Source organism: Hippoglossus stenolepis, chromosome 19 (genome assembly GCF_022539355.2).
Source record: "Hippoglossus stenolepis isolate QCI-W04-F060 chromosome 19, HSTE1.2, whole genome shotgun sequence".
In the NCBI taxonomy this organism is placed as follows: Eukaryota; Metazoa; Chordata; class Actinopteri; order Pleuronectiformes; family Pleuronectidae; genus Hippoglossus; species Hippoglossus stenolepis.
The window spans coordinates 3,850,694-3,922,782 of NC_061501.1; the positions used below are offsets into that span (position 1 = coordinate 3,850,694).

Genomic DNA, 72,089 nt, shown 5'->3' on the forward strand with positions numbered 1-72,089 from the left:
TTTCTATAGCTAAGACCTACTTGTGTTGTTGAAAAAAACCCCACCCAGTTTATGTGGTCCAGAGCTCAATGCAAAGCTACGCCTATGTTACTGTTCATTGTAAACATATGTTTCAGAGTGATACCTGAAGATGTTATCAAGCGTTACAGACGAGAGATCACAAATGCTAGTGAGTGGTACCTCAGTGTTTCCTCAAGGGTTACAGAAAGAAAAAAAAGCAGCTCTCTTTCATTTCCTGTTTTTGGGAGATTAGAAATATTGATATATTACTCGCTGAGCACTATCAGCATGAAACAGAGCCTTTCAGAGCAGCTGCAGTCACAAACACCTGTACTGAAGTTCCTGATTACACGTCTTTGTTCTCGAGGCGTGTGTCAGAGCTGCCGCTACTCAGTCTCTTCGTGAGTGTGTGTGTGTGTGTGTGTGTGTGTGTGTGTGAAACAGAGCGACAGAAAAAGACAGAGAAATCCTGAGTAGCATGTATGTGAATGCATCATTTTCCGTCTCTGTGTGTTTGTCCGTCTGTCATTCACTCACACACACAAACAAACACAGGGGCTGAGAGCATTGCCATGTGCCACAAACTATACGCCGTGGCCTGTGACAGTGGTTAACAGAACAGGACATGTGTAGCCCCAGGTGACTCAAATTGCAAAACTAACAACACCATGCTTCATTGCACCAGGAGCGTGGTGTGAAACACCAGCAGAAACGGTGTGTGTATGTGTGTGTCAGTTCACATGCATATCTAAATGTGTGTGTTTATTGGTCTGCATTTGATTCAACTTTGCCATACATAATTCATTGCAATAATTAATGTGAACGTCATTATGATTCCTAATGTTTCCTGAAGCATAAACAAAACAAGAGAAGAGAAAATATAATGTTTTGGGGGATAATCTGCACAATGGGGTCTTGCTTAAAATCTTTAAATACCCTGATATATAAGGATAAGGTTAACACGTGATTAATACATCTGTAGCACCTCCTGATCATGATGAGAAGCAAATAGGTACTGTACTTATGATAGTTGTTTTTCTCTATATGTCAGCCTTGCAACAGGCATCCTGTTGAGGGTGTAACCTGCATCTTGCCTAATGTCAGGGATTGGCTCAATGCTCAAAGGATTAGCAGTATAGCAAATGGATGGATGGATTTCAATTTCATGCTACTTATGCTTTTACTACATTTCTATGAAAAATATGTATACTTTTTACCTCACTACATAAATTGTAATGTATATATCCCAAGTTCAGTGTATTGCAACAGCACTCCTGTGCTGAATTACCTTGTGTTTAACTAAACTGTATTTGCGAACATTCACTGTGTGAGCATTAGTAAAATTATAAAGCTCTTGAAGTTAGATTTTGACAAGACAATGTCACATCGTATGGAGGAGGGCCCACATTGGCAGGAGTTTTGATCCTAAAATAATAAACCCTATTGTATACTATGTATACAGTAGACATGCATGCAGGACATGTGTACAAACTCCATAAATGTAAGAATGTGTATAGACACAATCAATCATGTATATATGTGTATATAATGTACTTTATGTATATGAATTAATGTAACTTTCTATCTTGCAACAATAAAGACCACCTATAAGTAAGACATAATTCAAATCAGTACAAAAAATGCTTGAAATTCTAGATGCATAGATCTGGTACACTGGATCGCCATCGGTGCCAATAATCAATCTATTAAAGGATCAGGCATCAGTCGTGTTAACGTAATAAGCTGAGGTATATCAAGAGAGGAAATATTTTGATGGTGCAGTCAAAATTTGCTCTACCTCAATTATTATACAAGAAATAAACCTGCTAAGTGGTAATGCTCTGAAATAATAATAATAATAAGATGCTCAAAATCTGTGCAGCAGAAGCAAAAAGACTACATCCATTTGATCTTTTTTAAATTCGTTATTACTCACAACAGCGATTACAACATTAATGTACAAATACAACATACATAAAAAAAGGAAATAAAGAATACATTCTAATACTAGGGAATAACTAAAAATAAAATTCAAAATATGTATATCCCAAAAATCCCATTTGTTATGAGCTGTTATAGTTTAGTAGAACATCCCTGTCTTTTGATCCCATGTATAAATCAAGCTGGATCCTACAATTCCCACAATGCAACATAATAGCACCCTTTATCAGACCCTCCTTTCCATTTAAAGGTCATTATCCTCAAAACCACGGGTTCCCTGGTGTATAATTCAGTCGTCAAATATTTATAGCTTGCGAGCCTGACTGTAAAGTGTCAAACTGCCAAACATGTGTAAAGTGAGTGGAGTGTGCCTTTAATTTGAAATTTAAATTCAAGATGTAATAAGATAAGATAAGAAAAGATCAAACTTTATTTATCCACACACCAGGGAAATGCAGACAAGTCAGAATGAGGTAGACAAGAGAATAACAAATATTAAAAAAAAAAGGCAATAGAATAAAACAAATAATAAAAGGAATTTGAAAATGTACATTGCATACACCTTTCACTGCAGAGGTTTGTATGAGATGTTATAAAGTAAAGTGCAGTGGCACAGGGTGATTGAACCAGCAAGTAAAAAACAGTTTGTACATAAGACAAAACTGTATTCAGGTCATTTTTATGTTGTTGCTTCTTTAAGGTGAATTCTCTCTCTATTGTCGGTTGTTTGTATTTCTCTGACAACGTTAGAGTAACGCGTTACTAAGCTGCTCTGACTCTGACAGCGCTGCTACAGGTTCCCACTCAGCGGCTCTTCTGATTGGCTGATCTGACCGAGAACAGCAGTCCACGGGACTTGACGAGCCGTACCATTTCTGACAACAGGGGTGTGACGGCAAATTAACCACCGCTCGATGTTACTTCCTCGCCCGTTTAAAACACACGTTGTTCACTAAAACGGTAACTTGAAACACACTCCACACAATTGAATCCCGTTGGTGCTCATACTTCGAGTAATGTAATTTAAAAATAAGTCGGTCATGTCCGTTTGCCCCTCGCTGGATGAAGTCGACGGTTTGGTTCAAAATGGCTGAAGAGTAACAGATATGAGGATCGACGGCTTTGCCAGGTATTTGGGGAAAATGAGCCCGTGTGTAGCCTGAAGGCGTCCCTCCACATAACTGGGGATCCAGGTGAGACATGTTTAAAGTTAATCCCACATTTCCACCCAGCCCGCCGCTTTTACACCGAGGGAAACGAGGCCAAACACGGCTGGTTTGCAGTGTTGTCACGGTAGCCTCTCCATGCAGCAGGAAGCATCTGTGGCTTTAACTCTTAACTTCTGTATGAACAACAGCTTCAAACTCGAATGGCAGTCGCCTCGAAGCGTAGGTGTCGAGGCAGGATGCACACGCAACACTCCGCAGGTACATGCATGTGGCTAACGTGCCACTCAGTGCGTGTGGAGCTAATGCAGAGCAGGCCTGTGGCTAACCCTGCAGCTGTGCAGCGAGCAAAATACGTCATTACTGTAGGGTTCCCCGCGGTCAGTGCACAAACACACACGAGCTCGAATATGTGCAAACACACGCACTGAGCTGTCTTCAGCAACTTCCGCCATCAACTCATCTCCTGGACGTGCACCTGAGCATATTTACGTTGTGGAGGTGTGAACCTCAGAGGAGGAGGAGTTTCTGAAGGTGTGTGGAAGTTGGTTGACTCTCACTAAGTGATGCAGACTTGTATTGAGCACATAGCTCTACCTTAAACATAGTTTGAACCAGTACTCAACGTTTTTTGGTTGCTGTTGTTTTCGTAGCATGAGCTAAAAGCAGTGAGGAAGCTGTTCCCCATGCTAGAGCACATGTGTAAACACAAGGGTGTCACACCTGGTTCAATTCACAAGTAGGTTTGTGCAGATCGGCAGAAGGTTTTGTCATATGTTCATTCCATGGTGTGTTTACTACTTCTGGTCATTGTAGGACTTTGCAAGCAAGGTCTGTTTCCCGGGACTGTACTTACACTTTTTCATTTAGTTTTATTTATCTTTCTCTACAACAGGTTATTCCTATTCTATCTATCTAGCAAGCTATCTAGCTCTCTATCTTGCTATGTGGATATAGATTTGATCCATCTCAGTTTCTCTAACGGACCCTTATTTGAATCATTTTACTGAGGGTTGGGTTCTCTGAGCCTTTCATCATCATCATTTTGTAATTGATGTTGCACAGCACTTAATTCTTTGGTAAATCACAAAAGATCGGATGTGCTACTTGCAGGTGTGCAACATGAACTATCAATTTTAAGGCAGTGGTAGCCCAAGTGCATATTCTAAGCATAATAATAGCATAATATGTTCATATCCCTTTGACACCATTACAGAAAACATTCTCAGCACCAGTCTGATGTACTTCATTGTCATCAGTGGACAATTAAATTGACTCATTATCAGCCAGACGTAATAGTAGTGACTAAAGCCGTTTTCAGACATGACTTGTGGGTAAATTCCAGAGAATTAGATACAGGCTTTAACCGCAGTTGGGTTTTTCACACATGCACAACGCAGGCGGAGGTTCTCTGCACAGAGGCCTTTACAACAGCATCAAATCCTCCGCATTAATCATGCAAGAGGTGGAGCAGCCGGGTAGAGGCAGGAAGTGACATATTAATTCCAATGCGTAGATCACGTGATTTTCTTGACAACACATTCCATTATCGCCACAGACTCTCTTGACATCTTCGTCGGTGTCTTCTATGTCTGTGTCACCGCCATTTCACTGGGAGATATTTGTTTTCTCTTAGTTTTTTTAAAAACTTTTGTGTCTGTTGCGTTAGAAGCATCAGAAGGATTTGTTGCTGTTGTGAACGTGTCAGTGCAGAGAACCTCCCGCTGCATTGTGCATGTGTGAAAGACAGACTGCGGGTAAACTCCGGATCCAATTCTCCGGACTTTACCCGCAGGTCATGTCTGAAAACGGCCATAGTGTCAGCAAACATTTCATGTATCAGAATCAGTGTTAGGTCGGTGCAGACGTTTATATCTTAATGATGTGGCATTGATCAGGCTGCAGTCTGTGAGATAGAGCATAATTCTGTGTTAATCCCAGTAATAATCTTTTTTTAAACATTTATCTTTCTGCCTTTCTTTTTTCTCATGCTTCTCCGCAGGAAGTAAAACATCAGGGTTGAATGTTGTAGAAAAAGCACAAAGAGCTTGGTGCATTTGTCTGGACAGCTGGAAAGCTTGCATAATATCACTTGGTCAGCTCTGACGCTACGATTTAATGTGACTTGTAGAATTTGGGGTACTCCTCTACTCCTCAGTTTTAAGTATCACTGCCAGACTGAGACATGTCAGTGGCCCTGCTGCGTTTCGAAAAGAGAGTGAGACAATTTAGATTGAACACCTACGATTTTAAAGGTTCAGTGTGTAAGATTTAGTGACATCTAGTGGTGAAGTTTCATGTTTCAGCTGAATACCCCTCACCTCCCCTTTCAAACATGAAAGAGAACCTGTGGAATCCTTCAGTTGCCATTAAAAACTCAAAAGGTGATTAGTTTGCCCGGGTTTGGGCTACTGTAAAAAACATGGCAGCCTCCGTAGAGAGGACCTGCTGCTAATGTAAATATAAAGTATTTCAATATAAAGGGCCCATTCTAAGGTAAAGAAAACAACAATTTGTACAATTTTTAAATGAAACACACTAGTTATAACATATAGGATTATTTTATATTAAATTTATGTCAATAGATCCCTTTCACCTAAATCTTACACACTGGACCTTTAAGTAATCTGGAATCTGATCAGCTGCGGTGAATTAAGATGGATTTGGGGGAGAGGTGAAAGAGAACATTTCTCTCTAGTCAGAGCCATCTCATAGGAACTGGAAATCTCTCTCTCTGTGGTAAAGCGTCTGTTCCAGAGAGTGTTCCTGGTTTTCCTTTCCAGATGCAACAATTTAGTATTTTCACTATCTGCAGCAGCCCAGTTTTTGTCACAGGAATGGAACGTTAAAGGTCACGAAACCTCATGTATCTTAGGTCCTAATGTGGGGAAAGTTGATGAAAGCAGTATTTTGTTTTCATGAAAAGCTTCACTTTCACAGTTAACACTAGTTTACAATGGGCTGTTCGCACTACAAAAACAGTTCCCATTGGTTTTCCGCTGTTGAGTCTTCAGTGTCTTATACTGAGGGTAATTCTATTTGCTGTGTGTCAGATCAGTCAAACAAAGGTCTGACTCGTATTAAGGAAACATTATTAAGACGTACGGAGAGAAAAACGGCTTTCACAGTATACAATGTTTTTCTTCTATAGAAAAGTACTGTCTCAGCAACATTTTGTGCTGATGATGTAATGTGAGTCACACCACACATATCAGCAAACACTTTTTAGCATTTGGTACAATGTTCACACTCAGAAACTGCCACAACAGAGACAATAGCTACTCTATGCTGCTTCTTGATTTTCAAGTTAGATATTCAGAAATGTTCTGGCTCAGAGCACATTCATAAGATTCTTTTCACCCTGCTGTAATAGAGTACAATATAGATTACTAGTACTAATGTAGATACTTATTCAAGAAGGCCCCTAATTTACAGATAACAGTAAATTTATTTAAATATAGATGGATGTTTTGCCAAGGACTTTTTGGTGCATACATTCTTCCAGTTAAACACCATGTAATACTCGTCTCCCAGAAAGATGTCTTTGCAAAGGGTGCTGACACCCTGGGGAGTCTTGCTAACCCTGGACTAGGTAAGTTTTTGTACCATCTGTGTTTTATAATTTAAACTCCTTTCTTTATTCCTGACAGGGTGGAGAGGTCTTTAAAACAGCTTATGCACTATCAAATATGGGAAATAAAATAAACGTACATTATTACTAAAAGGTTAACTGAATAAATAAATATGACATGTCCAAACTATGTGGAGAGCCTCTTTTTAGTAGATGTAGACCAATAATCCAGCCAGGCTGATTTAAAGTAGATACACTATTATATGTGTCAGGCCTATATCTTGTCTGTTATGCTGTGTCGCAAACTTGTAACTTTGGATAAAAGCATCTGCCAAATGAGTAAAGGTTATGTAATGAAAAATGCATGTACAGAATGCTGAACAAGGTTTTAGGCATTTGAGATTGTTTATGTTGAAAAGATAACCATAGGAACATATATTGTTATTTATATCCCAAGTCTTGATACCTTATCTGTATTGGCCTCAAAGTGTGAGTGTGGACAGGATTGCATAGGGGGGCCTCTGTTTTTCTAAAATCCTCACTTGAGTCACTTGAGGTAATCCACAGTGGACACTGTCACTGTCACTCACTAATTACGGCAGAAACAGTCCCTGAAAACTATAGCTGCAACAATAAGTCAGTTAACAGATTTACTTATAGAAAGAAAGTTAATCAGCTAACTTCACTAATTAGTCACTTATCACTAATTTGAGCATCTAATTCGATACTTGATTGCTAAATGGAATTTTCTGGGCAATATTGTAAAAGTGGGATAGTGTCAGATTCTCAAATGTGATCATTTGTTGCTTACACTGCTCAAATATCATGACAGATATTTTTCACTGTTTTACAATGTTTTGCAGATGGAGCAGTTAATTGATTAGTTGAGAAAATAACCGCCAGATTAAATTAATAATGAAAATAATTGTAAATTGTCCTAATGAAAACTGTATTGTCTGGGTTATCAGAAGAGGTAAGGTATGCTGTAGGTGGATTTCTCTTTACAATCTCGGAAAATAAAACCTGAAACATGCTACATACCATGAGAGTTAAGTGGAAAAATATGTTTTCAGTTTTTTTTGGGGTGATCTGACCCTTAAATGCGTTCAATGTAATAAAATGCCACTCTACCTGTTGTGGCTGCTCTTTGTTTGCCTAGAGTGAAGGTCCTTTCAGGTAACCAGATGTCGTATGGTTCATTTAGGGATCAGCCTAATATGAAGTAGTAGTCAGTTATGAAGCGTATAAAGCTTTGATACTGGCTCTGTTTCATCCGCTAACTTATGTTGCTTTTACCTTTTTGTTATTCCCTTCCAACCTGCTTTTTTCACTTTTGTAAGGCGACACATTTTGTCAAGATTTTCTGCCGAGTCAGAACAGCTCCCTGCCTATAGATGAGTCAGAAAGAGGAACAGCCTTTACACACACACACACACACACACACACACACACACACACACACACACACACACACACACACACACACACACACACACACACACACACACACAGTGAATGCACTTACTACCCAGTGAAGGCCTTCTTCATCTTCCTGCTCAGTGTGGGTAAACATCTCACACTTTTAAGGTTCATAGCATATGATTTTAAAAGAACAATTACACTGCGTGATGATATTTATCAGCAGAATATGAGTAAGGGGCTGGCATGTAAACCTGGCATCCAGCGTAAACACACGCTATGCGAATGACTGGAGCGTTTACTCTGGCTGCAGCAGCTCCAGTGTGGTTTCACATGTGGCGAGACATCGAGGGTGGAAGCAGGCAGAGGAAACTTAGATGCTTGTCTAACATTTCCGCTCAATCATAACCAAGATCATGTTACCATAACACACACACTCTCGCACAGACACACACATAAGGCGCCACTCATTGCCAGGCTTTGAAGTACCGATCTAAAGTCTGAAGAAAACTGAAAGCGTTCCCAAATCTTGTTGACATTTTACACTCGGGGTAGGATGATACAGCCAAACATCCAGTCACTCCGCATCAACTGTCTTGGACACTGTAGCTGCCACTGATTGTTTTTCTGGCTTAATTCTTGCTTCAAGGCTTGGCCTACTTTTTCAATTATGGCTTCATTACTTTATGGGTGCAATATCAGCACTACACAGCTGAATTAAAATACAGTGCTCCCCTAAAACATTAGCAAGCTGACTAATTCAGATCCTCTTTTGTGAGTTCTGGTGAAAAACATCAAGCTCCAGTCAATCAACCCATTTAGCCTAATTGATTAAAACCATTCTCATTTAAAGATTTTTTTTTTGTTATGCCTAAATTCAAGCAGCTGATGCATATCCCGTCTGTTAAGTGCTGCCCAAATATGTCAAGAGTGGAGAGTTGAAGAACAAGGAAAGTGCATCTCTAGTCTGAATAATGAATGGAGACCATATTGTGGATGGAAAAAGGAGGATGTGGTTCAGTAATAGTCTGGTGAATATTACTTTCTCTGCTAAATTGTTGGTCTTGCTAGACTCTTGTTTCCAAGAAAAGATAATGAAAATTACATGTGAAGCCTAATGACTGACTTTTACAGGATTTGTAGGCTGCAGGCAGCGAAGGCATATTATTATATTAGGGTGCTCCTTGGAGCATTAGCATAGTTCCTGGCTGTGTTCCACTTCTAGCAAACCATTTTCTTCGTCGTGTTCTGGGTAAAAATTGTTCCTAGTGTGGTAACATCATAAGAGGTTTATGTAGCATGAATATAACATTGGACAACGTATAGGCATTGTTACTGGCTGGTAGTGGTGAGATCTGTTATTTAGCATACTGTACTGTGTATTTATAATACTATAATCATAAGTCTCTTCAAAAAACGTTTTTAATTTTTTAGATGGAGTTCAGCAAAGGCCAGCATTTACAAATCAGTGTGTGGTGGTAGCACTTGCCCCTCCCTTGTTATCCCTGTCAAGCTGCCCATGAGTAAGGCCCTTAACTCCAAACTGCTCCGTTAGCCAACAACAGATACGACTATGGTTCCACCCGACCTTGTGCTCTGTGAATAAATGCTAAATAAAATACAGGGTTTCCACTACGTTCATTTTGAAGCGGTGGCCTATCGCTACACAATTATAGCCGCCACTGCTTCAAGATTGGGGCAGACACACATTATAGCCCCGGTATCCTTTTATTGTGTCGGAGTCTCGTGTCTGAGTGTCGTCCCTCCCACTCCCCTGTGCTCACTTCACACTTTTAAACACCAACACTAATTAGAAGTTATTAGGATTTATCAGAAGTATTTAAACACATTAAACAAGTCCAACATTTCGTGCCCACACTTCACCTGCCCACACACAAGATGAGACGTGAAGCACACAGCCAGGACATCAGGGGGGACCATGATACAGTAAAAGCTATAATCAGATTTTTTCCTTTTAAGGCTTAGGTGTAGCACACAAGCTTTATGTGGAGAGCATTAGAATAATCAAAATAACCAAATCACTATTGACTTTATTTATCTATTCATTTATCTATTTATGAGGGGGTGCTGCTAAAAAATTCTCGAGGAAACACTTGTATAGAAAGTTAGGCTAAGGCTAAGCCCCGCTATGAGAGGTATTGCTGTCATGGCTTAGATATAATTTTCTATTTAAGTTCAACAGAGAGTTGATGATGTAATTGTTGGCAGCGGGAAAACATGCTCAGTGAAACCTATCAGTTAGTGCTTAGAGATGTGGCAGCACATTGTTGGTAGCTTATCAGTGTATCCGTTGGTAATATTTATCAGAATCAATCCAATCAACATGTAATCCAATGTATTAGTATTTAGGCTACATCCATACTACCAGTTTTCGTTTTAAAACTAAAACAATCTCTGTCCACATCGTTTTAGTTCTGCATTAGTAATAATCTCCATCGCCACTAACACTCCTGAAACGTATATCCTGTGAACATTGACCAATTATGTACACTTGTGCTCGCTGGTGTAGACAGGAAGCAGATTGTCTACTTAGCATTCGGTTGCTAAGTTATGGAATATACTTTTTAAGAGAAATAACAATGGTGACATTTTTGGGGGCAAGGATTTCTTTTTTGAACCTACAATGAGTTGGAACTGTTACCAGGAACTGTGAGCAATGGTTTACATTCACTGCTGGTAATCAAGTTGTGAATGTAAAAAACAATCAAAGCGAATGCAGCTCACTCCGTCATTATTCCCAAATGTCTTTTTTTTTTTTGCCCATCCATAGTACGACGCAGCCTTCGAACTAAAACAGGGCCGGCAGTGTTTCCAAATTTCTGTTTAAGGTGCTTTAAAACTTCACAGTAGTATACGTAGCACCAATGACTTTTTTTAAAAATGAAAACTTAGTAGCACGGATGTGGCCTTATTTGGTTGGGGGTTGACGAGGCACGTCTCTCCTCACTCTCACTCTCTTGGGTGCAAACTGGGTTGGTTCAGCTCTAATCCCAGTTTTTCCCTTTCAGTATCTACTATACTGCAACCTGAGCTTATCTACACACTTTATGGCTGACTGAAGTAACTTGACTACTGCTAATGGCGCACGCTTTTATGTGGTTGCTGCAACACGCTGGGACTTCTCTTATACACCAGGAGAAACTCACTTCCCACATCTAGCCCACTACGTGAGAGTCATATTTACGGTTAGACTGTTGATACGTTGTCGACAAAAAATAGAGTAGCCTATATTTATTCATATAATTTTTAAGTGTTTGTCTACCTTCATAGATAAGGGAACATGCAAAAGGGATATAAGACGGCGCTTGGGAGAGCAGATGAAGAGATAACAGGAGGCAAGCGGAGAAGAAGAGGAATGGGAAGAGTAAAATTTCAACTGTTGAATTTCAAATACAAAAATAAAATTCTAAATATATTATTATATAAACATAGATACACATAACCCCAAGAAACATCTTGGTCTATAGGCTGACAGACTACAGTTCTATGGCTGGTTGAAAAATATTTTGGCAGCCATTGGCAGACAGGCCAAAGAGTTAATTTTGGACGCTGGCTGTAGGACAGGTTCATTTCTGGTGGAATGATTTGGCCCATGTGAAGAATGATACATCTATTTATGTCTACCAGCCTAAATTTTTCAATTAGCTCCAGACATTTGGGAAAATCTAAGTCATTTTGGGCCTACGTGGGTTTATTCCGTCTGAGATAGGCTAAGTGAATTTGAAACCAAACCCACGCCTTGTCACTCCTCTGAGGTCCGTCCCACCCCTGCGGTGGGTGCGGCACGTGCGTGAAAGGCAGCAGAGAGGCATTCACTTTCATCCCCTTGTCATTTGGCTTTTTCCCAAATATACTGTCTCAACCTCCCCCTGCTGCTAATTTCTCAGCTTGTCCCACCCACTGTCTCCTCAGCCTCTCATCTCCGTGCCTAGCTTTCCTCCAAACACATTTGTGTGTCTCCCTCTCTTCATCCCACAGCTATGATTTAGGCGTCAGGGTTGCTCGCGCTCCCTCCCAGCCCTGGATCAAGTTACCCTACCATTACTCAGTCCTTCCCCCTGTTGAGGGTGCTCCATGTCAGGCATAGCGGAGCCTGCCTGCCTGCTCGCCGCCTGCCTCTCTGGACCTGTGGACTAGTGCAGTGCAACCACAGACGCCCCTGGTCAGTGGAGTTATTCCAGTTATGGCACAGACTCTCTGGAAAATGATGCAGAGAAGTGAGTGGCGGGCGGCAGGCTTAGCTGCATTTTCAATTTCGTGTGCGGTGAAGAAAACTCCAGCAGATGGGCTGCTTTCAGATGTTACATCAGAAATCTTTTGTGTTGTTTTTAATTTCACACACACAAATCACAGCCCTCTTTGTTGGCAGGGTTGTGAGCAACTCAACAAATGGAACCCTTCCCTGTTGTCACAAGTCGACTGGTGATTTGTGGAACTCATCGTTTTATGGTTATGTAATGTCGGTTCACTTGACGAGTAAAATGTCTTGTTAAAGCCTTCACCGCCCCACTCTCATAAAAGTGAGTGATGCGGGCGGTGGTTTGAGGGCCTTGCTATCGCTCTTACAGTACATGTCGTGGGACGGGATAGGAGTTGTCTAGTTGGCTTAGCCAAAGAATGACACTGTAGAAATTTCACTTGCTAGGCTTTATCACTTGATTAATGCTTGCTAAGTGACCTTTAAATCTGAGGAATTGTTGGATCCTATAGGTCTAATTTATTAGAGTCAGCGAAGGAGGGTGTATACTGTACCTGTTTCTCTGCCCAAGTCTTTTCATTGGGTGTAAAGTTTTATAGAAGCCTTGTCCTCCTATTAAGCCTGTTGTCCACTCATTGTGTAGCCATAACTCCCACCCTGCTATCAGCAAGCTTGATGCTCCTTTTTAATTTATTTAAGTCTGACATATGTCCTTTGCAATGCAAGTTAGCGTATACAGCACAGGCGGAGTGCTCAGGCTAGGCTAATCCTTTCTAATTGAAAAGGAGGCAGCGTTGTGGGGCAGTGGCTTGTATGTCGCTCATCTCACTGCTTGTTTTACAGTAATGAGACATCTGGGGCCTGAGAATAGAGCTGTTTGTAGAGGAGAAACGGCTCCTGAGCCTGAGGGCCTGCAGGGCTGTCACTGACAAAACAACGAAGCTGACTGCTTGTTTTCTCCTGTCTGTATGTGGGCATTTAATTTTGCCCTAAGTCTGTCTTGGCAGACTTTGCCATACACATTACTTTAGATTTATATCACTGGAAAGAATAATACATTTGGGATTTTTAGGACAAGGGTAAGAGAAGAGAGAGTCTGCTAATATTAGGCCCACATTCCCTACGTCTCCTTTCTTGGTCTGTGGTGTTTTTTTATGTATATAAAATTGTTAGTCATGCTGTTGGTTTGCAAAACTGTAGGCTATATATTATTATGATTAATATTACTATACTCTGAAGTGCAGCTCCAGTTCCTTTAAGTACAAGGTTTGGTTAGAGTTTTGGGGGGATTTAGTCGTAATTGGTGTGTCTCTGTGGACTGTGCTGGGTGCAGTCTGAACCAATGTATTTCGAGTTTATCTTGACACACATATTAGGTTCTGCTTTTCAGAGGTACGTGGTTTTAAGTTACTCAAAACAACTGTGATTATCCACAAACTTTGTTGGGAACATTTGTTTTGGGATCTATTTCTACCAAGGCACACCTGGATTGACTGTAGACTTTGGAAACTCTTCACATCTACTGCATTTCCCACAGTATCCATTCAATCTATGGCGGTAGGTCTCACATGCAACAGATTCCAATTGACACGAGTGAAAGAGAAGTGCTTGTGTGTGTGAGATAACTGCACTGCATGCTACCTGCGGGTACGCGCACAACTTGCAGCGGAAATTACAAGGTCTGAATCTCTGCATGGACACTAACAACTTAATGAATGATAGCGCGAGTGAGCACGCAGCACATAGAACTGCAAATAACACTGAACACAGCTATAAAATGCAACATTGGAACAAAACATCAACTTAAAGAACTCACATGTTAAAATGAGAAGTGTAAAACATATTTGTGGCAGGACAAATTAGAATATGGCAAGCCACCACAGTCTAGATTGTTATCGGGAAACACTGCAGCTACGTCTTTGGTTTAATCACTTTTTCTAGAGAGAGGTGGTGCCAAGTTTTTCCGATCAATCAATTATAGTGGGATGAGCTACAACTCAAACTACTGTATCTGGACAGAAAAGACCTGAACCTCTCCCTCATATATAGATATCAAATTAACTAACTCAATTTTGCAGGACCTTTTTGCGTCAATTTCACAATTACTTAAGAAAATAGTTATCTTGAAATGACCATCAATCCTTCATGCTCAACTTTATTACATTTTTAAAAAATTGACTAAACCAATTATTTGATTATCAAAGTAGTTGTTCATTCATTTAGTTGGTCCGTCTACCAGTTGATAAATTATTGCAGCTCTAATTCCTACTTTATTTCATAACTTTCCCAGTGTGGTTCCAACTTATATTTCAGCCTGTTAGCCTGGCCCCTGTGCAGCAGGTAGAAAGTATGTTGCTCACAAAAACCTTGGCAGGAATGGATAGTTTCAGACCGTGGGATGACCTCACTTATCACGATTATCTTTTGTTATCCTTAAACTGTGCCAGAAACTATTGTTCAATGTGTCTTAACTGCTAATTCTTTCCCACAGTTTAACACAGTGTAGCAACAGAGCAAAACTTTTTTCCATGCTACACAGGCTGAATTGTATTCAAAGGTGACAAGTTAGGCTACAACATTTGCAACTGAGCCACTAACAGTGGTATATTATTACTCAGATCTACCTCTGGTTGTTCTGAACACAGTGTTGGAGCGGTAGCAGCAGCCAGGGCAGTGTATACAGAGGAGTTTCTTAGCTTTCCACTCATATTGCTGCATTGTTTTTGTGCCTGAAGCTACAAGCAGCCATACTGGCCTCATATTGCCATTTTCACACAGTATTGGTGACCTGGCAGTGCATTAACCCAGGTCTGCAGCATTCTTGATCCAGTTGGACACGCTAAGCCCTCTACAGCTCACCAGAGACCTCTACATTACTGCTTTTCACAACCAGAAAAGCACCTCACATGTTTGAGGAGGATTTGAGGAGGGATTTTTTTCTTTGTTTGCTGCCATGTTTTTTTGTCTCAGCGGCAACTACAGACAAACAGAAATTGTTTGTACACCTGATATGTTTGCTTGTGCAAGCTGATCCTCTCTTTCGCTGTCAAAAGTAGAAGTAAAATCTCTCTCACACATACTTGCGTGTCCATGGTACTCCAGTGTTACTTAATGTTGTATCCTACTCAGGAAAATATACACTCACTCTGAAAGGTATGAAACTGACTAACCTTGGCAAAGACACTTGAGAGGCTAAAGGTTAATTCTAAACTGCTGTAATCCATTATTTGGTCGGTTTGAGAGCAGAGATAGCAAAGGTTCAGCATGTACCTGTCAGTACTAAATGATGCTTATTTCCTGCTAGAGGGAAGGTTGAGGTGGTGTAATAGCAAGCAGCTGCCTCAGCTGGACCTTACATTTCCTTTTTGTGAGCGTACTGTTCTCTCATGCTATCCAATGCATGCCAGCACGCCTACTTTTGCCCAAGTTCTGCGCTGCCTCTTCAAGATACCAGTGGCTGTAGGTGGTGTGTAATCATCACAAGAAAAGGCTCTATCCACTTTGATGAGCGATAACTACCTGTGTTGGAGTAAGCAAATGAGAAGCATCATTGTTTGTCCAGCGAGTTCACTCAACGCCTACTGCTTATGACAATCCTGTTTATTCTTCCTACTCCCTACTTCCTTCTGTGATTAGCTAAATGCTCCATTGATTGGCCAAGTCGAGGCACTGGGAGCTAGGGAGCCATATTTATCACACAGCGAGAGGAGCATGCAGGATGTTGCACCGGCGGTCCCTCTTTCATTGGAAAACGATAAACATAAATCTGTGGAATGCGTCTATGTGATATAAGTCTACGAAGGAGCGGGGAGGCAGGGGAGGATAGAAAAGTCTGATCTGCTCTGCTGTCCTCGGGCAGTAGAATTGGAGAGCCGGAGCTCTGTGGGGTTTGCTGACATTTGAGGAAAAAAGCCCACCTTCAGCAAAGGCTGACCTGCAAATCAGTGTCAGGATTGGTGCTTTAAAATGGGGGTGAGGATGTGAGTGCTTCTGAGGAGCCCCCTCAGCAATGCAAAGGGACTTTGGATAGGGCAAGGTTTCTCCCTGTGAATCACAGCTAATTAACTAAGTAATTAAGATCAAAATCTCTGCTCAGAGTCGGACTCTAAATTGTCCATACATTCAAATAGGCCTTGAAAGGAAATCCCTCCCATTCATGCAAGGGCTAAATTAAAGCGTTCAGACCGGTTCCTCTCTATTATCCCTGCCGTGTGTCACACAAGGGACATCTGTTGAAAAGAGCGAGCCAATGTTACGCTGCGTTAAAGCCCTCTCTGCTCCATCAGAAGCACTGTTCATAATGCATTTGCTATACATATTTCAGGTTGAGTGAATTTATTTCAATAAATAATGTCACTCCAAGGACGCGCTTCGATCTTTTCACAGTGGCCACGCTGGTGTAAGCCACACCATATTGTTATCTCATTCCTCTTGTGGCAAATGATAGATTAACAAACAGTTTATAAACAGGGCGCTGAGCATGTCTAAACTTTTATCATCACTGCACAGTGCCAAAGTAACCTCTCTTCATGATGGATGTATTTTCCAGCTTATTCTGCTGCTATGAGCTGCAAGGATATCTATGGGTATGGCCGTAACGTTAAGGCTTACAGGGAATTTCATATAGTGGGCACACAGTGGATATGATTTATTGCTGGGCTTAAGTATAGTTGGCTTTTTCTGGTTGGCACAATTTAGGTGGTGCTGTCTTCTACTGTGTTGACTTTTTAAATGCCCCATCTTTTTCCTGAACTGCATATTGAAGTGCAATACTTCGTGGGACTTGAGAAGTACTGCATTGCTCTTCTTCTACTTGTCATAAACAGTGTGCCTCAGTCGTTGGTTGGTTTACACAAAGTAGACACTACAGTTTGTCTTTAGTAACTGTTGATTTCATTTTACTCGTCTTTTCTTTGACCAATGGCGTGGCTCTAGGATACCACTGCAGAACCTTCTCCTGTTGACCATCTTTGGATGGATTGCAGTGAAATTCTTCCCAAAATTCCATGGTCTCTTGAGAGTGAACACTTGGAAAAGCTAAAACCATCAATTTCTTGGTATTTCTGCTTGAAAATATCTAAAACTATGATTTGGTTTAAGAATTGATATTAAATGCTTAACGTTGAGCAACTAATTGTTGCCACAGTGAGACTTTGGGTGGAACTATTTAGAATATGTAATGTTCCTGACTTTACTGACACTGTTACTATGCCTGTAATAAGCCATTTAGAAATGTGGTTACTCTTGTGCATGGCAGAGAAATCTTTGTTTTCCAGGAGGAATCTATTGGGGAACAGAGGTTTCTCTAATGCCCAACCCAAGATTCTCATTTGCATGACATTTTATGAAATCGTCATCCTGGAGGAAGCCAACTGTAATCTGGTTACTTAAGTGCATGTAAATACACTGATATTGACTGTTGTGCTTCCATTATCCTAATACAAAAAGCTCGCAACATGCAAAATACCTACATTTAATTTACTGCAACCACCAAATCAAACTCTGGACCCAAGTTTTCATCTGAATTGTTTTAATCTATTTGAGTTTACCATATATAGCGATGTTTTAGTCATGTGCGATGCTACTTCTTGTTATGTTAGTACGAGCACTCTCTTTTTATCCCAGCTTGGTCACAGGACAGTGCAGGAACAGGCTTCTAACAGTAGATTTTACTGGCTGATAAGTGTTCTCTTTTCTGAGGGTACAAAGCAAGCCCATGTTTCCTGAGCTGTCTTGTGCAATTTGTGCTCAAGCCAGTGTAGTGCCAGAACATTTCCACTATGTTTCACCTCAGTCTACATACTGTGCAGAAAGACATGTGGGTTCAAGTCAGTGATGGGGAAACGGCAGCAGAGTCTATGTTGAGTTTGAGGCACTACCTTATTTCAGTGGTTTTCTTGTATCTCATTTGAACCCTGGGTCTTAAAGGGATAGTTCACTGAAAAATGAAAATTCGATCAATATCTTCTCACCACTATGCTGATGGAGGGCATAGTGGTGAGTAGATAATGACTGAATATTCATTTCTGGGTGAACTATCCCTTTAAGTCATCAACTTTCTGAATGCTGCTGTAGGTAGAGATTACGCTCAGTTACATGGAGAAGTGAAACTGGTTATTTTCAGGGTCTTTAAAAAAAGTCTTGATTTGAATTTGCTAAATGTAGCACTTGTAAAAATCAAGTTCACTTATAAATGCTCACAGGTTTCCTTTCAGGTTACAGTAAAAAATACACCCCATAATCCAAATCACTTCCTCCTCTCTTTCCTCTCCGGCAGGAAGGGGTTACTCTCCGTGTTTCCTGTCCAATTCCCAGAGCTCTGGCTATGTTCTGATTGCTTTCTTGATGTTAAACATTCCCAGGCTCCTATAACCTTCTAGCTTGCCTCCACCGTCCAAGAGCCGTCCCAGGTGAATGAGTGGGCGAACCTCCTGTTTTTAAGGATAAAATCTGTACAATCTTTTTTTCTCACAGGGGGTGGGAGATACGGGGACTGGAGGGGCAGGCAGCTGTGTGATGGGAAAGCATTCTTTCTTTGCATTCCGTCTAGTTGTTGTAAGGCTGTGGGAAAGCATGTTTTCCCAACCATTGGTTCATTTCAAACAGTATTTCTTGTGAAATAAGGCTGAATTCAAGCTGAAGGTTTGATTGTAAAAAAAGGGCCACAGTGTGTAGATACATTTAAAGTGTGACGGAATAAATAAATATGAGTCAGTTAACTTGAGGAACATGCTTCTCCGACTCATATTTTTTGGTTATCGAGGTTAACATGTGCTTCCCTGTCAAACACCATCCCTCTATTTTTCCTTCTATGACTCCTTCCCACTCACTTCCTTTCCTCCCGAGACACCTGATCGACGGCTGAGTTATGTTATCACATCTGAGTCAGCACAGCCTTCGCATCAGTCATCAAACAAACGGGATCCAGATTGAGCTAACATGCCTGTGTGGAGGCTGTGGTGTGGATATGACCCAGGAGCAGAGCTGGGCCAAGCTGGACTATATTTAGCCCAGCGATGCACAGGCTAATTGCCCTCCCAGGCCTAATCATTTCCAGGCTCTGCAGCTCACAAACGACGAGAGGGGAGGCCAAACACCCACTAACCTCATGTTAAAGAGATGTCTGCATCAATGGGGCTGTCAGAGTGCTCAACAGACAAGACAAATTAGCACAATGTGCTTCCTCCTCATATGCTATTAGATGTTCTATAAGCGGATTGGCTTGGAGAGTCCAGTATTGCTGTCTGCTTTAGTGTATTAATTGAATATGTTCTCCTGTTACTGTATCAGCAATGTGACGAGTCTTGGCAGCATCCTCTACAGGCGGCATTGCAAGGTTGTCTTCAGAGTCTCCTTGCAATAGTATAGAGGCTTGCTTGAGCAATCCATTGTGAATGGTAAATCCCTCCACCACTGCCTCCTACAGCTAGCATAGCTCCTCTGTGGGTCCAACCTGCTCCCCCCCACCTGAAAACAAATGCACCAGTGCCTCAACTGTTCTAGTCTTATCTTAGCTGTGCAGTGGCATTGCTAGATAAGTTCAGTTTGTGGTACTTTTTTTTTGCCATTTCCTGTGGTTCCTCTCCTGGAGTCTTTCCCCGGGTATACAGGGGTCACACGACGGCCTGGGTCGGCGGGGGGCTGTGGAGAGGGGATGGTAGGAAGAACAGGTTGGGTTGCCTCTCTGCCTTTTAATCACCCCCAATCTTCTTTTCTTGGTCTAGTTTGCCAAGGCATGCTGCAAGAGTTTTTGTTCCAAGGCCTTTTTCATCATGCATACCTAGAGAGAGATCAGGTGGACTGACAATTATGAGAATGAGAGTATAGAACAATTTAATAGGCTATTACTGAAAGCGAGCACATTTGCAGCAGATAGGTGTTATACACTTGATCAGAATGTAACAGGATGCTGACGCCACCATCCACATCTGACACAGACATGGGCGCACTGCTTTGCTTTGGCCTTCGTGGTCACCATGGTGACTAAATTGTGGGTATTTAGTAGGCAGGGCGGGTCTAATGAGATATTTATTCACAATATGAATCACAACTGCACTGAAGTGCAATACTGATGCCGCCCTAGCCCATTTAGAAAGGAATAATGGCACAGGAATTGTGTTGTCCATACCTTTATTGTCTTGGTCTTAAAATACATTATCTAGAATCTAAATCTGGAAACAATGTGCACCATGTCACACAGATCTAGTGATCATGATGATGATAGGCTTGCTAGGATTAATTGGCTGTGTGATTGTTAGGTTCTTCAGGTTACTTTGATGGGGAGAATCAAGTATTGAATAATGCATACGGAGGCAGTTCAGACAGTCTGATCTGAAGAATAACAGTACATCGGGACTGTTCGTTACTCACAGTTTCTTTTATCAAAAATTTGCAGTAGGAATTTTTCAAGAGCTATTATCAGCCTTTACTGTTGTGAGGATATGTCTCGATCATTCAAACTCTTGTGTTTGAATGGATCCTAATTAGTCACGACATAAAAGCGTTATCCTGAAGGTTGAAATCCGAGCTTGGCTCCTCAAAAACTAACCTCAATATCTTGTAGGCTGTAGACTGGTTAATCAAAAGGTGAGCTCAGAGCCAGAGGCAGGGAGGGAGGGAGAGAAAGAATAAGTGAACTGTGCTTGTCAGCTTTTTAAACCCTGAAATTGATTCTTCTTCTGCGCTCTTTATTCTAATGACAAGCTAATCCCTCTTTTCCTGTTTCCCTCTGTTATAAGTAGAGCCTCTTATTTCCCCTGCCTTGCTGTGCAATGCTTCTGAAAATTAGTACTCATGATGACTCTGCGCTCTCGGCAATCAATTTGACACACCAAGTCCTTCCAAAAAGGTTACCTGTGGCAACTGAGGCCCGGTCACGTAACTTTGAATTTGCCTCCCCTGCCAATTTTTATTCAGCTAATTAAAGAAATGGCTCTGTCTGGGGAGTCAGCTGAATGAAATGTCAAAATATTGATGTTGAATAGTTATGTGATTTCAGGGTATTTGTCATTGGAAGAGGAGGTCAGTTGCTGGAGGTAGTGCAGGGGGACAAGGGGGGCTGTCAGTCCCAGGGCTAGGTTAATGATATTAGTAAAGATCTGCTTATTTATGAGGCTTTAAGTTATTCATGCTCAGCACACTATCCACAACAGCTAGGTTGGTTTACTGTAACCTGCAAGTAGGGCTGCTAACAGAGGATGTCATCAAATATGTTGTTCATCCACTACTTTTAATATCCAGTCATTTGGATCATAAATCTGCTGTTTTTAATACAGCTGCTCCCTCTGACTTCACCTCATACCTACCTCACCTCTTATCCAGCCCAAAAGTGTTTATACTTCCCAATGTCCTGTCTAAAAGGCTTCTGTAGCCTCCTCCTGGCTAAATCCCACTGCTTCCTCAATCTCCCTCTAAAAGCCCTGTGTCTTTGTAGTCTTGATGTAATACATCTTTTCATAATAGGTCAGAATACCCTGACAGAAGCGCTTGTTGGGTGGCTCAGCAGCGTGAGCCGCGCTGCTCTTCTTGAAATTCGAGGTCTTGCCTACTGTGCATGACTCACACCAAAATACACAGTGAAAATTATCTTTCACCAAAGTTTCAATGTTTATATTTATTGTTGTAACAAGGTTTTTAGTGTTACTGCAGGACTGGAGGATACGCGGCTTCATACCATAGTGTCCCCACATTTATTTTTCGTATATAGCTGTACCTTTATTCGAGGAAATACAATGATCTTACCAGAAACCTCATGAAGCGGCTCCACTGCAAGCACGCAGCAGACACGCTGCCTGTGTGAATACAGTGACACAGAGCAGCCGTTACGCAGCCAGTGTGGCCCGGGCGTAAAAGTCTTCTGAAACCGACAGAGATGATGGTGGTTGTGGTAGTAAGCTGTATAGAGGAGAGACTAGAGAGAGACAGAAACTGAACTTCTCTCTTCAGCTTTAACTTTTGTTGTTTACAACTGAAACACTTTTAAATACCTTGCAGGGGGAGAAAACGTATGTGGCTGTCTCTATATTTAAACCTTTGTCATGCCAGTTATTTCGCAGCAAGGGCTGCATTGACTACCTGGTAAAGACTGCCATGACCTTTGACTTTCTAAGCTCTTCCTTTGAAAAAGTGTTAATGCTGGATGCCAGAAAACCATGGCCCCTTTTTATAATTGAATTTCTGAAATATGTCCAGAATGCTTATTATATAGAGGTCCCTTCGCTTAAATGCAAGAATGTTTGCAGTACATGTTCTGCACATAAAATAATTTGCATGCATTTCAGCAATGTTGCCTTTATTTGGTTGTCGCAGGTCAACTGAAACCAAGCAGTTTAATATATTCTGACAAGAAAAACAACATTAACAAGCCAGAGGGAAATCCATTTTTTTGGTCTTGATAGTAGTTTTGGGGAAAGTTGTAGAGTTTCTAATGTTAATGCCACTATAGTAAATGGGAAATTAATGTATTTATTTGGATGCCACTTATTGATTATTTTTTCACGAGGCTTTAGGCGTGACATTTGACTGCATAGAAGTGAATTTGTTGTTGGATTTTTCTGCCTTGGTGATTGTGAAATCCTGGTGATAATGACTTCATATTGTTCCCTAAAATACATCCATGGTTTTGGAAAGGACACCCACTCACACACCACCTTATAGTGTGTGTGTGTGTGTGTGTTCTCGTATTCGTGTGTGTGTGTGTTCGTGTTCCGGCTGGCGACTGGGCAGGTCTGCGATGTACCTGGCAGGCTATAAGGTCTCTGGGTTGCTCTGATAGCGCTTGTTCCTTTGAGGCCCTAACATGCTGTGGATAAAGACACTGGCCACGTCCAGAGTCTAATCTCAGGCCAGCATGAAATGATCCAACGTTTCAGCTGCCAGGACCTGGGTAGAATAAAGATACACCCATAGCTGATTGGTGGAGTACCTCACCAGACGTGTATCGCAGGTTTCATAGCTGATAGCACCAGTCGTCCCCGCTATGGCTCTTTGCTGGCACACAAAGATGCCTGGATTCACCCTCGGAGAACAAGCCCACCCTTCCTCTCTCCCTTGTCTCCCCTTGATCTGCCTCAACTGGCTGCTCTCCCCCCAGCTTCTCTCTGTTCTTTCTGTGTCTCTCCCTCCAAAACCGTCTTTCTTCTTTGCCTTCTCCCCTCCCAGTTCCTCGTCAGATCCACAGGGCGAGATTTTTATCGCTTTTCTGTGAGTCCTGCGAGGGGAACCTTGAGGGTCTCAGTGGGATCAATTTAAAAGGGAAGCGCTTGTCTCTCCTCCTCTCCTTGGCCCTCTCGGCTGATTGGGTCCGCTCGCCAGGAACTCGCAGGCTTTTGATCTCAACCACCCCTCTCACCGCCCCCACCCCCACTCAAAGTTTTTGTCAGAGCTTGGCTCTAAAAAAAAAATTCTGTTCCACTTTCTAAAAAATGTGGGCCCCATCCTCTTTTCACTGCACCTGTGAGAAACCAAGTAAAAGTTTTTTAAACCCACTGGGTGGTACTAACAATCTATGGCGTGATTGACTTCCCTTTGAAGATGTGTGAGCGGCCGTCTCTTCAGGTGGAGGTACACCGAAAAGGACTTGTGGTCCTCCGGCAGCTTGCTCTAACAACTGATGAGAAGTTGCTCTGAGCTGCGATGCATAATTCACACGTTGTGGGGAATGGCTGTTTCTGTTACAATGAGGAGAAAAGGTACAAGGTGGTGCCCGCAAGCGTTCCCATGCTGAGCTGTGTTGAAGTTGCTCGTTCCTTTGTACGACATAAAGGAAGCATCATCCTGCAGAAAGGAGGACTGTGTTGAACTACAATAACAAGGGAGGGTTGAGTTCAAGGTTGTTTTTGTTGGAAACCTAGAGCACTGTTAATGGATAATTCCAATTTATTACAAACATGGGTCTTGTTTAAATACTTTCAGCTATTATTGGGCGAAGAAACCTGAGCAGTCATCGGAAGAGAGAGGTTTGAAACAAGTCAAGAGTTGGATTTCAGTTCCAGCTTTTGGCCATACTTTATTTTCATATGTTATGTTTTATTACTTTATACCTCCTATAAAAATGGCAAGTTATGTTACAAATTTTATCAATTCTCTTTTATAACTGTGTGAGAAAAAAGACAAGAGATTATTAACATCGATGTGACAGGATGTACTGCTCAGCAGGTACCATTGATAAAAAGAGGGAGGGGCTGGTTGCAGGGTCCAAAATTCATTTTTGGATTCATCAGTCAAGATGGCTGGGAGATGAAAACATCCACCGGCTAATCATATTATATACTAGTCAAAATATTAGATGGACTTCTTTTGTCACATATTAAGTAAATTAGGCATTATGTTGACTGCAAACCTCAAGACACCAGAGCAAAGGTTTCAAGCATGCAAGCCGTTGACTCAATTTTATTGGTAGAGCAGTAGCTGGCACCATGTTGCTTCATGATCTCCATGCAGTGTGGTTTACACATTTTAAATTTAGGAAGAAGTGGACACTGATATCAGATGGGTTGTAAGTGAAGATGAGACTGAGAGTTGACTGCAGGTTAAACCGTCAAAGACATCACAAATTGTATTCTCTGCTTGTTCAGCAGATTATTTGATACCCTGCTCATACCATTGTTTGCTCATGCTGCCTCGTTGGACTCTTTCACTCTGATGGCAACAAGCTTAATCACTGACTATTGTCTCATCTGCCGAACCTGCTACCCTACACTTCTCCTTTGTATTTTTGTCTGACAGACAAACATTATGTCCCTAAGCCTTAAATGACTATTATTTGTTACTTGGCAGTACAGTGATCTGTACCATGATGATATCAAACTTTGATGGCCAGCTGTTACCCCTAATAGAAAGGATGCCCTAATTTAGCATGCCCTTAAAAAGGTCAGACCTAAATTTTTCAGCATATTGGTATTAGAGTTTGTTGTGTAATGTAAGCAGTTTACTGAGGAATGGACAATAGAAACACTATCAGTGTTTGGACAGGAGCCAGGTCTTGTCACCATCCTCCTCCTCTCCCTTCTCCTCTGTCTCCTGCCAGGTCACTGGAGGTCACACAGGAGTTTTTCTAGTCCCACCTCACTGACCTCTTTACTCTCGGGAAAACTCAAGTCACGACTAAGGATTAAAATTCCTGGTAAATTCAGCCAAACCGAGCTACAGGTTCTTGTGCTTTTGTATGTTCAGACAATATCCATAGAACACCACCTACATTTCTTGCCAGTCCGACATAGCCAACAACTTTCCTCAGCTGCAGAGTTGCTCAACAAGGACCTGAAAGGTTTGAGGAGGCTCAGTTGTGAGGGTCTGTCCCCGAAAAGCAAAGTACTCCTCATTTCCAGGGCTTTTGGGTCCTTCTGTGATGACATCATTGGTGTAGTTCTGCACTAATTGAGGTTTAATGCTAGAGTAGAGAGAGCAGGGCTGTAATTTTCCCGCCCCGGCCTGGAATAGAGACGACAGCTTTTCATGTGGTCCGGGCTAATTTAGGTTCCAGTGCTGCAGCTGTGGGACACCTCACACTTTTGTCCTTCTCTTTCTGCTTTAAAAATATAGAAAACACTGCGTGTTTATGAAGTAAAGAAGTTTAGCTGTGCCCAGTTTTAAATATACAGATATACAGTAGAAACGACAGAATGTAGCATAACTAAAAAAACATTAAAACCCTGACATAGAAGTTTGACTTAAAGAAAGTTTTGGTGATATATTTTTCCAGTGCCTGTTGCAAAACCACCGAAACCAGTTCTGAAATAATCCTTATGGAAATAAATGGATTCTCCCTTCCACCTCTGCCTATGAGCTATAATCATTTCAAATGTAAAACAACATATGTCAGCGCAACACAGTGGGGTTTATATAGGCATATGTAGGTGGAGGAGGAGTAAGATTGTGAGGAGGAAGCAGCTGTAATATGCAAAACAACATTCAGTGTGGCAATATGATTGTATGTCCACAGAGCCGGGGCGTAATGACATTCATGCCTCTATCCAGGCAAACACATGCACACCGACACAAACAGAGCTCTACCTGCTCTTTATCCCATGCCCCATATCAGGGTGTAAACATCAGGCTCATTTAAAGTGCAAAACCTTAATCACCAGTGTAATCGCTGACATTGTCAGGCATGTTACTGGCCTGAGAGAAACTAGAGACAGCTTGGTGTAACTTTTTTTCCTTTTTTGTAAAAACACTTCTTAAAGCAACATTACAGTGTCAAGTTACAGCTCAGCCGTGGCCAGTCTCTTATGAACTGTCAAATATGTCAAGGGATTTAACAGTTCATAGAAGCATATGTGCTTCCCTTTTTTATATGCAATAGTCAACTGAATAACGTTGGGGTTCTGACTGTTAATCAAAGTTGTTTATGCTTACTACATAGAATCGATGCAAAGTAGTGTGTGGCTCGGGCAGCAATTTTCTATCCTTAATTCCATACACTGGAATTAAGGATTAAGGACACTATGGTGTTGGGAGCATTTGTGTGCTGGTGTGTCTGTTGCACTGCTGTTAACCTCCCAAAATGCTAGTTGGCTGTGGGGTTACTATGCCACTGCGTGTGTACTTCAAACAATGGCAACTGAAAAGGAGCGGCTTATGTTGGGGTTGGTGCTAATTAACGTTGAACAAAAGTTACCTTCCTGGAAATCAATGCAACAAAGAAAAGAGAGAAGATGTGTGAGAAGATAATGTGTGTCGCTCAGTGGCTTGACAAGGACAACTCACCCCCCTTCTGTCTTAATCAATTCATTGCATCACCTCCAACAGCTTCTCTTCTTTCTGCATATCTACACCACACGACAAAACAAAAGCAATTATCTTTTTTCCCGTTTATTTTGACAATTCATAGACCAATTGTAAAAGTAGTCTCCAGATTATTGTTAGATACAGGCCTATAAATGTCTAAATGTTCAGAACTTTTCGACCTTTGTTGTGAACTGTTACATCTGACCAGGCCCCCAGATTGATTGTTAACTTCCTGGTTAGTGTGACAGAACTGTGGTGAACAAGAAGAATACAAATGAATAAATCGATTAGTTAAAACAATGTTGTATTCTTCCTGTGTACATCTCTGACATCAGTTAACACAGTGAAGACAGTTTTGTAACAACCTGCTGACAAGACTGTTGTTCTGAGCACAGCCATGTCACAAGGTCAGAGGTGGGGTAAATTGAACAGCCGTAAGCTGTCTGTAACTTCAATAGAAGATAGTAGTAGACAGCATTAAAATACCGCCTTTGGTTATTATTTCTGATAAACCACTAACACAGTTGCTGCTATTGCTTTGCTTTCCTTTCCTATAGGTGGGAGAGGCTATCATGTGTAGAATGTCAACTGATTCTCCAGTTTACGTTTGGCATTCTGCGTTGAGCTTCACCGAACTTTGAATAAACAGGTGAACAGCTCTTTGTGCAGCAGCAGTGACACGACTTCAGTTTTCTGCGGACTGCGTCCAGCTGCCATTCTTTACTTGTCAAGGCTCAATGACTGCAGGTCACTTTAACAGTTTCAGAAAGAAAGCTGCAACCAGCATTACCACAGGCCAGGTAAACAGCCCATTCCAAACAGGCAGGTTTAGAATGGGCACTGTAACAGTGTGTAGAACTGGTGCGATAATAACCACAAGTCCCCCTTACAGTGTATCTGCAGCCTGTAAATATTAACATGTTTGAGCCTGTTCCTTTAGATGCCCCCCATTGTAAAAACAACTAATTATGTCTATACTTATACTGTGTGTGGTTACGTATGCTCACATTCAAAATCATGTAATGATATGAGAATGTCGCTCACACTGACGTTATTGCTTAATTTACTGTTCTGTTCTAATTACAGTTAAGTGTCTGCGTCTTTATCATTTAGGTCACAGTGACGTCTAATGTGCTGACACATATGTGTTCCGTAATATAAATCTACTGAGAAATGCTTAATTAGAAGAATAATTAGAGGATTGATTAGGCCTCCTATCAGGGAGTTTGTGAGTTCAAATGAAAATAAGCAGCACATGTCATTGTACATTGTGTAGCAGTGCTTCTCTAATGTACAGTGGCCTTGAGGTGTGATTTAGCAATGAAAGAGTGTTTTGTGATTAACTCTCAGCACATGTGCGCACACACACACACACACACACACACAGACACACACACACACACACACACACACACACACACACACACACAGACACACACACACACACACACACACACACACACTGATCCTATTGTACCAGTCGGGTCTAGCCGGCCTCTGCCTGGGCCAAAGCCTGTTAAGTCCAATTCAGAGTGTAGAGGCCGGTAATGAGCACTGTCAGAGTTGACATAACAACCTCCCGCTCTGTGGCTGAACAGTGGACTCAGACGGAGACAGGGAGAACAGGCAGGTTCCTTCTGTGCCTGGCCGATCCTGGGACTATGTTTAAATTCACTGTTGAAATTTCAAGTCAGGTTCACTTGTGTGTTGGCTACTTGACTTGTATTTGGAAATTTTAGGGTAAATTTGCAGTCAGAGCTAAATTGAAGTAGCCCTGAGCTCTCAAGTGTGGTTATGGAGACAAAGGAACCAAATTGTAATGTACTTTTGTTTCTGACTTAAAACTTGAAACAGTTGAAAATTAAAGGTCTCTACCTCTATGGGTTTTTCAATATTTAAACAAAGTTCTTGTGTATATGCACATCTCCCAAATAATTTTAGTTATGCACCCTGATTCACTTTCAGAAAGTATTTAGATCCATTCACCCATTGCATGTATTGTGTTGAAACTGTTTCCTTTAATTAGCTAGACTGTGGCAGCCCACCATATTCTTTTTGTCCCACCACAGTTTCATAATCAACCAAAAAATAAATGTACCTCACATAATAACATAAAATATCTCTAAGTTAGTGTTTTGCACCGTTGATTCCTAGGAGACTTGTCTGCAGTGTTTCTTGCCTCGTGCCCACCCTGTCTCTCCTCGCACTCTCACACTATTGTCCAGTAAGTTTTTACCATCCACACATACAGCCAAAATTTCACAGTTTCAACTGCAGCTGTTTGCATATACGAGTGGCATTTTCAGTTCTCTCAACTGCGAGAACTTCTTTCACTCTCTTGTCTGTGGTCTTGCGTGTGGAAGTGAAATCTCAATAGTCCTTAGAGACAACTGTTCTGTCAGGTTTAACTATGGGCTGTGGCTGGGCCACACAACGGCAGTCGAGGACTTGTTCTGAAGCCACTCCAGTGTTGTCTTGGCTGTATGCATGGGTCGCGTGCACTCTCGAGCAGGTTTTCTCCAAGGATCTTTCCGTCTTTATGTCGCTAGGAAGCACCTCATAGCCTCATGCTCCACTGTGGGGATTGTATTTGCCAGGTGATGAGCAGTGCCTGATATTGACCAGACGTATTTCTTTTGAGTTCTGCCCATGAAGTTAAAATTTGTCCCACACTTGAAGCTTGAAATATTGTTGTGCACCTTTGCCCTGATCTTTGCCTCCACAAAGTTTTTGTTCAGAGATGTACAGAGAGTCCGTGGACTTGGTTTGGATTTTGTGTGTCTTGACTTGCAGTGTTAATTGTGGGACCTTTTTACACACGCGTGTGTGTCTCTGTGTGTGTGTGTCTTTCTAAACTATGTCCAATCAAATTAATTAGCCAAAGGTGTCACAGTCCAATCAGGTACTAGACACATCTCAAGGATAAGGGAAGCAAACAGGAAGCACCCGACCATTTTAGTTTGAGATTTTAGTTTTACCAAAAATTGCAATTAATAACAAGTTTCACAAAACATGTTTTTAATTGCAATTTTTGGTTATTGGGTAGATTGAAATCTACAAACAAAATATACAACACAATGACGTTCAATAAGCAAAGGGGTCTGAATATGTTTTCTCAGTTGTGTCATAGAGTAGGCTGTATTAATGTTCGTTGCTATGTTCATTTGTCCTCAAGGTTAACATCCTGAACAGTGGTTTTGTTTACAATAAGCATTTTCTCTATCTGTCCCCATCCTGGCTCATTACAGTCAGCTTGTTTAGAGAGCTGTGTTGTCTGATTTTAGTGCAGGCAGCACAAACAGCTCCTGCATTCCAGCATCGCGTGTCCTGCTCCCCCATTTTTCAATAATTTATCCAGACAACTAGAGTGATTATTCTATGAATATGCACTAAAAATTCCTTTCTTGTGCTCTTTCTCTCCAAGTTTGTGCGTGTCAGTGTGTGCTCAAGTTTGTGTGTGCGGGCACATGTGAGCAAATGCGTCGCTGTGTGTATGCAGCTCTTTTCCGCCTGAAACAAAGGAGGTGTCAGGGCGAATTAGCCCCCTTACGACTGAACGCCAGAGAGCTTAGAGATGCACCACAGGTTCTGCTGAGTCGCACATGAGCCACGGTGTCTGCCTCTTTCCCTCTCCTTTCCCTCCCTTGCCCCCCACGCTCGGCCCCTCTCCACTCCTGAGCTGCTCTAACAAGGTTGTTGGAAGAGGATAAGGCATGTTAAATGAATAATTTACACAGAGGAGCGCTCCTTATTTATTTAATATGGCTGGATCTGACTGAGTGGGCAGCCCGCGTCCCCAACTGCCGAGACACTGTTGGCTAAACGAGCGCTCGCTTGGCTTAATGGAGGGCCAAAGCGACAGGCATTTAGAGAGAGCAAGGGGGGGGGGGCACGAGAGTCAGAGTTTGTAGATGGTCTGTGTGTGTGCTTGTGAAACAGACCGTGCTAGTGTACAAATAATGTTGCTACTCAATGTACTTTGCTGTTGCACGATTAGACTCTTTATAACTTGATGCAGACAGATCACATGAGAGACCCCCACCGCCTCAACTGTCTCAAAATGCTTCCAGGAATTTATGGAATGAATGATTGGTTATCCTCCGATGAATATATGGAGAAAAATGCACTCCTTTTTACACAGAGAGGGATAAGAATCATAGTTATAAATAAAGTTTAATATATTGAAAGAAATATGGTTTAATAATTCATTAATTTTGTAATGAAACATGAACTACAAAATATTATTTGATCTTTTTTATGTTTTTATTTCATAATGGCATTTGTCACCATGACCATGACAAAATGTAACTTTACTTGACAGCTGAGTCACCAGTACCCACCTCCTTTGTTTGTCACACATCTGTGATTGTTGTGGCTTGTCTTAATTTTTTCCCACATTTTATTCTCTACAGGGGGAGTGTGGAGAGGGGGGGGCAGGACCACAACCCGGGCACCACCCAGGAAGAGGAGGAGCGAGGGAGCAGCTGAGGAGGAGCAATCATCAAGTTGGTAAATACTTTGTAGTTTTGTCATCAGTCGCCTTAAGATATAAAAGTAAACTTTGTTGAACCCATGCAGCAGCAGAAGTACAAGAACAGATAATTGAAAAAAAAAAATTTTACACCATAAATACAATTTCTTTTTTTTTTTAATTGAAGCCAGAAAATCACTAAAAGATATAAGATTTTACATATAGTGATATGGTGAAAAATAGTAACTTTCAAATGTATTGTAACAGCAAGAAAGAAGACAAAAGATTTACAGAGTAAAAACAAAGGTGTACCTGAGGGAATGTGATAAAACGTCTTGTGTCTGCAAAAAACAGTAGCAGTGTTTTCTGTGGTTAGTTGCAAATTTCACAGTGTTAAAGACAGTGGGAGTCATGGGACTGTTCCGTGGTTGCTTGTTCTATAAAGGAAAGATGTGTAAATGTCGGTCTTGGTTAATAATTAAGAGTCAGTCCTTGTGTTTCTACAGACCCAGAAAATAAGGGTCAGACCAATCGGGGTTATATCACATAAATCCCTTAAAATCCACTCCCTGACATCTTTGCATGAATGTCCACACTTTGTCTTCCTCTTTCTCCTCCTCCTCATCTTCCTGTGGACAGAGGTAGTACCACCCAGCAGGAGCAATACATCGCCACAGTTCCTCTGTGTGTGTGTGCGTGTGTGTGTCCCAGGAGAATAAAATCCCAGAGCTCACACTGACCTCATTATAAAAATAGCTCATCTATCCAGCCATCACATTTCCCTCCATTTCCCCTTTCCTCCGCAATCTCTTAGATATATCGTGATGCTCTCTACCTTCCACTCTCCCCCTTCTGTCTCTCCATCAGTGTTTGTGCAGGACTTAACATGAGATTAAAAGCTTATGTATGCCAGTCCTTTATAATGGCAAGGTTCCCCCAGCACCTGTCATTACCAATCTGGCCGTAATCTGGGATCATAAGATGTCTTTTAATCACGAAACATCTCTGAGTAAACACTAAAGGCAGTGTTTACATGATCTGTTAGCATTGTGTCCTGGTTAGTGAGTTGCTACAATCCGTTCCACCATTTTTTTGGGCTTCCTCTGTTTTACCTGATCCATTGCCTCTCTTCACCCTCTCTCCCAGTGGAGCCAAATCCCCCCATTAGAGTGAACAGCGCTCACGTCTGTTTAATTTAACAGCAGCATCAGTGATCGTTACAGTCCAAGACTAGCTTTGATCCTGCCAGACAGCATGTCCCATGCTTTTAATAACTCAACAAAGAAACCCTAGCTGATGCTCGATTTATGGAATCTCGACAGAGATAGAGACTGAATGACAGGAAGAATTCACCACTTTCCAAATCTTTAGGAAGGAGACGTGCTTTAAATGAAACAATTTATCTCTTGGAGACTTAATTTAGCAGGTGTTTAGTTATTGAGCTTTCACATTTTCATTCAGTAAGGCCATGTTTTGCAATCTGATTAACCTCTGGAGTCACCTGTGGGAGCTGTTTGACACACTGTTGTCTATTGAGCCACTTCACTGGAGTGGTGCTGAAGCTCTTTAGGAATATACATAAATAATTACAGATAAACATAACCATATAGTTGTCAAAAACTGGATTGTCAAAAAAAGTCTAAAGAAGAAACACAAATTTTGGGGTTGTGTGAGGACTTTTTTCAGAATGTTTTTAATCAATTGTAAGCCACATTTTCATAAGCAAAGTACAAGCAGTTGCAGGTTCAGATATCTGAATGCTGACCATGAGGCGCTATCAGGTGAGCTAACGGGCATCTGGCGTACAGAGCCTCAAGTCCTCCTGCAGAGCCCTATTCTTTCTCCCCATTTCACACTTGTACTGTCCTATAAATAAAGGCAAAATTGCTCGAAAAGAAAAGACTGGATTTAATATCGTGGTAACGCCTTGAAAAATAATTTATTGGCCAAAGGTCAAGGGCGCTGGGACCGAACGCATTTTTGGTTTTAACTGAAGCATTCATACGCATTATGACAACATATGCTTGGTAACTTTTAATAAATTCACAACATAAATTATTAATCTGGACAGACGTGGATGTAAGCTGCAACTTGACTGATTTACGGAGGCGTTCAACCTCGAGGCAGAAATGATAGTTTTCATAGCTGAGATCCAGCTTGTAAGATTAGGAGATGCAACCCTGTAGCTCAGAAATGTTGCAATGCCGCCCTTGGAATACACCAGGGTAAACTTGGTTTTTGCTTTCAAATCGGAAGTCAAGACTTTCGTATGACAGGTGTCAGGAAAACCCTGTGTTCAGTGCAGGAACTAAACATAATTCACTCCACAGGGGATTCTAAAGTCAAGTTCCAGGTGTTTTACAGAAGAAGTCGGTTGTAATGCAGATTGTGGTTGGTGGTTGTGGGTTGTACCAGCCCAAGCAGTATCCTGTATGTGATGTTCAAGGTAGTCTGACTCAACAACCCTACACTATTTTTGCAGGCCCACTGACGCTGCATCTTGGGCTTAGCCCTGGCTACGACGATTGTGATTGGTTAAAGAGATGCAAACAACCCTGTGTTTTTTTTTCACCTAGAACAGAAGGTTAATGGGTGTAGCCAGACCAATCATTCCCCAGCACTGAGGAGATAGGTCTGTGTAAGACATACACATGCACAGACTAACATGCAAAACTATGTTCAAGGTAAGCCTGAAAGGAAATTTGTTAGATGATGCACAAACTGTGCTGTCACCTTGAATACATCTGAAACTAGGGCTGACTCAAATACCTTGAAGCTTTGAAGCTTTGACCAATGCTATGGTAATCAACGTCCAAATCAGGATTCAAACTCTCTTTTTTTATTATTTGCGTTTTCATGTGCATTAGCAAAAAAATATCCCATTAATTAAGAAATTGAAATCCAACATAATTCATTATATATCAATGCTCATTAGTTATTCTCAGTCAAGGACATTTAATCTTTGTGTTAGTTTTGTGCATGATGGGCTGATGACCTAATGTCAGCAGAGTTTGGCCCCTAGTGTCCCTCAAAGGATAAGCAATATACCTAATGGTTGGACGGACGGAATGATGGATGGATGAAGATGATCACTAGAACAGTATTTTTGTGATATTGTGCTTACACCTTTCAACAATGCTAGCAAGACATTGAAAAAGTCCAGTATTTGTAATAACTTTCAAATTTGTGAAGATGACCCCCAATGAGTCGTGCCATATACAACACAAATCAACAGTGACTTAAGCGGCCCTTTCTAAAACATTGTAATTTTTGAACCACAAGAGAAGTAAGGAAAGAGGATTGTTTCAAAGTTTTGTAGCATTCTTAAACAGTCCTGGGTTACAGATCAAGTTGTTGCTGAATAAAAGAACTAAAAGCCTCAAGTTCATGTCTCAAATCTGTAAATCTGTTGCCGTATCACACAGTATAATGTCGCTAATGCAGAGGTTTATTTCCGCTTTGACTGTAGACCAAAATAATTTAGAAGCAAGTGCAAGCATACTTGTTTGTGTTCATCTCTCCCGTGTAACATTACCTTCTCACCTGCATACCTAGCAGCTTATTCCCCCCAGAAGGGCCATCTTATGTTAAATAAGAAGAAGCTGCCTTGCATTGACCTGCTTTTAGAAGCCCAGGCTCACCTCAACAGGAGAACTGATGGGTTCATCTGCATATTCTTTTGATCTCACACTGGGTCTCTAGGAGCAGCCATCATTAAGGAAGTTTGCATGACGTTCTCTCTACTCTTATCTTGGCTGAAGCTCTACCACGTGCCCCTTGCTCGGCTAATGCCTTTCACTTCATCGCAGCCCTTTCAAATTCCGCTACCTTTCTACCGCCCTTCGATTCAAAGCCGCCCTCAGTTGGGTTGAAAGCCAAAACCACTCTTGTCTGTCCTTCACCGCTAAGCTGATGTGTTTGTGTCTGTGTTGTGTTGCCCTTGGGGTGGGTTACCTCCACCCCCACCCCTACCCCCTCCGTATCATTTCTTCTCCTCCCCACCTTGCTGTTTATCTGTCTCTGGGCTCATCACGTCCCTGAACCTGCTCTAATTAGCATCCCACACAACACTGTTTATTTACTCAGGTACCGACAGAAGGGGAGGGAGGTGGGAATGAAAGAGAGAGTCGGGGAAAAAGGGAGAAAGAGACAGAGAAAGCCGGGGAGCAGGAAGAGAGGGGGAAATGATTGAGAGAATCAAAGAACTATGAGACTCTCTCATAGCAGATGCAGAGGGTAATGATAGTTAGACAGACATGATGCAGAAAGTTGAGAAAGTGAGAGACGGAGAGCTTTCCCGCCTCTCTACACCTCTTCTCTGCCTTTTCCAGCGTTTCATCTGAGATGTAGAGTGCCTAAAATTAGCAAACTGGCAGCTTCCTCCCTTCCTTCCTTCCAGGGCCCCTATTAGAGTTCTCCCAGTGCGTTGAGTGATCATTATGGTGGGACCAGGAATGCAGGTGCTTTCTTAGTGTCCTAGTTGAGGTTGCAGTGGAATCACTTGAACTCGATGGGACCAATAGCCCAAATCTGTGTGAGTGTTCCAAACAGGTTTTTAACTTGGGAGTGGGTGCATCACTCTAATGCATTACAACAGTCACTGCATGTACATCAGTAGGGATGGAGGAGACAATAAATACATGACAGACAAATAGAGAGGATGGGAGAATGGAGCTTGATATAAATTTAAATGGCTTGTTATTTACCTCTTCTGTTAATTCAGGTTCGAACATCTTTAATCAGAGATTACCTGATTAAATAAAGGTTATAGAGCACATATCATATATTTCTTTTACAGTTGCTTAACCTTTTGTTCTCTGGTCCTGCTGCCTGATGTGGCTGTGTCTTTAATCTTGCATCATATGTCCTACTTTCTGAGTCCTACCTCACATGTCAAACATCTGTGGGCAAACATCTGAGATTTATGCTTCAAACAAACTATCCTACAAAGCAGTGTCTGCCCACATCTGAAGGCAAAGGTTTGTCCTTGTTTCCGAAAAGATACCACCACAACCCCCTTCCCCCTTTGTTATGTAATTGCGACTTGCCACAGACCAAGTGTGTGCCTCAAGAGATTTGAAATGTTTAGCTTCAGTCGGACCAAGCTGCCTCTTATTGTTTAATCTCTTAGAATGCTGTTTTGTCAGGTCCAACTCATGCTCAGTTGTATATAATTGTTTTGCAGAAATTATTTGTCTTCTAAGAAAAAAGTTGAGACATTCCTTTGTGATGAGGGGTGAGACACCAACCATAAACCATATTGCTGGTTTCAAACTAGACAGTTAAAGGAGTGGTGCACTTTTTTTCACTGGGGTGGAGGCAGAAAAACAATTGCATGAAAAAGTTTGGCCAACGATGTGCAAATTCCATAATTATTGATTTCCTTGAGTAAATATACACTGAAAAAAAGAGCTATTTCCAAGGACATGTTTTTTCTAAATGAATCCAAGAAAAGCACACTGAGTTGGGAAGCTTTTTTGACCACAAAGCATAAGTAAAACCTAGTTAGTTACACTAAGTATTTCTGATTAAACTCAATGTTAGTATTGACAGTTAAAAATAGCTTTTTGATTTATTTTTTTGAGGTGACAACACTTACTTAAAGGTATTAAACCAATGTGTCCCAGCAGACAGGGATAAATTGTTTGTTTCCTGGTCCGTCCCACATCCTCAGTCATTATTTTAAGCGTTTTTATCAACTTCCGCTTTGGCACAGAAACACAACTTTGTATGTCCGGCATTCTGTGTCGTACGTCCACCTGTATCTTTGTTTTTGTGTCTCTTATCTGCTTTTGTAGTATATTGCCAACATGTCATAATTTCCTGCTTTGTTCCTGTTGGTCACTCAGAAAAATGAGATTGCAGCAACTTCCTGACATCAGTGACACTGCACATTTGTGAAGCCAAATATCTGCCTGGACATTTTCACATTCAGCAGCATGGCATTTTAAATCAGCCATCCTCAGGAGCTGTTGCACTGAATGATGGCCTACGGCTGTTCACAACCAAAGATCTTACCTTGCCAAATGCAAGAATTCAGTCTTAACTAAAAGGGTCCAAACCTGCTGAATAATTTAATGACTGGATTTTTAGCACTATTTGGATTGTCTTTCACTACTTCAAATGTGTACGTTCGCAAACACACTTCCTGTCACATCCTTCTGCTGACTTCTGACGGCCCTCATCTCTCTCCTCTTTTCTCTTTTTCTCCTCCAACCCCCTTCCATTTTTTCACCACTCTTTAGTGCTGTTTGACCTATTCAGAAGGGTCCAAATGTCACAGCAGAGGAAAAGGTCAGGTAAAGGTTTAGTGTTGAGCAAAGTCTGGATGGCTAACACAGTGCTGGCTGCCTGAGGGGGGAGCGCACGTTAACACTTGAGACCTTGAACACACACCTCTACACACTCACACACACTGCTGTCACCTCTGCTTCACGTCGACGTCACTCAGCTCCGAGCCGACAGCCATGTCATCTGTGTGCATGTGTCTCTCCGTGTGCACGCTCATATGCTCATTTGGTTTATCTATGAGCATGGATGATTGAGGGCGTTACAACTTCCCAGGGATGACGCATGGCCTTGTTGGACATCAGGTCAGAGGTCATTGGTTGTCAGGGGTTTACAGCATCCTGCCTTCAAAGGCATTCGTTTTTTACTGAGTGTCCAGATTCTCACCAGTGACCACTCTTTGAAATCCTTAAGCCAGTGAATGTTGTCTGCTTGACTTCAGAATATTTATATCTAGAAAACAGTGTAAGTACAAATGAACATGATTAGATCGTTTATTTGATTATTTGTAAGACGCAAGTCAATGAAGGCAAACATCCAGGGTCTCATTTCACCTTATTCTATAAGAGGAATGGCAGGTTAGTAGTGGGATTTCTATATCGATGAATCTACATCCACATGCAGGGCAGAGCAGCAGGATCCTAATTGGAATGGATTTCTTCCCTGCATTGATTTTGCTCAGGTGACAGTGGATGACATACGTTTGTGTGTGCGTCTGTGCGCATGCCATGAATACCATATGGTGCCGTAATGGTCTCTTTTGCATCACCTTTCACTGTTTGTTGTTTGGTGAAAAGGTAGACGGAGCAGCTGGACACTACCAAACCGCCCATCATCGTGTGTGTGTGTGTGTGTGTGTGTGTGTTATTCAGCAGAGCTCTGGGACAAAACAAGGACCTCTGCAAACACTGATTTCATTTTCCCCATGATCGCCCTCGCTTCAGACCCCATCTCCTCGGAGCGTGCACACACTCATACACACTCATACATACACACAACCATACACCTTAGGCTGGAGAGCAAAGATGCGCAGTTAGCATGCATGCAGGAAGAAGCAATCGACCACAGATAACTCTTAAGTTCACTCAGGAGGAAAGAAAATAGTATGATCTCATTTCCTCTTGGACTGCAGGATCCATGAAATGCTGCCTTTGTTTTATTTGTAATTTTTTTTTACCACCTCTCTCACTCTCTGTCACATTCATTAATCCCACATGCTGTGTATGTGTGTTTGTGTGTCTGAGAGAAAGAAGGAGAGAGGGAGGAGGTAGGTGAAAGATGGCCGCTGGACATGGCTTCTCACAGCCTGCTGGCCCCGACCCCCTGTGAATTGCCCTCTTATCTAGCCCAGATCCTGGCCTTTCATCTGGGCTAAAACCTGGGGGAGCTTGGCCTCTGCTGGGTTTTTAGCCCTCCCTCCCACATATATATATATACACACAGAGAGACACACACTTCATTCCAGACCCCCTCTATCTCTAGGCTCTTTCTTTGAGTCCCAGATGAGCATTGCTCTCACCTACAAGGGAGATAACAAACCTCACACCACTCTGCTCCCTGCTCTGCTTTTTTCAAAACACTTTACACTAGATTTTTTTTATCATCACAACAGAAAAGAATAAACCTTTTCTTTTCCTATTGTCCTATGTCAACAAATGCTGTCCAGTGGCTGACATTTTCAAATGAAAATGTTTTTAATACTGTTTTTTTTTTTTAATCCAACCACAGTCTTAATACAATGTGGGAGCAAAATGTTGGACTCTGCACTTCAAATGTTAGTTGGCCAAAAGCGAGACAAAGTGGAATCAGAAAATGCATCATGGATGCTACCGAACACACCACGCTCTGTGCTTTTGACATTTCACAGAGCGACGCATTCACCCTTCACAACACTGCATTACTGGCGAACAATAGGCAGGTTGTTTTGGCAGGTCAGCCCTACGGTCTTGGCTGGACCACCTCTTCATGTGACCCAGGTCCTGGTTTTAGGGGCGTAAGCTGAAGTTTTTGTGTGTGTGTGTGTGTACATAGCTTTGTGCAGTTCATTTCATACCATTCCATTCCAGGTGGATGCCTGGCCCGTCGCCACACTGCCCTCCTGCTCAACCCTGACCCGTTTCCAGCGTAAACAGCAGTTCCTCACCTCTCACCCCTCTGGCTTTACCTGATAATCTGTCTCTGTGGATCACCCCCAACCTTTTTTTCTACTTTTTCTCCCTCAGCCTCTCACATTCTCTCCAGAAACCAGGTTTTAGCATCACCCCAGTCCTGAACTCTGACCCCAGTCAGATTAGAGTGGCTGGCGTTTCAAATCCAGCGGCAGATTGAGTAGCATCTGTGACCTCCCCTTACATTTCTCCCCTAGCCCACTGTGTTATTCCAACTCTGAACTGAGACAAGGTCAGTCAGATCCCTCTAACATCTAAAGTTAGACATGGGTTTGCAGTAGAAGGCGTTTTCATTTCATTGAATCAGCAGCGCATCTTCTCAGCCATGTAGGCATATTAGTGAAGGTAAACCACCAGGGTCCAGAGTTAAGAGCTGTTCATCCAGCCAAACAGAAGAGATGATGAGAGATGTTTTTTTTATTTTAAATTTTTTCTATTTATACTATCCACCTTAAGGATTGCTGCTGAATTTCGTTGCACACTGTGAAATGACAAAAGTATTCTATTCTATGTCTTTATCAGGATAAGCCTCTCGAAAAAAACGATCTACTGTGGCCTTCAGGAAACATTACATAAGTGGACCTTGTGTTGAATTATTTTTATTTTCTTCAAACCACCATTTCAAATGTTAACAAAGGAAATTAAATCAGCTACGTCTGGTGAAATCCAGGTACCAACCATACCTGACTTTTTTCCAATCAAGTTTCTTCCTTTGCTTGAATACAATAAGAATCACCATAGGATAATCGAGAATGATGCTGACAGGGCAAGCTGCCCGTCACTGGTACATCAACAAGTAAACAAACCCTTCCCAACTCATCCTATTTCCCTTGTCCTTCCCTTTTTCTTTTCCTGCTCCCATTTTGCTGAACTTGTGAAATAGATTGTTCTTAACATGCTTATTATGCAGAAGGGGGCATTCACTTAGAAGAGCATCCCATAAAGCAAAGTATAAAAAGAGCAGACACACAAATGGTAATAATGGAAATTGAAGACGTAAAGAGAATAGAAAAGGGTAGCCTATAGAGCTTTTTCAAATATTAATATTGTGTGGCCTACACCGGTAGAGGAGACTTTGTCATTTCCCCATTCTGTAGATGTACTTGAGGCTATGTCAACATCACTGACACTCACCTGTTGTATCAGCGTACTTCCTGTAGTTGAGTTCAAAGAGTGTGAGTGTGTGTTAAATCTGTTGCTTAAGCACCTCTAGAGACCTGTGCTGGTCTGTTGTACCAAAATACCAGATGTTCTAGGATCAGTTACTGATATATTCAGTCTTTGGAGGTTTTTTGTACCATTGTCCAACTTTTTCATTCAACTTTTCAAGTTTTTTTCCCATCCCATTAAACAATTTTCTGTACTACAGTTTTTTATGTCATAATGTCATCATACCATGTTTCTGAAAAGGTTTGCATGCTTCACATAAAGGCATTGAAGGACAATTTTGGACTGTTCTGTCATATCTTTTCTTACCCTAGTCACATGGTTGGTCCACCACTTTGTTCTGAAATATATCAGAGACTTATGCATGGATTCCCTTGAAAATTCTATACTAGACAAAATCTTCATTTATCCAGCGAAATATCTCAACAAAACAGATTGACTGATACATGGTCCAAAGACACAAAGTCCTTATGTCCCTTCTCCTTGCAGTTGATACAAATTTCCATGCAATGATACATCCATTGTCAGTCGGAAAATGCTTCTGGACCCAATTGGATAGACTTGCAACCAGAGCAATGCAACATGTGATGTAGTGCATCAACTACAGTTGTGTAAATTGTTTATTCTTCTTTATACTGAAAGTAGTAAATATACTGTCCAGTTTGTTTACTATTATTGTAATAAAGGATTAATCATACCTCACCACATCAGTGGCCGTCATCTTAGTTGTTAATGAAAGTTAGTTGTATCAAACCAACCTTCTAGATAGATGGGTTTGATTCGCCTAACCTTTCTCAAAATGAATGGAAATTTGTACATTTTTAACCACAGGGACAAAATAGCGACATCAGTGAACAGGTTTAAATATTGGATCACTTTGCTGAATAAATGTGCTTATTAATAAGAAAAAGTGTTGGGATCGTTGGTATTTTATTTGTGCTTTTCTTGTCTCCCGCTGTTGTTGAATGATGAATAATTCAATGTGGTTTTAAAACCAATATCAAATGGATAGAGATTCTTTAAATGTTAGATGCGTCTAAGTAATACACTTCAAACAGTACTCCGCCAGTACTACTACTACTTTTCCTGGTGGAATGAGACAAACGCATTGTAAAGCTAAAACTTGTATTTGTGTGGTGCGACGTGGTGTCGGGTAACGTCTGCAGAATCATGTGTGACAAAAGGATTACAGGCCTACTAGCTGCTTCTCCAGCTGTTGATACACACCTTTCTCTTCCCCTTAATGTCACACTATTACTTTCACACGGTAGAATTCATCACCAAGGGTTGTCTCTACCCCATTCTCCCACTTTCTACAGCCATATAAAATGCCCATAGGAACATACATCCCACAGTTTTATTCCACTATGTTTCCAGCCAAAGTCACAGTCAAACTGGAATCAGCTATCCACACAGAGGAGGAATATCTCCAGTTTTATGGAGTCGTAATGCGGTAGGGGTACAGTATAAATAATCTCTCCCCACAGAAACACTTCCAGCTGTTAAACAATATGCCCTTTGCAGTTTTTCTTTTCATTCTTTTTCAATGTATAAAGCTTCTTGCTCAGACTGCTTTGAAAATGAATACATGTTTTTTTGTAATGAGAAATTATGTTTTTGAATATTTGCCTTTTGTGACACCTCCAGATTGTTTGACTTTATGCTGATTAATATTAGAGTGGAGTTGGAACTCTGCCTGTATCAAACCATGCTTTTGAAAATCGGGTCATAATGTGAAATTCAAAGCGCCGAATGTGTTTACAATTAGACCATTTAAAGCATTCCACTGTAATCTCTCCCTCCTTTTGATATAAAGATACGGTATTGATATAACTAAAGGGAGTTTTGCCTTTGTTTTTAAAGCCATACCTGTGGCTTTTGATTGATGGATGGAAACTGCTCGGTAGATTGAGGTAATAAAGACTTGCTTAAAACCTCACTCTGAGGTTATAGTTTCTCTGTAGAGTTCAGCAGTATTTTGTATCAACACAGGGAGTATGGTGAGACTCAGTGTGGAAAGCCTTATCCCTTCTGGGTAACCATGAAGTATTATTTGTGAACAAGGGATGATCCAGGGCTTTTTGGGGGGGCATCGTCATTGCCCATCGGCCAGACTGCAATGCTGGTCAGTGGAGGGGGAGATGAGAAGGGACCCCCCTCTTCATCTGGTAAAGATTCTGCCGTTGGGCAGCTTTCATGCTCCACTGGCTGATCCTTGCAGGAAGTGAGGGGAGGTACAAGAAGCCCCCTACAGAGTCACAGCATGTACCATGGCTGCATGCTGAGCCCAAATCAAAGGGGGCAGTCTGCCCATAGCCTGGGGGAGAGGGAGCTTCTGCTGTATGTGACCAGAGACATTGGTATTAGGACAGCTTGTCACACTTGTGCAGATGCCTGTATTTTTGACAGCGCGTTTGCTTCTCTTCAGCTTAGGTTGCACATAAATGACACTAAAAAAGACCTTTCGCCGTGAGGTCACATTTTTTGTAATGACCTTGGTAGCTTAGACTAAAACAGGAAGTCATGTTGCTATCTCAGTTTGTCGTATAAGGTTTGTTCGATCCAATGGATCCAGGACTTCAATTATGCACGCCTTTGCATTGTTGGACTTTCTGTTCAAGTGGACACACTTGAGTTGAGGTTTTGAGGTAGAAGGGTAATTTAAGTCTTGAAGGGTTAGCTAGTCTCAGTGTAATTCCTTATACTGCTGTTTTTTGTCTTTGTGTTTTAGTTGGTAGCAAGTGAGTCCAGACCTTCAGATGAAGAGCCTTCAGTTCCGGAGCATTGCCCCTAAGGCTCCGGCCGTGGTGCCCTCCCCCTCCCCTGCGGTCCTGTCCTGCCAGCCTCCCTCTGCCCTCCCCGAAGCTACCACCAGCTCCAGCCCTAAGTCCATCATTGTACCCACCCAAAACTATGCACTGATGCAAATAGCAGGTCAGGATGGCACATTCTCCCTGGTGGCACTGCCCCCTTCTGTCTCCTCTCAGACACCACAGCAACAACAGCAACAAACCCAGTCAGTTCAAAAGAACCTCAAACTGCCCATTCCCAGATACCAGCCGGTGAGGAGCAAGGGGACCACAGATAAGATAAAATCACCACCACCAGCTGCTAAGATGAAAACGGCTGCCATGGCTGCTGTTACATTGCAGACTAAGGTGGCGGTGGGTGGGGTATCATCAGTGATGAATATAAAACAGGAGTCCAAGCACACAAAGGAAACCCTAGTGCCCAAAGAGGAACCTTCAGAGCAGGTAATTCTGATTGACCCAAGCTCCTCTGACATCTCTGTCACAGCACTGCTCCCAGATAATGCTGTCCTGTATCCCAGCTCTCAATTGGAGCGAGCACCAGATGGCCCTGAACGACCTGCGACAACTGGTCTTATTCAGAACCTTCAGTTTCCTCCTATTGCTGTCAAAAGCTCACTGGGCAAATCCTTAGAGGAAAGTAAGACCACATTGAGGCTGTGCCAATCTAAACCAACTGCACCCCAGCCCCAGAGCAGCATCACTGTTCTGTCTCCAGCCATCTTCAGCAAAGCAGTCCAGATTATCCCGTCCCCACCTAAGGGTAAACTTCCTATTCTGCCATACGCTAAAATGAAGAGTGCCCTCATCCCAGCTGCCAAGCTCAGCAATTTGTCCCCTGAGAAGAAGGGTTTCTCTTGCCAGACAGGGCACACCAGCCCCATAGATCCTACACCCAAGACCCTAGAGCCAGCTGAAGCCTTGAGTAACAACCACGTGTCAGACTGTGCTCTACAGACCCAGGCAAAAAACACTTCCATGCCTGTGTTGGGGATCCTCCAGAAACCACCTGGCAAGAAGCGAGGGAGGAAGAGAAAGACAATGGAAGACATCTTGGCATTTGAGGCCCGAAAGAAGAGGTCCTTGTCCTTCTTCCGTAGAAGGGTCCCCGAGAAACCTCCAGCAGTTGTTCAAGGCTCCAAACAAAAAGAGGTTGATATTTCAAAGAAGTACCGGAGCATCCGACCCAAGCCACTGTTGGTTATGGAAACAGTTCCCCAACTTGTTAGTTTGCCTGCAATTGCCTCAGATGGCCAGGAACAGGAGCTAATACTTGGTCACCAGTTTCCCACCACTACCACAACCAAGGCCCTTGACTGTCCTCCCCAACCAGCCCCAGTAGCCCTCCATCTAAGAGCTGCTTCCCATACTAGAGTGTTCATAGGCAGCCGTCCACTCCACCGTTGTCCTACTTGCAGCCGCTGTTTCCAGTTCAAGCACCACCTCCAGAGCCACATCAACAGTCACACCAACAGTCGACCCTATGTCTGTCCAGTATGTCGCAAAGCCTACGCTCACTCTGGCAGCTTGAGTACTCATATGAAGCTTCATCACACTGAGGTACGTCCTCGTCGGTCTCTGAGTTGTGAATTCTGTGAGAAGGCCTTTGGATATGTGGGGGTGTACTTCAGTCATCTCAAAGAGGTCCACAAGGTGGTACTGACTGTGGAGCCATCCATCAGCCACCATGAAGATGACATGTCTGTTGAGGGGTAAGATTATTATCTGTTGCATTCTACCAAGTTTTTTTTCTAACTTTCCGTAGATTAAACAGGTAGACAAACTGATGGCTTGCCCAGCATGGCAACATTTAACAGTGGTAACAAAGTGATCAGAAATTACCATTAGTCACTTCTTTTTCTCACCAGGGCCCACTCCCCAGATCCATCTGATGAGCAGGACCGTGAAGACCCTGTTGAGTTGCAGATCAAATGTGGTCGCTGTCAGGCGATCACTCCTACCTTTGCTGACATGAAGATGCACTTGCTTTATGTGCACAGAGAAGAGGTCAAGGTCCGACTCAATGATGGCCAATCAGTGCGGGGTTGCCGTGAGGCTGAGAATGAACTGGTAAAGCATGCTGCCCACTATTGGCGGCAGCTCAACGAGAAACGCAACCTGGTTAAGTGCGGCAACTGTGACGAAGAGTTTATCTCTTTCTCCAAACTTAAGAGGCACATCATGTCCCACCACCGTGAAAGAGAGGGCGAGGATAGTGGGACTATCTCATCACCAGACAGAGGTGGAGGACTTGGTGTCCTTGCAGCAGGTGCAGCCTTCAACTGTGTGCTCTGTAGCGAGGTGTTGGACAGTAAAGAGGAGGTGATGGAGCACTGGAGGAGTTGCCACCACTGTGAGCAACCTAGCCTGCTTTGGGATGCGCTGAGCTCCTACTCTGGCCAGGAAGAATGTGAGGCAGATGGGGATTTGGACACTCCTGCTCCAAGCCCACACTAACCAGCCCAGCCCTTGGATGGGCATGGAGCCCTCCACCATGGCTCCTCCTCACACACACTCAGTCCTAACAATCAACAGCACAGGGATAGAGTCTCTCTTATGTTTTTCAGCACCAGTTTCATCTTTCACCAGCTGAGGCATCTGATTTAGTCCAAAGGAAGAAAAGGAAATCAAGCCTGTGGTGAAAATTGATCTTGTGTTACATTTCATAAGAGATGCTCTCTTTAAGCCAGAGAATCCAATTTTATAAACAATATTATTTTTCATGTTGTTTTTGATTGCACCGTTTTTGTTTGGAGATATGTATTTAATATCCTGTTCAAAATTATTTTTTTCTACTGCTTATTTAAAGGTTACTAAAAGGGTAATTTATAACCTAGCTGACACAGTAAAACTGTTCAATGTTCATTTCACCCAAACACGTCCTGAGGTATTACGCCATGCTTTAAATTTGGTTTCATGTGCTCAGTATTTCTCATATCTTTGCTGAGATTTCTGGCTCCAAACTAATGGAAAACTACATAGTTCCTACAAGTTCCAAAATAATATTGTTTCTGACGTTTTATGTATTTTTTTTAGATGGTGATAGTAGAGAGGCGATAAGAAAATGAAGGAGACAGAGATACGGCTAAGGTCTTTGGTTAGGTTTAAACCAGAGATGCAATTCATGACTCCTAAACAAGTTCTTTTCTTGGAGGAAATAAGCTGTTCTCTTGTCATTTTAAATGCTGTGATTTCCACAAACCAGATTCCAATAGAATCCACTGTGTCGGAGTGTATGGCAGGAATCTCAGAGATGGAACTACCACACTGATGTGCAAGGTTGAATACCACTCTAGAATAGTGTGACAATACATGTATATCTTAATTGGATAGACTGATGCATTAAAATACTGAGACACGTGAATCTTATTATAAGGGCACACTGTCGACTGTCACTCTGACCGACAAGTTATCTATTGGCCTTGGATTATTACAGCGAAAAACAAACCAGTATCTGTACAATCCTGTGTGTAATATTCCTCCTGCAACAGAAAATCAACATTTTTAGTCAAGACTTGAAGTTTCACAGTCTGACAAAGGGCAGTATTAGGGTCCTCTGTCAACTCTGACCCATGAAGGAACACTTTCCTAACCAGCACCCAAGAGACATCCTTGTGGCCTTCTGAAAAAAATAGTTCATACGTATTGTGGCTTATCATCAGTATGGTCCTCTGTAGGCCCAGTTTTATCTGTTTGACTTGTTGATTAATGCCTATATGTGTATTCTATGATATGCCAAGGGTCTATTCACACTAGTGATTGTAGAAGTGAAGCTTGTTAACCACTGACGGAATACTGTTTGTTAATTTAGTAAATACGCAAAGGAAACCATCAAATTGCCTACCTGTCGTTGCCAGCTCATACCTGTGGAACCGTGTGCACCCAGGCTCAATTATTATAGTTAATATAAACCGTTGTCAAGTCCAGAAAAATATGCTATTTTATATTATAGATTAAGTCAGATCTTTTAGTATATTTATGCTTGTGGTTGGTCCTTAAAGAACCGGCACTGAGACATTTGATTTGTTTGCTTCTTCTAATTTGGGGATGCTTAATGTCTTGTTTCTCAGTTGGGAGGTAGGAAGTAGCTTGTGTGTGTGTTTATCTTTCGTATAAAGAAAAAAATATCACAGGGTCAAGTGAATGTACCTGAATGTTTTAAAAACCCTACCAAAAGTATATGCTATATAGACTTATTCTATAGATAGAATATATAGATATATTGAGAAAAAAACCATATATATTTACATAGAGTAACTAGTGAATCAGCTGCTTTGTTCTGTCACAGTTGAGGAGGGAAAAAAGAGATGAATATATATAATTGCCAAACCAGGCAACAAAAGCCATGCAGAGCTGTCCTTATGTGTCTGACACAAAGCGTGGGACTGTGAATGAAGGGCAAAGCACTGATGTGTACGTGTCGCACTGAGTGGGTAAACTCCAGTTTACTATACTACTGTTCATTGAATACCATGGTAGAGTGTTCATCAGTGACCTGTCCTTTGTTTTCATGACCTCAACCCAAACCAGGAAGTGACAGAATTAAGGTTCAGACTCTTCTTTCCTCAGTTAGTTGAGAGACTTACATGACTGTCAGCACAAGTCCGAAAGTGAAAAAAAAATCCCTCGTTTAGGTGATAAATGTTTTTGGCTCACTTGTTGACTGTGTCAAAAAAAGAAAAGACTGAAAGTGTTTGTGTTTGTGAGTGTTTGTGTTCCTGAAGAACCTGATGTTTATCAGAATAAAGATATGCTTTGTTGAAGACAGTGTGATGGTTTCATTAGAGCTTCTTTACTCTGATTCAAGAACACTTACCAGAGTTTTAATGTCAGATGTCAAATATTTTCTGTAATGTCAGAAGACTTGAGTGACACTAGAAAGAAAGTTTACAGTGAGAAGAAGATAAAGAGACAACAGCTACAATGCTAGCAGCTCTCTGAAGTGCTGGAGCTAAATGCTAACATCAGGATGCTAGCACACAGTTTTAATCATTTGTACGTTTGTCAGTTTAGTGTGTTGACATGCTAACATTTGCTAATAGTGTTGCAAGAATGAGTCTTAAAACATTTTTGCACTTCCACTTTCCTCCTCCTGAGGTCGATGGGTTTTTACCTTCTCCACGGAGGTTGTGTGCATCCGATTGTTTGTCAGCATAATTACAAATAAACCATTGAATTGTTTCCATGAAACTTGGTACAAGGTTGGGACGTGGGCCATGAATGAACCTATTTATTTTTTGAGTAAATCTGGACCTTTCTTTTTCACTTTAATTGCGAGATGGGGTGTTTTTGACATTTTCACCTATTTCCCAGGTAATAATTCATTGCTCTTCATGAAAAAATAACAAGTATTTAGAGGATTGATATCTATGAGTGTGTGCAGTTTGGTGTTGCTTGATTGAATTTAAGTGAATTGTTTGGCCTTGGTGAACTTATAAGATAATACTTTATTGATCCCACAGCAGGGAAACTCCCTTGTTACAGCAGCAGACAAGTCAGAATGAGGTAGACGCTCTACGAGTGCCATGCTATATAAAGTGTGCTTTTATTAGACGCCTGAAATAAGGTCTGTGGTTAAGACAAGTTCAAGACATTTGACTCTGCGACATAAAAAATCCAACTCATGAGTTGAGTACGAGTTTTATGGCATTCATTACAGTGAAAATGAAAATGGATCCTTTACCATTTATACCCTTGATGTGTTTAGTCACAGTCCCTCAAACTATAGCAAACTGTCTATCTTGCAGAAGTAGTATTCATCAAGAAAGTTAATTACAAGTTGGAAGCTTATAGTGAAGCTTAGTTGAAGTTGTGAGTGGTATAGCTCGTTTATAAGTTAAACATTTTTTTCCCTTCTGCTGATTGTATTTATGGTTCAGAAATCACAAAAGTGGTGTTATTTACTGGAGATTGTCTTCCTGAACAAAAACCTGTCTCAATGTTCCAAAAGCAAATAGAGAAAAACCCACTGGTGTTTTGTTGAGGGAACCAGAGTGATGCTAACTTCTGGGTTGCCTTACAAAAAAAAAAAAAACACGTCATCCCTGCACCACTCTGTTTGCACTGAATACAAAGCAAAGCTGCAGCTGACGGGAATGTCATTACTTATGCAGGTTTCTGGTCATAAACCTAAGTACTGGACAAATAAAAAAAAAAAAAAATGTAACCTCAATACAAAGATTGGATCATAAATCGAATAAATCAAAACTGCCATTTTCTCCTTAGCAATTAAGTATTTACAGCTGTAGTAAAAGCAGAAATATATAATGAAGTCACTCACATATACACACAAAATACCCTGCAGGCATGAACACCTCATCTACTGTAGCAAAAGTCACAGATTGAGTGTAGGGGTGAGGCAGTTAAGGAGATATAATCAAATCAAACCTTTATCGTAATAGCAATTAAAACGCAACAATACAGCAATACAATGAGCATTAAAATACTTAAATAAAATAAATTAAACTAAAATCAAGTATAAGATTAAAAACAGTAAAATAAAGCAGGTAGATTAATAAAAAGAATTAAGAAAATGTTAGTTTAAAAAGGTAGCTCCTCTAGCAGGCTGTTCCAGAGGTCAACACCATAGATGCTAACTACTGCCACCCCAAATCACTGTACTGATCAGAGGAGATGAAGAGAATAGGATCTATTGATATTTCACTGTGGAAAGGTGCATAATGTGTGCAGTCTAAGGGTCAAAGCAAAGTGGGTTAGCCACAGGGCTTTTAAGAGCCTGCATATGCCTCACCTCTGTGCTCCTCCCCTCCCGACAGACCTTCCAGCTGTCCACTAAAGCATCATAACATTCTCATCCCCACAGAAACGGACGCATAAATGTTTGCTTTTGGTTTTTAATGCAGATTCCTCTTTCATTAGATAGACCACACAGGAGCCACAATGCAAAACACTGCTTAAAAATGCAGCAGGGTTGTAAAACACATGGGTCGAAGACAATTTCTTGGAGCCTGCCGAGGTTCGTAGAGAGGTTAGGTTGCCGTTCTCTGAGAGGAGCTTTAAAACAATAGCTGTAACCCTAGTGATGGCTTCATGTTTAATAAATGGAGATGATATTAATAATGATCTGCTCTTTTTTCAGCTCTGCCTGCTCATTTTATTTTCTGCAAAGCAAGATGCAGTTAGAATCAACTCTCTTCAAATTCCAGAGGTCAGAAATAACAAATACTCTGTTACTGTACTTAAGTAGCTTCTTCAGGTATCTCATAGGGCTTAACAAGGTGTGACATCCTCTGCCCTTAACCCTCAACAAGAGTAAGGAAAAGCTACCAAGAAATCCTTTTTAACTGGGGAAACAGTGTAGGAGCCTCAGAGAGAGCCACATGTGAGGGAGTTGTGTGCAGAGCATTTTATAAACAGACTTTGGTCCAAAGCGAAGTTAGAAAACTTTGTGTTTATCCTACCTGGTTTATCTGCGGTGAAGATTTTATAGACAAAGTTTTGCCTAAAATGAAACTGTTCACTTGAGACATATATATACATTTGAATGATTTACTTAACTGGTGTTATTGTTTTCATACTAGTCTATTTCACAGGTCTGACCCAATTTCACAACTTTTCAAAATAAAAGCTCTGTAATTCAGCTCGATATAAAGCATTGCAGTTCCACATACAGAGAGGAAAGACAGATAGACAGACATTTGTAGAATTATTGAGTAGATTGTTTTTTTATTTATTTAAAGTAGGAGTGGTTTAAGTGAAAAAGTCTTCAAAATATAGTGATGTCACTCGAGTGTCAGTTTGCTTTGCACAGATACAGGTGGTAGAAGTGGCCCTCAGAGGGGTACTGTTTTTACTTTTATACGTTACATGTTCATTTCAGAGCCTGTGCATTTATACTTTTGCTCTAGTAAAGAGGTTGAATCCGTACTTATATATTTACTTGATTCGTTATTAAGGCAGATATGAATATGTACTTTTACCTCCTCTGTAAAATTCTCAGACAACAGAGAGATATATAAGAATAGTTTCTATGCCATCAGAACCAAAGTCTCTCGGCACGGATGAAGGCCCAGCCCTGGCAGTCATTGTCACACCAGTGTGGAATGCAGGTCCACAGCTCTAATTGATTTGGAGGCACATGACCCTGCATCAAAGGTCAAAAGGACACATCTAGAGTGATTTCTGCTGTTAGTCAAACAAGCACCAGGCCCATCTCCCCGACACAAAACAAGCTTAGCTAGGTTTGCATCAACTCCTCAACTTCTCCAAACTACTTTACAGGGGTTTTAAATGAGAGTGACTCAACTTCAGGTGGCTTTCAGCTCCGGCAGAACACAGAGAAAGCTGCGACATCAGTACATATCAGGCCCAATCTAGCGTCACCATCGTACCACATCGCAGCCACAGATAAAAAGGAAAGCCCTATACAGTGATGCATATTTCCCTTTAATCAGAGCTAACGTGTAGCACAACCGTCACGCTGCACTCCCACCTCACTGTGGCTCTCAGGGGGACAGGGGAGATCAAAGCCACCCCCCTGCTTGTACATGATCAGTGGGAAAGAAGGAGAACTGGGGGCTGCTCTCTTTCTTTCTCCCGTTCTTGCTCTCTTTCTTTCGATCTTTGAGTTGCAACTCCTTCAACGCTGGCATGGTCCTGGAAGTATTTATACTGAACGAGGAAGATGAGAGACTCACAGTTGCACTGCTTTCTTTTTCCTACTCAAAGAGACATTTTGGACATGTTGGTGGACTGATACCAGAAGAGGTGTACTTACTTGCAGTGTATTTATTAGACATCTTCCTCAGTCAACCTTGAAAGACAATGAGATCTAAGAGTTTTTAGTAATATGGGCCAACGCTGATTGCGCTCTTAACAAAAACACATGATCTCCGCAGTGGTTATTTATACGTTATGTCCTGCTTTCTGTATGCTGTGCCAGCCCTTGCCTGAGCGCTTCAGATATTTTTCTTTTCTCATCTCAACAAAGAATCCCCTGCTGCGTTGCTCATATGTGAAAGGGAAGTGCCAGAGAAAGTCCGGACCCCATTGTGCAGACATTCTCTACATGTTTCTCTTTCATTTAACCCTGCCGAGCAGACAGAAGAGTTGCACTGAACTCCGCAGATCATCCGTCTTTTCCCTGGAGGAGGTGCATGTGTGAACCCAAATGTGTGAGAGGCTACGGATTATCTGCGGGCTTTGTCCGCCTGGCCTTCTAGAATAAAGTCCGTTGAAAGTCAGGAGAATTTGATGTGTAAAAACAGCTTTGAATCCTCCACTGGATTCACTGTGAGCGAGTGGGGGGTTGCTGACGCTTCTAAGGTGCGACAGATGCAAAAATGAAAAAAACAAAACAAATTTCTCCGGGGGAAAATTCGGAACCAAACACATGGAAGACACCGACAAAGATGTCAAGAGTTTGTGGTGATAAGAGCTGACGACGGTGTCTGTGTGTTGTCAAGTAAATCATGTGTCAGAGAACCGCCCGCTGCATTGTGTGAAAGGCAAAATCTGGGTAAACTCCGGAACCAATTCTCCGCACTTTACCCGGAGAGACAAAAAGAGTAGGGTGAAAAGCTAGACCACAAAACAACACGCAGGGAGACTTGAAATAACAGAACTGGCGTCACTAGGAGAAAGCAGAGTGAGATTTATAGGACAGTAAAAACGGGACCCACACTGACCAAAGATGTTCTTGAGAACAACTGAGCCAGGGTGTAATGAGAGAGCAACATGCAATCTCCTGGCAAGCACCACTCCCCCCTTTCTTACTTCTCACTGTTGATGCGTGCTCTGCTGCCCGTCTGTCTTAATACACTAACATCTGTGTCGCCTCTGTTGGCACGTGCAATACGTCAGTGATACGTGAGCACATTCATCAAAGTGATTCTACGGTTTCATCAAGGATTTATAAACCCTCCTAGAAGTCAGGACTTCGATGTACAAATCGGTAATCCCACATCTATGAACTCACCTTCCATCTCTCTCTGGATCTGGAGATGTGATCTCCCTTCCCTGCTGCCTCTCGGTCTCAGATTTCAAAGCGTCCCGACTCTCCTCACCCTCCCAGATTAGTCATCTAATGAGCAGACGGGCTGATCAGGTTAATAATTGATGATGGCCGGGTGGAGAAAGGCATCGATCCGAGCCGGTCTGTGGCTCTAAATGGAACAAAAAAGGAGACACCTCAGGAGGATAAGCTGGTGCAGGTACATTACTGCAACACTGAGTCCCGTATGGTGCGATTCAGATGGAAAATTTCAAACCCAAAGCTTTTATCAGTTTAATGAAGAGGACAAAGAGCCAGTTCTGAAGGATGTGGAACTTCTATAAAAAATGTTGAAAAAGATCTGTAAATTTTTTTTTACTATTTTTAGAATGTCCATACATAGATAATATTTTGGTTAAACATTTAATAATAGTAGTAATATAGATAATAATAGTCCATAACCTCCCAGTTTATTCCTCTCTCTCCTCCTCTTGACCTAACAACATGGGAGTAGATGTGGGTGGAGTTCAACAGTCGCCCACAGCTCCACATCTCTCTCCATCTTATACATTTAAATATAGATTCTACTCTGACACATTGGCGGCAGTTTGACTGGGATTTTGAAAGGTGTATCCACTAAAGGACTGATCAGATCCTCACTGACATGACATAAAAAGCTATATTTTCAGTCTAAATCTTACACCATTTATTTTGTGCCCAAAGTTTAATGCTTAATTGTGACTTGGATATAAAGTGTAAATTTCTCACACATGAACATTTCTATGAATCCATTCAAAAATCGTGTGAGTGACAGAAGCTGGCAGAGGAGTTGATTAGCATAGCTCTAAAAAGCTCAATGCATTGCACAAGCTGATTATATATAGGAGGTGAGTTCATATCGGAAGATGTGTTAATTATATCTGAATAACCACAAAAATTTCATACATTTGTCTGGCTGTGCATGTTCCTGCCAATATCCATCATGAACATGTGGACACAAAAGCAAACACATGATGATCCTCAGACAATGGACAGTATAGATGAAACAGATGTATCCTGATGTTTCCTTGACAGTCGTAGGAATTAAACTCAACCTGGATAACATGAATGGAAGGATGGTGAAATAACACTTACGACTAAACCCCTCAGATGAAGATCAGATTGTGCGTGTTGAGAGCTCAGCAACTGGTTCACATCACTTACATAGACCTCTCCTCTGTTCTATTTCCAGTCTGATTCCAACTGTCACATGCTCTTCAGCATTGAGAGATGACTTCACGGCTAATCGAGCCAAATCAAAAATATGCTTTTGATTTGTAGGGGGAGATATTATTTCTTCCAGAGCAGCAAGTGTAACCAACCATTCCGACTTCACATATTTCCAACAAGTGCGTGCATGGAGCGATGGTTGGCTCACAGGGTATCAAAGAGATCTCAACCCTTCCTGCATCTATGAAACGGGAACTATTCTGTACAGCTGCTTTCAGACATGCACTGAACTCCCGATAATCTATTGAAATTATCCAGAGGGGCTGTATGTGAGAATGCAAATTCCCAAGTTGGAGGTTCCAGAGTTTCTCCTGACAGCCCCCTAGTAAAAAATGATGTACTAATGAGTCCATGTGAGAAAACAGCAGGAGATCCTCTGAAGGATTCACCGCGAGCGAGTGGGGGTGCTGATGACGTGTCTAACATGCTACGCATGCAAAACTAATGAAAACAAAAATAATACAAATATCTTTTAATGAAAATGATGTGCCATATAAATAAAACAGAGTTGTCAAGGGCTGAGGGCTGTTGGTGATCAGGGCCGTCGCTTGTGTTAATGTGCTGCAAACAAAAACATGTGATCTCCGCGGTGGATTTGATATATTACCTCCTGCATCGTGCCTGCTGCTCCACCCCTCACCTGAACACAGAGATATCTGTGTTGTTGTGAATGCACCTGACTCGGGGAATCTCCTGCTGCTTTCTTCAAATGTGAAAGGCAAACTTTGCAGAATGTCCGGACCCCACTGTGCGGCCATTCTCCAGAGTTCATGTCTGAAAACCCTATTTGAAATGTCAGACACAGTCGTCAGCTGATGGGTTGAAGGTTCTCGACGAATGCATTTTATTTCCAGCCTCCAAACCAGCGTTTAGTTCATTGCACAACATGAGCAACAGATCTGACCACCCGACCCTGTGGTGTGTATGTGGGACACCTTATCCTCAGATGGAACGGATGGAAGTAAAGCATGTGGGTGACTTTGCTTCGATTGCGTCTCCTTTTCTATGTCTTTTCAGAGGGGAATCCGCTGAGGGGATGCTGCTCATTGCTTTTGGTCCAGATGGTCAAGAGCTCCCAGTGTTCAGTGGGGTATGCGTCGTTCGCCCAGGGGGACTCCTGCCATCTGTTCTGATCCTCTCCTCTCCTCTCGTATAAGTCAGAGCCTCGATACGCTCAGTGTAAAGGCTTTGCATAAAGGTCTGATTCTGTCTGATCCCCTGTTTCTCCTTGACCGATGAGTAAATAAAATCAAGTGCAGCGCAAAACATCTGCACAGAACTTCCAGGAGCTGATAAAAAGCACAGAATTAAAATCTTTATTCTGTCAGGATGGACCTATTTTACCTCTGTCCTGTCCTCATTCCTTTACTCTCACATCAGCTTCTATTTCTGCTACCTGTGTGCGTGTGTGTGTGGTGGAGTGTGAGTGTTTATGGGTGTCCTGCAGAATTCAAACAAGATAGAGTGCGTCTTTCTAGAGTCATGTTAGCTCCAGGGAATGTGACTAGATAACGGGATGCTAATGCCGTCCTTGGCCTTTGGGGAATTACGTCTGCCTGAGCGGTAACCTACATTTACTGAGCCGTCTTACATATACGGTTAATGAATCAGGCCTCCCGGAGAACACACGGACCCCTCATATAATACACACAGATACAGCAATCATGAATACAATCATTCCAGACACAGTAACACACAAACAAGGGGGCTCTGTTTGCTGTGGCGCAAAAGCTAACAAGGTTAGCAAGAAAGCCTCCATCTGAATCTGTAATTTATTTATTTTGTCTGGCTCCAAGGAGCCGTGGGCGTGGACTAATAAGAGGAGGAGAGTTCTTCTGCACTGAACTGTGAGAGAGAGCTGGGGCCCGTCTTAATCCATCTTGCTCCTCTCTCCCACCTTCAATTAAGACAAAGAGAAAGCTCTGGAAAACTGATTTGATAGCTTAATTAGCTTGTGCATATATAATGTATCATACAGTTAACTACAGGTTGAACAGCTAAAGGAGAGCTGGTGTGGACTCACTGTGCTTTGCCCAAAGCATGATAGGTGTTGATGGGAAGAGGTTGATGGGAAGAGGTGTTGAATGACATGGAGGGTGAGGTGTGTGTGTGTGCTCCAGGGATTATTTATACTGTGGGGATTTAAATCTGTTTACACAGTGACATTATGGGGACTCGCCTTTCCAATGGGGACAAAATGCAAGTCCCCATAACGTACATTTTAAGGTGAAGACGTTTGGTTAAAGTTAGGTTCAGGTTAAGGCTACGTCATTTTCGTTTGAAAATGCATCAACTCAGCTATAGATACGCCCGGTGTTCACACTACTCTGGAGCGTAAGATTAGGGTTATGGTTCGGCAAGTAGTAACTATGGTTCAGTCAATGTAATGTCCTCATGGAGACACAACTGTGTGTGTGTGTGTGAGAGATATATTCTCCACACCTCCACCTCTGTCTCACCCCCCTGTTCCTTCCCCCCACACCGGTGACTCTGGCTGGGATCCGCTCACTGTCTCCCCCCCTGGGGAAGACTGCCATCCGACTCGGGTCGTCAGAATCAATTATACTCTACCCCCCTCTTTTTTCTCCTCGGCAGCATTTACATGAGTCACATTTTTCAGGCCTCTGTCTCAAGCATCCACTTTCCTTCCTTCCTCCTTTCCCTCCTTTCATCGCAACACCCCACCACCCCGAGGGCCCCCCCTGTCAGGACCCAGGAATAATTCCCCTCCTTTTTCCGACGCTTTTGGGAGAAAACGGCGTGAGGTGATAAATCTGCGGTGATGTACTGTAGAAAAAAATTAAATGAAGGAGAAGAGAAGGGAAGCCGGGAGGCTCGGCAGTGCTGCCTGCCTGCTCAGCACAGCAGAAAAAAAAGAGAACAGTCCGCCCAAGAAAGATGGAGATGGAGGGATTGAAAAGAGGAGTAGCAGAGGGAAACGGGACAGTGGAAGAGGGTAACTCACCTTGGACCCTGAACACATGATCCTGAAGGCAGCCGAGATTGCTCACAGGGTATCATGTGGCTGGAAGCCTTCAGCGCTCCTCCTGAGCCAGAGCTGCGGAAACATCTTTCACCATAAATGCAAAGCAGAACAACCTTAGACCTGTGATTCTCATCTGTTGAAATAAATGCTCAGGTATCACAGATATTACTGAGGAGAAAACAATAGATCTGTGACCTAGGGCTGGTACGTGGGAGGGTTTGTGTCCATCAAGATAATCAATACCATGTTATTCACTGCAGCAGAGCCAAGGAGAGGTTCTAGTGCTCCCAACATTTCTCATATTTAACGCCTGAATGATTTTAACAGCTCGCACACCTCATGGGTAAGAGGCGAGGAGGGGTCCTGTTCCAGCTCTGCATGCACCTCGAATGTACTTCCGAAGCAAACCTGGGGAGTTTACCTGCCCCGGTGAGCAATAGAAAATACAAACAATGCAGGGCGTAATTGGCATTGATGCACTTTAAACACCCTCCTCCTCCCCTGCAAACACCTGCAGCCCATGAAGCTATGGGCGGCCCCCTGGGAAATCACACATTAGCATTTAGCCGTTTCATCTGCTGCACTAATCAGAGCCAAACGTTTCAATAATACAACACAAGAGCGGTTACGCAACCCAAAGTAAAGGGTGAGTGAGAGAAAACGAGCGCTCAGTTAAAAGGTATTTCCAGGGGTTGCGAAGCATTTGGCGCCTGTGCTAAATAGTTGGATGGATCCGGGTGGGGTAGAGAGCGTGAGGCGGTGACCCCGACTGATCTCCCCCTTGTATTTCGTGTAACCACAGTGTGTGGAAATCAGTGAGATTGAGCGACTTGCTCAGCCGCGGCAAAAAATGATTGCAGTTGTTTAACGGCCAAACAATTCAGGGTGAAACAAGGAGAATACACTAGTGACTACACTGTGAGGCTGAGCTTCTGCTTTGTGGAACTTTGAGCTAGATGCTATGGGAGCAACATGGTAACATGCCCTTAAAGATGATGTTAACATGTTGGTGTTAAGCAGGTAATATATAGCATGTTCAAAATGCTATCTTTGGATAATTAACTCCAAAGTGAGGCTGATGAAAATATCCATGGTTTTGCAGGTAAAGATCTTAACAGCGTTTCCATAATTTACTAAAACATTCATAATGTTGTAACCATATAATATAGACTTTCCACAAACTACCAGATTGTGAAACAATGTTCTTTGCTCCTGTAGAAAGCAGAAGTCTGTATGATATCAACTGCGTGTTTTAGATGCCATGTTAAAGACAAGTACTACACTACCCACAATCCTCAGGTGTAATAGCAATGTCTCTGATTGGTGGTGATCGCTGTTGCCATGATAATGTTTACCACAACCTCAAAAATAATGTCTGCTATGATCGGATCGTTCAGCGTTACTACAGTTGGTTGGTATAATGTTCACAATATGAAATGCTATTCACATAAATAGAAGACACCAACTACAACATATTGTAACACTAGAGTTGTGTCTCAATTCGGGGGGCGCATCTTTCGGAAGCTGCATTTGAAGACCAATTACATCACAGCGGCCAGACTAGATTGTCCCAATTCGAAGGTTCCTCGAAATGCGGCCGACAAATGTGTCCTTTCACCCCGAGTAATAAAGGCTCCAACGAGTGGATCCTTCCTGGCCCAATATATCCCATGATTCATTGTGCTTCTGCGACAAACAGTTTTTCAAAGTGGTAACTTTGAATTTATTTTTAAGTGCAATTATTCAACGGAACAGTACACAGTTTTTTACGTTTTGCTGTTTTCGAGTTGTTTTCCTCAGAATCAAATGTTTATGGTCACAATTCATCTCAAAGCTTGTCGGCCTGGTTCCAGACTTAAAACTCTTCTTACAAGCATTTTCTGAAACGTCAATGGAAAAAATGTATATGAAATTTATTTCTAGAAGCAGAGCCGTTCTGAATGTGGGCCACTGCTGTTATGGTAACCCTAACCCTTTTTTTTTTTTAAAGCAAGACAAATGAAAGTTTTGAACTAATGAACATCATGGATTAGACTAAATGTTGAAGAAAGTTTTTTCAGGTAAACCAAACTGGAACATGAACATCTGAATAAATTTCATGGTGTTCCACACAACATTTTTAACTCAAAACCACAAGTGTGAACAGTATGGTGTTGTTACAGCAAAATCAAGGGGATCACCAAGGCCGTAGGAGTTGTCTCCCATGAATGACTGTATGAAAATGTATTCAGTGGTTTAAAAAAAACAACTCTGGGCCAAAGTGCTGAACTGATTTACTGACTGACAGACTCGCTCTCCATCGAACCATCCCCACCCCATCCTTCCCCCAGGTTTGAAAAAAACCCCATCACATGTGCTCTTAAGTAACGGACACATGTTTCTGTTCAAATCATACACTCTGTTACTGTTCTTGCTCACACCAACTGGCAGATTTGTTTCGGCTTGCACCCACTCTGGAACCACCTACCTAACAATTCATCAACTTCATACAGTTCCCCTCCTTTAGACGCCAACCTCTCCTGCAGTCTGTGCTCCCTTCCTGGAGCTTGGCAGCCCCCGATCAGCCTTTCTGGCCCGCAGCGAGCAGGAAATGACCTATTGTTCTGAGATAATGTGAAATATAATGTTCCCCTGCACTCTTGGAAGGCATTCTGCCCTGACAGCCTCGCTGCTGTGGGCAACAGTAGGCGCCAAATATATGAGCACCTGCCAAACAGAGACGTCCATCAGCGGTGCGGTGATGCTGGTTTACAGCGGAGAGAGGGAGGAGAGGGGAATCCCCCGAAGACTTGCGGGAAAACAAGCACCTCTCACAGAGCTGTGTCACGAAAACTCACCTCCGCCCACTCAGCACAGCCTGACTGATTTTCTATCATATTATTCCGAAACACATGTGAAAAAAAAAACCCTCAGAGAGCATTTGAGGCGATGCAGAGAGTCATGGTGAAAGTAAAATCGTCGGAGGAGACATTCTCGGTTGTTCCCATCGGAAAGAACCGGAGTCAAGCGCTTACATGACCAAAGCAATTCAGCGCGGCAGATTCGCAGATTCGCGGATTCACACCGTCTCCAGACACATGTAAGAAATTAGAGCATCTCCAAATGTGACCACGCGAGCCGTGTTTCAGAAGGGCCTCTTAGCGCGGCTCGACAAGACGAGGCCGCGAATTCACTCAGACGCTGAAACCCTCATTGATCATTACAGTACACTGCGGAGCGACGCTCTCTCCCTGCTGTGGAAACAGTGAAGGAGTTTGTTTATTTGAATGCATCACCAGCCAAAAACTCATAAATATCCCTGGCAATGTTACAGATTAAGAAAGCTGTTTGCAGAACAAGAGCAGCTGAGACAGAGAGAGGGACCTTCCATGTTTTGTAACAGAAATAGAGCAATATGTGAACCTAAATGCCAGAACACCACAGAAGAAACCACAATTTGTCACTCACCCTTAAGCTGCTTTTAGACTGAACTCAAAATCTCCTCATATTCTCCAGCGTGGCTGTATGTGAGAACACAAATGTACGAGTGAGAGGCTCCAGAGTTTCTCTGGAGTTTCTCCGGCCAGTGCCCAAATAAAGTTTCTGGATAATATCCGAATGAGCCGATGTGAGAACACAGCAGGAGATCCTCGGAGGATTCATCGCGATCGAGTGGGTGTGTTGAGGACTATTCTAGAGCACGACCGATGCAAAACAAAACAAAAAAAACAAAAGAATACAGATATAGGATGCCATACAGCCATACAGGTAGAAGACACAGTAGAAGTCAAGAGAGCTTTTTGTGATAAGGGCCAATACCTGTGTCGATGTGCTGTGATCAAAAATATATATATGTTAGGTCCTGCGTCGGCCTGCTGCACCACAGCTCACCTGAACACGCTGGAGATTTGTGTGTTGTTGTAAATGCATCTGAGCAAAGAATCTCCGGCTGCTTTGTAAACATGTGAAAGACAAACTCCGGAGAAGGTCTGGACCCAATTGGGACCACAGTTCATGTCTGCAAGTGGCTTTATTCTCTTCCTGAATATAATATCATGCATTAGCAGGTTATAACTCTTTCCCTAAACGTGCTTCCTATAAACTCAGCTCCTCTGAAGGACAATTGCACAACTTGTATTTCAAGAGCTTTCAGAATAATACCTTTACTGAAGAAACTTTATTTGGGATTGCGGCTCAACAGCTGGCAGGACTTAAAAGTTAAAAAAGCCCTTTTGCTGTTTGTTGAGGTAGAGTTTCACCTTTTTCCACAAAGTCTATTCAGCTGTTGTCTAAGATAACGTGTTCTCAGAAACCATGAAGAAATGTCCCCACAACTTAAAACATTTTCAAATGGGATTCACCACGAGGTGAGAAATGTAGAGGGCGGCGTATTCAGGTAATAAAAGGGTGTAAATCTGTCAGATTAACGACAGAAATGAGAGTGTGTGGGATTAAGGTAAAGCATGGATGTGGCTCCTTTTGCTTTATTACTCATCTCGTACATTCAAGGGATCTTCTTTTTTTTTTTTGAGGAGGAACGCACCTAAATGGATTAAAGTCACAATTCACTCCTCATACAAAACAGACATTTAGGCATATATCCTCTTCACTGTATCTTTGTGACTGTGCTTTGATGTTCAACCAGCCGCCCACTGTGACTTTCTTACAGCTGCTGAATTGTCTGTTCAGCAGAGCTTAGGCTCAGACGTTTGGAGGTGCCTAACACTGCCATCTATTGTTCTTCTCCTAAAGGCTCTTAGGTTGTGCTGCACAGTTGGAAGTGTATTGTTTTCAGAGATTAAAGGAGGCTGTCACCAGGGTTCACTGCACACAGTCTAACTTTGGTAAAATTACTTTCATGTTTCAGTGCATCTCACCTGGGTGTTGTAGTTTTCCTTCATACTTTTTGTGTTGGATCATAGGATTTTATAAATTTAAATTAGCTCATTTTCACAAGAAATAAATAATCAGCATCTTGTGAATTGGAAGTGGAATTTTTGTGAATCTCAAATGCACGGTTTCTAAGAAAAACAGCTTTGCTTTGAGCCTCCATAATGATGTGTTTTTCATATTTACGGTTTGAAAAGGGTTTCAGAGCCATTAATCTTCTAATTTAGGTTCCTTTATAAATGGTTTACAAACTGTTACTAATGGATTTATTTTGCTCACGATTTATTCATTCGATTTTTCTTACACAAAACATAACATTGAGCAATGATATGTGATGAAAAGATTAAGGTAGCTCAAAAAGCAAAGTACTTACTTGAAAAGTATCTATGCTATGCAGTTCATAGCATAGAGTTTTGAATCCCAAAGAAAGAAAGAAAGAAAGAAAGAACAGACAAATTTACAAACCACCATTATAAAAGAAAGGGAAAAAAAGTTAAATAATTTAGTAAAGTTAATTAATGATCAGAAAATAATTCACAGATGTTCATAGATCGGTTATTGGCCATTACAAAGTGCAACTTCTGGGTTTCAAGAGTTTGTAGTGAAAGATCTCTTTTTATATTCTTCTCGTGTTCCGGCACACTTTCTTCAACTTGCTCTTCAGTTCATTACTAATCATCTTCTGGAATAGGGCTGCAGAGAATCTCAGCCAAAATCCATTTACAGTATTAACAACTTAACATTTACGAGTGCAGACCTGATAGAAGGTCATCCAAACGCCGTTATAGGTGCTTTGATAACTCGCCAAACTGCAGACACGAGGATGATTAGAAAGGGAGAAATCTGAACATATATTAATGTAACTGTAACTATAAAAAGTCTAGTTGGAACAAAGGTAAACTAACTTGTTCCCATTAATTTGAACACAACTCTCTCAGCGTTGGATGACATTGTATAATTAGGGTTCTGTTCATTCCTGCTGATGCTGCTCCTTCACTTTAGTGATTAACTGAAATCAGTGAACTGCCTTGCGTCATTCCACGATTTGTAAATGGTAAAAATGGACTGTGTTTAAATAGTGATTTTCTCCTCTTATCGACCACACTACAAGCCACGTTCACACCAATCACATGCTTTTGGCACAGCCATCGGGGCAATTTGGGGTTCAGTATCTTGCCCAAGGACACTTTGGCACGCAATCCTAGCGAGCCTAGGATTGAACCACCGAGCTTTTGGTCAGTAGATGACCCGCTTTACCACAACTGTCCAATTTGTACGCTACTGGTTTTGACTCCAACATCCCTCCTCACAATACTTACCCAATATTTTTTGTGTATCATTTAAGTATAGCCCACTAGGCATCTCCATTATGTTTTGGCAAACAAATGTACAATAGAAGGCATTTCTTAATGAAGCTACATAAACTGAATTAGCTTATAACTGCTCAATAAAGCATTAGAAAATTACTTCTGGTGAAACAAAACATACATTTGCTACAATCTTTTCGTAATGGTCACACAATCATTATGCTGTGTTGCACCTTAAAACCAAACAACCTAATTCTTACAAGGATAGATGCAAAATGGAATATGTGCCTGCACACGGGAGACGATAAAGGCCTAAAAACTTGTAAGTAGACATAAACAACAAAGCCTGACATAGCCCCCCTCCACTTCACACGCTTAACCCAACTATAATTACAGTGCCGTGCACCGGGCTGTCTGAGATTACAGGAGTGAGTTACACCTGATGCCAAGGGAAAGTACTCCATACTTTAAATATTTAATCAGCCCCTTCACCACGAAGCAAATGAGGCGAGGCAAAAGTTGCCGAGTGGCTAGGGAGAGGTGGGAGAGAGAGAGGGAGGGGTGGGGCTGCATTTTGTGCTCATGCGAACATGAAGGAGCACACACATGTAAGTGTGCCAGCACACACACATGTGAACACACATGCACACACACCAGGGAGTTAAGTATGTCATTACCTTGTGATTTCTCTGTTGATAGATCTCTTGCCAGTCTCTCATTTCAGGGGAACCTGAGAAGCTCTATGACTATGTACAGTATGTGTGTGTGTGTGTGTAGGAAGTGTGTGAATAAGTGTGTGTAGGAAGTGTGTGAATAAGTGTGTGTGAGTGCAGGGGGAGAAATGGGGCGGGGGCGGTCTGCACACCTGCCCAGGGTCAGGGCCAAGACTCCGCGAGGCTCAGCCTCACCGAGCAGCCGGCCGCTGGGACACAAAGGAGAAATTCTTCTCCACGCTAAGCCGGTTAGAGCTCAACCTGCTTCACTTGAGCAACACGGGAAGTGACACAATCAGGCGCTAAATCCTGCATGCCTTGTATGTTCAAGTGACCATGAAATGAACCATCCGCAGAGGTATATTTAAAGTGACACATGATATGGTCCGAGGTGCAGATCACAGAGCGGGCTTGTCTACGAGGTGCAACCTGATTTTGGCAGTAAACACAGCAAACACTTTTCATCATACAGACCCTATTCACACAGAAACCATAAGTGATTTATTTCACCTTTGTTGGAAGATGCAGTGTCAAAAAGTTGATGCCTCCAAATCAAATGCTGTGGTTCAAATTAGGATTTGCACTCTACAACTTGTACGATAATATCTTTATTCATCCTGATATATGTAATATATTTTGTCTTCTAATCTGGAGAACCCAGTTTTACCAGCAACAATCACGAGTCCAGTGACAGGCTTATTGTCATCAATTGTGTTTGCTGGGAAACACGAGCAAAAGAAAAGTGCTGTTACCAGTAGTAGGTCAACAGTAGGTCTCTGCAGCAGTGTGTGAGAATTTCACAATCAGGCCTCCTGTAAATGTCTCCCACATTACTGGTTTTAGCAGATGTTAGCTGCTCGGCTAATCCTCCCCTTAGTTCCAGTGATTTTTATTCTGGCTCAAAGTTTCTGCTGTGAGTCACATCGAGGGGAAGTTTGTGATTACAGCCCTGTCGAAGGCTGGTAAAGTTCATTGACTTGTTATTCACTCCAATGCTGTGCATTGTTGCGTAACAAATGTATTCTGTTCTGATCTATGATGCTTTGGGCCCAGCCCCGCCTCCTCGGACTAGTTACATTAAAGCTACATCGATTCAAATTTTTTTTGCCATTGGGGAGCATTGCAACAAGCTGTAAACACAACACTGATGTGTCATCACCTTCTTAAGATGTTAACAAGTCAACACACACAGCCACAGAAATGCAGCATTGCCATTTGTTTTTCTGTCAACCAAAAGTCCAAGATTCACTACTAATGTTGGTCTCCATCAACGCCTGAGATAGAGCCTATTTATTTGCTAAATGCTTTGTGCACCAGTTAGTTGTAAACTAGCTGTTTGGTTTAGGACACTTTTTTTGCCAGTAACAAGCCCCCTGCTATATGTAATCAACCAGGTTGATGAGAGCTGTGACATTGAACCAAAACAGTAAATGCAAATGAATTTGCCCATCAGGTTCTGGGTCAGCTCTGTTAAACTTGTCGTTCCAACCCTCCACCATCTAAGAATCATGAAGGCCACTGTGGCTCTCGTCAACCTTCAGTGAAGCAGGGACGTTTTTGTAGCCCTCCAAAGATGTGTGCCTCAACACGGTCCTGTCCCCGACCTCTGCAGGCAGCTCCTGGCTGTTTGGCTCTGATATTCAATTCAATTCATAACATACATTATCTCAAAGCCCTTAAGATAATGAGGCTGGGATCGAATTATTACAATAGAGATATTAAGATATTAAGAGAACTAACTGCTCCCACAATGAGCAAACACTTAGCACCTGTAAAGAGAAAAGACTCTTATGCATTGTCAGGTTTGATTCCTTGTATAGACAGGTGTGACTTATACATCACATTGAATTACAGTAGTTAATTTACATTAAGTGGAGTCAAGGTGTTGAAACATGACAAAGATGATCAAGAGAACATTTAATCGGAGCTGAAATGTCACCATAAAGTGTCTGAATACCTATTTAATTGTGGTATTTAACTTTTTCTCATTTTACCTTTGTCATTATGGAGGTTTGAGTGTAGATTGATGAGAGGAAATTACTTTTATTCTTTTCCATTCGACTGCAACATAACAAGATGTAAAAAAAAAAAAGAGGTGAAGGGGAATCATTTCTGGAAGCACTGTATGTGTAAACCTCACCCTTCATTTAAAGTAATGGGGGGAAATAGTTCCACAATGCCCAGTCATGGCAGTGCCACGCTGACATCACACGCTGGAAGATGTGCCCACATTATGATTTCACCACACGCTGACATCACCTTGCACCTCTGTCAGCCCAGAGTGATGCGTCAGAGGCCTGACGCCATCCCTGCTCTGTTTACTGGACTGCTCTGTCTGTCAAGATGACATCAATGCAGCTTCACTTCCCTGAAACAAGTGAGTCAGCCGCTCCTGTCCGTTTGACAGATGGAGAGGAGGGGGGGGAGAGGGGTAGAGGAGGAGAGGGGAGGACACAAACATATAGAAATGATAAGGATGAAGCGGTTTGCCCAAAGTAAAGACTTCACCTTATCCTCAAACTCAGCATGTTGTGCCAATATTTTAATTCAAACAGTTGTCAAGTCTCCGTCCAAATCAGTTCTGTATTTATCTGAAGAAAATGCAAATGAATGAGCGACCACACCAACACTATCTATTCGGATTTGTTTCAAAAAAGACCTGGTGCCAAATAACCAAATATGATGTGAAAAACATGATGGAAATGATATTTCTGATGTATATTTTTGTCACTTGAGGAATATTATTTTCAGTTTTCATTGCACTGTTGAATTTTCAAGACTTTAGGTCATATTCAGTCCTTTTTTTTTTACTTCTGACGTATCACTTTCATTTTTATTGCTATTGAATATGCACTTAAATGGATGTAAGCACATACAGAGACACTCTTTATTTCACGAAAGAAAGTCTATGTTACTTTTGCTGAGCAGCGGTGATAGCAGTGGTTATTACAGGAAGCTGGTGATTAATTTCTAAAGAGCTCATGCACAGGAAACGTCATCATTTCGGTACAAACCAGCAAACTGTCCGCTCATGTCAAGTCAACATTCAACTAATCTGACTGACCGAAATCTTCTGAATGCACGGTAGTTTTTTGCTTAAATATCTCTTGGCCTCTGCGTTAATGTCCAAACAGAGAATACCGAGCTAGACTCTCTATGGGTAACTGAGGATCCAGCTGCGTGATCGTAGCTGCTCAACCCAAGTTGCATAATACAAGAACAGGGATTCAGAGCACCTGGCTGTCTCCATTCTCCATATGACAAGTCAGTGTAGCATCAAAATAAAGTAAAACAAATGTGCATATTGTTGCTTTAGTCCTCCATTTCCTGTCCTTCCAAAAATGGACCTCGGGGTCTCTGCAGAGGACCACATCCCTACTGTGAGAGATGTGAGGTAAATACGCAAGACAGGAGAGGAGAAGAAGGTTACGTCTACTCTGAAATCGTCATCCGATTACTTAAAGAGCAGCAGAGAGGGATATAAAGCACTCGGGTCATTTGTTAGACAGAAAAAGAAACGTTTCAGGTTTGGTCAGTGAGGACCGCCTGCGGGAGCACTGTGCTATCATGTGGCAGTGTCCAATCTGCATCGTGCACCGTTTCTCCCGGCATGTCCTGCGGGAGGGTAAGCGGAGATGGCTGGAGGAGAGTGATGCTCTCTGGACGGTGTATCGGTTGTCGCTGAGCAGAGGAGGCCGAGTCTGACAGATGCTGCTCCCCCAGGAGAGCTGTGGAGCCGAACGCCTGAGAGGTGAGGAGATGAGAGAAACGCTGATCTCCCCTGGTTGTTTGTGGCTCTTGCTGCACCCTTTATTAATGCGCGGCAATTTAGCAGTGGGAGTGAAGTCCCAAACACAATGTCAAGTACAGTATGAGCAAACAGAGAAGGCAGCCTCTTTGTTTTCCTTAACGCTCTTATTTGTGCCAGTGTGTGTGTCAAAAGGAAGAAAGGCGCAGGGTTTGTTTCCGTACAGAAACTCTCTATGATTCATGTTTCCTCCGCTTTGATCTGAGAGCTGTGCACAGCCCCGGGATAAACCATTTCAGATTGTCTAAACAATTTCCAATCATTGTTTCCATATTTAGGTTCTTCTACGGAGGAGTGAAGAGAGGCCCTCACATGTTAACACGCTTGCGAGGAGAGGAGAACCTGGGTCTATCCATTAAGAGGGAAGGAGACGCTGATTTGTGCAGACAGAACGCACATGAACAAACAAACAGGAACACGGGAACATATACCCACACATCTGCACAGCCATATGCCCCGTGAGGTCAGCTTACCGGCAAACTGAGAGCCCCCTGAAAACACCCACCTCGCTCTCTCATCTCACTCTCAAACACACATCTGCGTCCCCCAACTCCCCTTTAGGCTCTTATTAGTAAACCCCACCCACCCTTTTCTCCGCACACCTTCCCAATTACCCAACAACCCACTCTGTAAAAAAAAACCACAATTCAAAAAGCTGCAGAGCAGAGCAACATTTAAATTCCAAGGCCAGAGCTCGATTGTGTTGTTGGATAGAAAACACTGTCCCACAACGCAATGTGTGTGTGTGTGTGCTGCATGACATCATTCAGCTGTTCCTCAGGACTCCATCCAGCTAAATAATCCAGGCCAGCCCCATAAAGTAGGGAGTGCCGCCACATTCCCCCAGCCATGAAATATCAAATGGTATTAAGTCACTGTAACTGTCAGCCTCCTTTACTCCTCACGCTTCCTCCTGCACATGCACGAGTCCTAACACCCATTTATTTCTATTGAGGTGTAATTTTCTTGTTTGCAAAATGGAAAAGAAATCAACAACACCAAAGAGAAAAAAACCCCCTCATGATTGATACTGATATTTGTGTGTGTTTGTGTGATAGTATCAGATGTGCAGTGTGCATGCAGCAGGTGGCTCCACATTAACCTTCGCCCACAGCCAGAGCAGCACAGCTCGGCAGAGAGCGCGGCGCAGGGCAGGGATCTGGTTTCAGCCCCTCACTCTTCCCTCCATCCCTCCATTCCTGCATCCCGGAGGACGCCCATTATGCATGACATCAGAGCCTTTCGACAGCCGTGCACAGCTGTGGCCAGAGCGGAGCTGAGCAACACCCACGGCCCTCATCCCCACCTTTAATATCCAAGTCAGGCAACTGGGATCATTCACACTGATTCTTTTTCACATGTGAAAACATGTAGAAAAAAAACTGCAACAAATGACTCTGATTTCAGAGAAAGTTGGAAAAAAATTGGATAAAGAGTCTAAATAGTGGATTCTGATCACTGGTGAATCTGCTGAGTCGATGCTTTCCTGTGAAAATGCAGCACTGTCCTAAGTGAGGGGACTGAGGTTATTTATTGAGCAGAACCCAAACACATCCAAGTCTGCTTGTGATGCAGCAACACAAATTATCTAACAACTGTTAGTAGGAATTTAAAAACATTACATTTATTGCGAACATGTCACGTTTAACCGTCATGTTCTGTTAGATTTGATTATATTTATACAGAGGGAAAACAAAATCCTTTAATCTAATTTCTCTACTGAATTTGTTGAATATCATATCATTTTCTCTCGTTCCCTGTGTTTTAAACATTTGTATCTCAACACAGCTTTTCTGTCTCTTTCACAACCACTGAGGAATGTTAACAGGTGCTGGCTCCGCTTTCAATCTGCGAGAAGCGTAATGGGACAAAGGAACAACTGGCACGAGCACCTGTTCTCCACCCGGCTGGGAAACTGGATCCTGTTTCCCCCAAAAATCACACTTGAGAGTCTGACTTTTCTTTTTTATCACAGCAGAGGAGAAGCATACGTACAGTTCTCATCCACTTTAACCCCCTCGTGTCCTGTTTGATTACAACCTGTGAGTGATGATGGACGAGGTGACAGTTTCACTTCTGACAGATGAGCTTCACAACATTCATGGCTGCACCACAGAGACACCGTGTGGTGGCAAATCACAAACCACAGCATCCCAGCACGACGGCAAACACCATTCACGTCCCAACAAAATACCATAGACATGAGAAAGCTCATCAAGTGGCGCATTAAAAACATATTTGAAGAGCATATTCAATTCATCATGCTATGTCAGCGTCTCCATATTGTAAAGCATGCTCCCTTTTATATAGGGATGTTTTTGACACAGGGTATGGAAAAATATATGATTCAGAAACAAGCACAATTATATCAAATGTCTTTTATCCAGAATATTTCTCATCTTCCAATTTCCCGACTTCTAAATGTTGATTCTTGGCTGTAACTTCAGTAGATTTAATGAGTGTATCATACAGGTCTGCCAACAGGGAAATAAAAGCTGCTTGTTAATTTGAAGACCCCTCATGTTTTGTCAGTGGGTGGTTACCTTCATGGTTGGATCTTATACAGAGGAAAGGTTCGGCCAGAAAACACACAACTGACGCAAGTTATTAGGTCTGAAAAAGTTTCACTTCCACAAACGTGTGTTGGTATGTGTGAATGTTTGCCTGTTTTCACAGCCACTTCATAACATATTGTAACAACATACAGATATAACTGTTTATATTCACAAGTATGATTCACTCTCAAAGCAGTTAGTGAAACAGTCATGATAGTCGAGTCGGCAAAACTTTCAAACTAATATATTTCAGTTGGAAACATTTTTTGAAAAAAGCTCAACATTTGTTAACAGCAGCTGATTTTGGTTTAGTTTGAATAAACAATTTTTTTCTTCTTAAGTCAAAGTTAACTTTTTTTGTATTAAACCAGGTCCTGTTTTTCCATAAACAAAAGAAATTTAACTTGAGTCCCTTTTATACAAGAATCCTGTTGTTGTTGAGAAGACTTGTTTTAACTGATCCAAACAAACGTATTCCCCGTGTGTGATTTTACAGAACGTGCCTGCGTTCTGGAATCAGATAAGTAACAACAATGCCCCCCCATCCTGTCTTTGTACCTTTTGTACAGAACAGTGACGCAGATTAAAGGCACAAAGTTCTCGAGTAAAACAGGCTGTCAAAGTGACTCATTCAATCACTTAGTCTCCTCGTTTACCCCTGATCGCCCCCTGCCACTTTT

At 42.1% G+C, this 72,089-nt stretch overlaps 1 protein-coding gene across 1 annotated transcript; it reads left to right on the forward strand.

Moving 5' to 3' along the window:
* The first annotated feature begins 2,935 nt into the window (after nt 1–2,935).
* znf438 (zinc finger protein 438) lies at nt 2,936–48,713 on the forward strand. The gene is made up of 4 exons (XM_035142207.2): nt 2,936–3,134; nt 31,459–31,555; nt 43,872–45,662; nt 45,819–48,713. Exons 3-4 carry the CDS (start codon nt 43,900–43,902, stop codon nt 46,405–46,407), a joined length of 2,352 nt encoding a protein of 783 aa, XP_034998098.1. The 5' UTR covers nt 2,936–3,134; nt 31,459–31,555; nt 43,872–43,899; the 3' UTR covers nt 46,408–48,713.
* The last annotated feature ends 23,376 nt before the right edge of the window (nt 48,714–72,089 follow it).

What these genes read in the sequence shown, in the direction of transcription:
- znf438 (XM_035142207.2), top strand. Translation starts at nt 43,900, where the DNA reads ATGAAGAGCCTTCAGTTCCGGAGCATTGCCCCTAAGGCTCCGGCCGTG. An exon ending in GATGACATGTCTGTTGAGGG is followed by an intron (nt 45,663 to 45,818) that starts GTAAGATTATTA and finishes TTTTCTCACCAG; the next exon opens with GGCCCACTCCCCAGATCCAT.